Source organism: Oncorhynchus nerka, linkage group LG9a (genome assembly GCF_034236695.1).
Source record: "Oncorhynchus nerka isolate Pitt River linkage group LG9a, Oner_Uvic_2.0, whole genome shotgun sequence".
In the NCBI taxonomy this organism is placed as follows: domain Eukaryota; kingdom Metazoa; phylum Chordata; class Actinopteri; order Salmoniformes; family Salmonidae; genus Oncorhynchus; species Oncorhynchus nerka.
The window spans coordinates 39,672,283-39,744,371 of NC_088404.1; the positions used below are offsets into that span (position 1 = coordinate 39,672,283).

At 42.1% G+C, this 72,089-nt stretch overlaps 2 protein-coding genes, 1 long non-coding RNA gene, 3 other non-coding genes and 1 pseudogene across 8 annotated transcripts in view; 4 read left to right on the top strand and 3 right to left on the bottom strand.

Moving 5' to 3' along the window:
* Window positions 1-2,143: 2,143 nt before the first annotated feature.
* On the top strand, window positions 2,144-21,757 carry LOC115134286 (polyunsaturated fatty acid lipoxygenase ALOX15B-like; annotated as a pseudogene).
* An 800-nt stretch (window positions 21,758-22,557) lies between these two features.
* LOC115134287 (uncharacterized) lies at window positions 22,558-26,479 on the bottom strand. 2 transcript variants are annotated; one of them, XR_010464716.1, is made up of 3 exons: window positions 26,289-26,479; window positions 25,765-26,010; window positions 22,558-24,978 (listed from the first exon to the last, which is right to left on the bottom strand). It is a non-coding gene; the product is annotated as an uncharacterized LOC115134287 (long non-coding RNA). The 2 variants fall into 2 exon arrangements; XR_010464717.1 differs by lacking the exon at window positions 26,289-26,479 and having other exon boundaries at window positions 22,558-23,200; window positions 24,857-24,978; window positions 25,765-26,186.
* On the top strand, window positions 26,348-26,420 carry trnav-aac (transfer RNA valine (anticodon AAC)). The gene has a single exon. It is a non-coding gene; the product is annotated as a tRNA-Val (tRNA).
* Window positions 26,480-30,162: 3,683 nt separating the features above from the next.
* trnav-cac (transfer RNA valine (anticodon CAC)) lies at window positions 30,163-30,235 on the bottom strand. Its single transcript has one exon. It is a non-coding gene; the product is annotated as a tRNA-Val (tRNA).
* Window positions 30,236-30,463: 228 nt separating this feature from the next.
* trnad-guc (transfer RNA aspartic acid (anticodon GUC)) lies at window positions 30,464-30,535 on the top strand. Its single transcript has one exon. It is a non-coding gene; the product is annotated as a tRNA-Asp (tRNA).
* A 7,038-nt stretch (window positions 30,536-37,573) lies between these two features.
* LOC115134764 (trafficking protein particle complex subunit 14) lies at window positions 37,574-45,402 on the bottom strand. Its single transcript, XM_029668959.2, has 12 exons — window positions 44,493-45,402; window positions 43,257-43,352; window positions 42,860-42,989; window positions 42,579-42,665; window positions 42,255-42,375; window positions 41,910-42,057; window positions 41,379-41,461; window positions 41,039-41,190; window positions 40,687-40,823; window positions 40,216-40,294; window positions 39,199-39,313; window positions 37,574-39,084 (listed from the first exon to the last, which is right to left on the bottom strand). The coding sequence occupies exons 1-12, from the start codon at window positions 45,009-45,011 to the stop codon at window positions 38,928-38,930; spliced, it is 1,824 nt and encodes a 607-aa protein (XP_029524819.1). The 5' UTR covers window positions 45,012-45,402; the 3' UTR covers window positions 37,574-38,927.
* Window positions 45,403-67,244: 21,842 nt separating this feature from the next.
* LOC115134288 (transcriptional repressor CTCF-like) overlaps window positions 67,245-72,089 on the top strand; it is a 19,834-nt gene continuing 14,989 nt past the window's right edge. Inside the window, exons 1-6 of one of the 2 annotated variants that reach the window (XM_029668104.2) lie at window positions 67,245-67,423; window positions 68,936-69,436; window positions 69,590-69,944; window positions 70,047-70,217; window positions 70,312-70,566; window positions 70,663-70,812. In XM_029668104.2, the coding sequence (XP_029523964.2) occupies window positions 68,945-69,436; window positions 69,590-69,944; window positions 70,047-70,217; window positions 70,312-70,566; window positions 70,663-70,812 (1,423 nt within the window). In that variant the 5' untranslated portion in view covers window positions 67,245-67,423; window positions 68,936-68,944. Of the gene's footprint in view, window positions 67,424-68,627; window positions 68,734-68,935; window positions 69,437-69,589; window positions 69,945-70,046; window positions 70,218-70,311; window positions 70,567-70,662; window positions 70,813-72,089 lie in introns of those variants that run through there. The other variant, XM_029668103.2, reaches the window with a different exon arrangement.

The window sequence follows — 72,089 nt, forward strand, 5'->3', positions numbered from 1 at the left end:
ATCTAAGTTTGACTGTGACCTCTACAGCTAGCTGACAATAGAGTGACTCATTTAATATTGTTGGAGTGTCCTATATAAGAATTCCCATAACACCACTTATGTAGTTTTTTGGGGTATCTGCACTTTACTATGTATATTTTTGCCAACTTTTACTTCACTACGTTCCTAAAAAAAAAATGTTTTTTACTCCATACATTTTCACTGACACCCAAAGGTACTCTTTACATTTTCACAGGAAAATGATCCAATTCACACACTTACCAGAACATACATCCCTGTTCATCCCTACTGCCTCTGATCTGGTGGACTCATTAAACAAATGCTTGATTTGTAAATTATGTTGGAGTGTGCCCCTGGCTAGCCACCAATAAAATTGTGCAGTCTGGTTTGATAAGGAATTTGAAATGGTGTATTATTTTACTTTTGACACTTAAGCACATTTAAAACCAAATACTTTTTCGCAAGTAGTATTTTACTTGGTGACTTTCACTTTTACTTGAGTCCTTTTCTATTAAGGTATCTTTACTTTTACTCTGACAATTGAATACTTTTTCTGCCATTGGCTTTGGGACAAGTCTCTGAATGTCCTTGAGTGGCCCAGTCAGAGCCCAGACTTGAACCCGAACTAACCTTTCTGGAGAGACCTGAAAATAGCTGTGCAGCGACACTCCCCATCCAACCTGACAGTGCTTGAGAGGATCTGCAGAGAAGAATGGGAGAAACTCCCCAAACAGGTGTGCCAAGCTTGTAACGGCATACCCAAGAAGACCCGAGGCTGTAATCGCTGCCAAAGTAAAGGGTCTGAATACTTATGTAAATGTGATATTTCTGTTTTGTTTTTTAAAATATCAATTTGCAAACATTTCTAAAAACCCGTTTTTGCTTTGTCCATTATGGAGTATTGTGTGTAGATTGAAGGGGGGAAAAACAATTTAATAGATTTTAGAGTAAGGCTGTAACTTAACAAAATGTGGAAAAAGTCTAGGGGCCTGAAAACATTCCGAATGCTCTGTACATATTCTAGTGCGGGAATGTATTAGTCACAACAAAAATATGTAGGCAGATAACGGAAATATGAAGACCTATGACATGTTATGGCTTCTTTTATAAGACAACAGTAAATGAGAAATTGGTCAGCTATTAATTGACAAAGTCTTACATTGAATGCTAGGCCTACCTTCCTACCCTGAGCTCATAATAAACAAATAGGCTACCAGACCAGTCTGCTTATCAAGAAACATTAATTCATGCCCTACGCAAAAGGAGGTATGCAAATGAATGTATAAGATTGTGTAAACAGATAGCAGGCCTATATCTGAGGACTGATCATGAGTAGTAGCCTTGGCTAATAGTGACAGACCAGGAAGGAAGCAAGCACAAGATCCACCCACACATTGGGTTGGATGAATGCAAGCAACCTGGTCTCAGAGCATTTTGTATTATTTTGTACTTAACCCAGAGACCCTCCATTTAGCATGTTACGTATTAATTTGTGGATGTCCATTATCCAATTCGTATGATATGTTAAGAATTACAATGAATATCATTTATTAAAAATGTTTCAAACGTATAACATTTTACAAATTTGCGAAACGTACAATATGTTACAAATTTGGAAAGATTACAATATGTTACGATTTAGCAAAACGTACAATACGTTACGAATTCGCAAAATGTATGATGTGTTACAAATTCCAATTTGGATAACATTAGCTAGGCTAGGGGTTAGGGTTAAGATTAGGGGTTAGGGGAAGGGTTAAGGGAATGGTTAGCTAATATGCTAAGTAGTTGCAAAGTAGCTAAGAAGTAGTAAGTAGTTTAAAAGTTGCTAATTAGCTAAATGTTGTCCGCGATGAGATTCGAACACGCAACCTTTGTGTCGCTAGACGTTCGCGTTATATGCCCACCCCGACCAACTACCGTCCTTTTCTTTTTGCCTCCACTAACCGTCTGTCTTATGTAACCATACCAATACCAAACGTAACATTCAGTATCATACTAATTTGAATGTCCCGGATTTTCGTTTACTATGTTACGTCTAGTCTGAGACCAACAAGTGTCTTTCGAAAAGGAACACACTGGCAGTTGCAGTATGCTGTGTTTGTGTTCTTCATAGGAAAACAGAAGGTAAGTGTCTCTCTTATTATTCAGTTTCCCTTAGAGAATAAAACTTAACACTGGGTTATTAGACAACTTTGCACTGTTGATTGAGTCATGATAAGTATACATAGGTTAAATTAAAGATGCAATATGTAACTTTTTGGGTGACCAGAACAAATTCACATAGAAATCTGAGTTATAAATGTCATTCTCATTGAAAGCAAGTCTAAGAAGCCTTAAATCGGTTCCCGTTCTTAAGTTTCATTTTTGCATCTTTTACTTTCAGCTTCAAAAGTTGAAAATACAATATTTGAGGTCATTGAAAAGATGTTACAGCTATTTAGATGGAACAATGACTTTCTACACTATACATTTCTTATTTTGTCACAAACTGAAATTGGGAAATTTCTGCATAGTGCACCTTTACATATTTATTTACCATAACCACACATGATGAATTGTAAAACTGTAAAATAGGCCTATTCATAACAAGGACTGTTCTTATGGTATCAACGTGATCAAAGCCTATCATTGAATTGAATGTGCATTTAGGCATTTTTTGTACTGCACATTGTGTATTGTACGGTAGTGATATGTCAAGTCAGCATGGTTGACAAGTCATGAACAAGATGCAGCAATGGCCTGATGATTTCCAATTCAAATATCGAACACAGAAGAATGCCACTCTCCTCAGTGCATGCAAATACGTGGTTTTGTGGGTGTGTCATGGCCAGTGCCATGGAGGAATTTCAGGTGATCGTCCATACCTTACCAGCCCCCACCTCTGGAACATACAGCATCCTACGGCTCACTCTGATTGGCTCAGAGGGTGGCGAAACCCCACCCATCTCAGTGAACGCTGGGGCCAACCAGCACCACCTCCTACCTGGATCAGTGAGTTCTCTCTGTCTCCCTTGCTCCCCTCTCTATCTTTCTCTCGCTCCCCCATCTTTCTCTTACTCCCCCATCTTTCTCTAACTCCCCCTTGCCCTTTTGCTCTTCCTCCTCTTTCTCTCCCCCCCCCCTCTCTCTGTCAGTATATTAACCTGCAGTTTGTGTTGTCTAATAAAACATTATTTCATTTTAGATAGCTTTTCACCCAATTTCAAAGCGCTTTACCTAAAGTTTTTCCCCCCCATTATCCCTGTTCCAGGCCTGTGTGGTCAGAGTGTGGTCAGAGGTGGCACTGGGTCGAGTAGTTCTGGTCCGGCTACGGTTGGAGGCTCGGACGGGTTTCCCGGACCTGGACTGGCACTGCAGGGGGGTGGAGGTCCGGAGGCTGTGTGACAGACAGGAGGAAGGGGCGGGCTACAGCACCAAGGGGCAGAGCAATTCCCTTGTAGCAGGTGGCTCCGGTCTGTAGATGGTGACGTGGAGCTACGGAATGGAGACAGTGAGAGTGTTTTATTAATTAACATTTTTAACATTTAAAAATAAATATCACATGGTCATACCCCATATTACAGGAAGTGTGAGTAAGAGCTCTTTCCGTCACACTGATGAACCAGGCAATTTGTGAGAACTACATACCTTAACGTTACCATGGAAAGAGGAAGTGGTGTAGACTTCATATTTTAATCATATCATATATTCTCTCTCTCTCTCTCTCTCAGTGTGTCTGTTGAACTCAGAGACTGTGCAAACCCTGAAGGACCACAGACTCAAAGATCTGCACACTAAACAGCAGCACATCAGGTATCGCAACTAAACCACAACAAATGTCCTCTTACTATACACAACACTCCTCGTATCATCTTTTCTCTCCCACACATCTCCTTCGCTCACTGTCAACACATCTCCTAACTCTACCACCAGGCACTTCCCAGGGAGCAAAAGGATTTGAAAAGACGTTGAAAATACTTATCATATGGACGTTGATAAAACTTATTTTACAGATGTTGAAAATACGTATTTTACAGACGTTGAAGTCACCACATTGACAATTATTCTTTGGGTAGTTGTTTCTATGGACAAATTTAAACCGTACATCATTTATCTTACACCTACGTCAATAAAGAAAACATTGACACATTCAAAAGTTATATTTCCAAGTAAAACAGCAAAATGGAGATCGATCCCATCTGTCACTTTACAGAGCCTTCAGAAAGTATTCATACCCCTTGACTTATTCAACATTTTGTTGTTACCTGAATTCAAAATGGATTAAATAGATATTTGTTCTTATCCATCTACACACAATGCATAAGGACAAAGTGAAAACATGTTTTTAGAAATGTTGGCAAATTTATTGAAAATTAAATACAGAAATGTCTCATTTACATAAGTATTCACACCCCTGAGTCAACACTTTAGAATCATGGGCAGCGACTACAATCTTTCAGGGTAAGTCTCTAAGAGCTTTGCACATGTCACGTTCTGACCATAGTTCTGTTATTTTATTCTTTGTTTTAGTATGGTCAGGGAGTGAGTTGGGAAGGCAGTCTGTTTGTTTTTCTATGTTGGTTTTTGAGTTCGGCCAAGTATGGGTCACAATCAGAGGCAGCTGTCAATTGTTGTCCCTGATTGAGAATCATACTTAGGTAGCCTGGGTTTCACTGTTGGGTTGTGGGTGTTTGTCTTCCGTGTCAGTGTTTGTCGCCACACGGGACTGTTTCGTTGATGCATGTTGTTTTGTTTTGTTCCAGTGTTCTGTTGTTTTTATTAAACATTATGGACACTTACCACGCTGCGTTTTGGTCCTCCGATCCTTCTCGCTACTCCTCCTCAGAAGAGGAGGACGAGATCCGTTACAGCACACCTGGATTGTACAATATTTGTGCATTCATTTAAAACATTATTGGTTAAAATGGTAAATTATAATAAATTATTTCTATTAACAGCATGGCGTGAAATGGAACTGTTAAATTATATGCGATGTCCAGATCTGGCTTCTCTATGGTTTCTGCATGATGAATCGGGACTCAAGATGGGGACAGACAGCCCATCTCAGTATGGAGCGCAGTTCCCAATGCATGTAGACCTATCATCTCATTATGGTAACTGTTTCTCTGGAGAGACCTGAAAATAGCTGTGCAGCGACATTCCCCATCCAACCTGACAGAGCTTGAGAGGATCTCCAGAGAAGAATTAGAGAAACTTCCCAAATACAGGTGTGCCAAGCTTTTTGTGTCATACCCAAGAAGACTCGAGGCTGTAATCGCTGCCAAAGATGCTTCAACAAAATACTGAGTAAAGGCTCTGAATACTTATGTAAATGTGATATTTCTGTTTTTGCAAAAATTCCTAAAAAACAGTTTTTGCTTTGCCATTATGAGGTACTGTGTGTAGATTGATGAGGGAAAAACTATTTAATAAATTTTAGAACAAGGCTGTAACATAGCAAAATGTGGAATGAGTCAAGGGGTCTGAATACTTTCCGAATGCACTGTCAGCTTACTAATTATACAATAGGCCCTATGAGCTCTAGAAAGAGGCCAGAGTTCCCGACTTGCAATTCCTAGTTGGATGCCCGTTCAAAACTTTTATTTTTTTCTGAGTTCTTAGTTGTCTTGAACTCACTGAAGTTTGAGATTTCCCAGTTCAGAGCTTCCAGTTGTTTTGAGAGTGGCAGAAGTCATGTTGGATTGACAGCATGGGCAATTTTGAACGTTTATCCTTTTAATCTTGGAAAAGAGACCCTTAAACCCAGACCACACACTCAATTGAATAGCAGTAATGTTTCTGTCAAATGGTCGATGAGCACAAATACCTTTTATCTATAATTTCTCTTCATATGCATGATTGAAAAGGATTTGCCAGTAGATTGTCGACTTGATTCATGATGATGACTGCAGGCTTGCTAGCTAAGATTTTAAAAGTATGATGTTGACATGAACAGTCCAATCAAAGCTATGGTAGATATAATGTGATATGCCATCATTTTATCTGTGGCCAATGACCTTGAGTGTTCTTGGATGTGCATTTCTAATGTAAATCTATGGCAGCACCCAAGCGGCTTGAATTTGAGCTCTCCCCATAGATTTTGCGGTGACATAGTGACTCATGAGTGACAAAACACTGAGCCAATCACGACGCAACTAGAGAACATTACCAACCCCTACACACATATTTTCCACTGGCTGCCCCACGACAGAAAGCACTGAGCTAGATTTGCCTACAGGAGCTAGTTTCATGTATTTACCTAATAGAGCATATAGCTAGCTACATCTATGGACTTTTATTTTTTTCTGTCTCGTGTAATGTACAGTAGCCTATATCATACAGTATATGTATTGGATAACGGCACATTCATTTGGGCCTTTTTGGGCTTGGGCTCTTTAAATGTCATTAATGTAGGGCTCCTAAAATGTATTTAATTTATGGCTCATCAGGCTCAGATTGCATCAGATTTTAATTTGTTAAAAATGAAAAGTATTTAGACCCTTTACTCAGTACTTTGTTGAAACACCTTTGACAGATATTACAGCCTCGAGTCTTCTTGCGTATGACGCTACAAGCTTGGCAGGCCAAAGAGTTCAATCTTGGTTTCATCAGACCAGAGAATCTTGTTTCTCATGGTCTGAGAGTGCCTTTTGGCAAACTACAAGCGGGCTGTCATATGCCTTTTACTGAGGAGTGGCTTCCGTCTTGCCACTCATAAAGGCATAATTGGTGGAGTGCTGCAGAGATGGTTGTCCTTCTGGAAGGTTCTCCCATCTCCACAGAGGACCTCTGGAGCTCTGTCAGATTGACCATCTGGTTAGATAACACATTCAGATGACAACTCAACTAAAGATCAGACATAGTTTTCCATTGGAATTTGGTTGTGCTTTAGATGGTGGAAAGCATAGTGATAACAAACTTCTGGTAGTCCTTTTTGAGTGGGTGAATCGAATATTACTCACATTTCCATGTTGAAATTACGTGTGATGTGCTCGTGGGATAAGTCTATGCTTGGGCCAAATCAAGGCTGGTCTGGACCAGACCACATCTGAACCAAGTTAGGCCAAATCAAGGCCGGTCCGGACCAGACTAAATCTGAACCAATCATAGACGTTTATTTTTGGGGCAAATCAAAGCTGGGGGGGACTGGACAAGAAATCAGCGTCTGTGAACATTGAAATCAACCACATTTTTAACATTTTTATTTAACTAGTCAATTAAGTAAATTCTTATTTACAATGATGGCCTATTGGGGAACAGTAGGTTAACTGCCTTGTTCAGGGGTAGGACAACAGATTTTTACCTTGTCAGCTCAGGGATTCGATCCAGCAACCTTTCGGTTACTGGCCCAACACTCTAACCACTAGGCTACCTGCCGCCTCACTTTTCAAAACCCATGGAAGTCCTGCGTCAGTCGGTGCTCACTTGGTTTAGTGTTAATAAAGTTCTAAAATCGGTGTTAGCATTATGGAGGAGGAGAAGGTGTGAAGGTAGAACATTAAGGCTCATTCACACAAAGCTGCTCTTACACGAATCAAGTGAGTTTGCCTTTAGTACCAATAGTTTGATGTCATGTGGTGGTCTGCCCTGTAGGTGGCGTACATTTGCTGAGGGTGTCCCTCACTGTGTGGACATGACCAGTCTGAAGGAACTGGGACCCAACCTCAGCTACACACGCCAAAGGTCAGCCCTTTGCTCTCAATGTTTTGTTTGCCCTCCACATTCTATTTGCCCTCCACATTCTGTCTGCCCTCCACATTCTGTTTGCCCTCCACATTCTATTTGCCCTCCACATTCTGTTTGCCCTCCACATTCTGTTTGCCCTCCACATTCTATTTGCCCTCCACATTCTGTCTGCCCTCCACATTCTGTCTGCCCTCCACATTCTGTTTGTCCTCACCTAAACATTTGGTCTTCCCCTTCACATTGTATTTGTCCTCTCAGCCCAGGCATCAATCTGCAGTATCTAAGGGGTTTTGCTGAGAGAGCTGAATCCTGGAGTAGCTTTACTGAGCTGGAGACCATGTTCAGCCACAATGGGAGCCAGAATACTGTCGCTAGTATGTCATACACACACGCACGCCAATTCTCACTGCTTGTCCTTTCTCTCTCTTTAACCCCCTAAACCTTGATATCCTTCTCTTTTCTCTCCCTCCCTTGAAGAGTATGTGCAGGCCCATTGGGATGAGGACTGGTTCTTTGGTTACCAGTGTTTGAACGGCTGTAACCCTCTCATGGTGCGACAGACACGCCTCCTCCCTCCCAACCTGTCAATCAACTCTGACATTCTCTGCCCCTTCCTGCCTGACGGATCCTCACTGGAACAGGAGCTAGAGGTGTGTGTGTGTGTGCCTGTCTGCCGGTGAGTGTTTTTTTTTTAGCTTTTATTGAAGAGATTGCAAAGCTCTGGAAAGATGGAACTCGACAGTCAAAGGGCAGTGGGCTGTATTTGAACATATGCTGACTCTGGCATACGTGTATCGGGGTCAGCGGCAGCAACCACTGGACCACACAGGTGTGTGTTGGATTTGCACTGTGTGAAACTTCAAACTTCACCTTTGTGCGTTCACGGCAGAGAGGGTCTATTTTCCTGCTGGACTACGAGATGTTGGAAGGTGTCCCGGCCAACGTGATCAATGGGAAGCAGCAGTTTCTCACCGCCCCGCTAGTCCTTCTGCACCTCAACCAGGAGGGGGAGCTCAAACCCATCGCCATCCAAGTGAGTCCGGTCATCTTTGGCTGGCTGGCTGGCTGGCATAAATACATACATACATACAGTACCAGTCAAAGGTTTGGACAGACCTACTAATTCCAGAGTTTTTCTTTATTTTTACTATTTTCTACATTGTACAATAATAGTTAAGACATCAAAACTATGATATAACACATATGGAATCATGTAGTAATCAAAAAAGTGTTAAACAAATCAAAATATTTTTTGTATTTTAGATTCTTCAAAGTAGCTACCCTTTGCCTGATGACACCTTTGCACACTCTTGGCATTCTCTCAACCAGCTTCAGTTTACAGTCTAACCAGACACCTAGGTATTTGTAGTTGTCCACACATTCTAAGTCAGAACCGTCCAGAGTAGTGATGTTGGACGGGCGGGCAGGTGCAGGCTGCGATCGGTTGAAGAGCATGCATTTAGTTTTACTTGTATTTAAGAGCAATTGGAGGCCACGGAAGGAGAGTTGTATGGCATTGAAGCTCGTCTGGAGGGTTGTTAACACAGTGTCCAAAGAAGGGCCAGAAGTATACAGAATGGTGTCGTCTGCGTAGGGGTGGATCAGAGACTCACCAGCAGCAAGAGCGACATCATTTATGTATACAGAGAAGAGAGTCGGTCCAAGAATTGAACCCTGTGGCACCCCCATAGAGACTGCCAGAGGCCTGGACAACAGGCCCTCCAATTTGATACACTGAACTCTATCAGAGAAGTCGTTGGTGAACCAGGAGAGGCAATCATTTGAGAAACCAAGGCTATCGAGTCTGCCGATGAGGATGTGGTGATTGACAGAGTCGAAAGCCTTGGCCAGGTCAATGAATACGGCTGAACAGTATTGTTATCGATGGCGGTTAAGATATCGCATTCCAGGTGACTGCTTCATGAAACTGGTTGAGAGAATGCCAAGAGTGTGCAAAGATGTCATCAAGGAAAAGGGTGGCTACTTTGAAGAATCTATAATGTAAAATATATTTTGATTTGTTTAACACTTTTTTGGTTACTACATGATTCCATGTGTTATTTCATAGTTTTTTGATGTCTTCACTATTATTATGCAACATAGAAAATAGTAAAAATAAAGAAGAACTCTGGAATGAGTAGTTGTGTCTAAACTTTTGACGGGTAATGTACATACTGACAGGCAGACAGCCACTTTATTAACCCAGAGGGGAATACTATTACTAGTTTGATTCTACTAGTACTGCTACTACTACTGTTATTGCTACTACAAAAATGTATAATTCTGAAACTATTGTATCACTAATTATACCCACAGCTGCAGCAGGCCCCTGGTCCTCAGAACCCAGTGTTCCTGCCCTCTGACCCTGGCCCTGATTGGCTGTTGGCTAAGACCTGGGTGCGCTGCTCAGACTTCCAGTGCCACCAGCTTTCCTCTCACTTCCTCAGAACCCACCTGCTGGGAGAGGTGTGTTGCACTGCCACCCTCAGGCAGCTGCCAGAAGTACACCCTCTACACCAGGTAAATAGTATGTAATAAACAGGTAAATAGTAAATATAGTAGGTAAAGTTCTTATAAATACACCACCACTCATTAGATCTGTGAATCGTGCTGCAACCTGGATGTTTAGATGTAACATAGTAAACGTAAATATGTCTCCCTCCATTTAGTATGATATGTTACGAATTGCAAATCCGACAATATGTTACAAATTTGCAATAGGTATGATATGTTACGAACAGTGGAGGCTGGTGGGTGGAGTTATAGGAGGACAGGCTCATTGTAATGGCTGGAATGGAATTAATGGAATGAAAAACACGCCAAACATATGGAAACCACGTTTGACTCCGTTCCATTTCAGCCATTACAATGAGTCCGTCCTCCTATAGCTCCTCCCACCAGCCTCTACTGATTATGAATTCCAATTTGTTGTGGCTAAAGTTAGCTAGGTAGCAGGGTGTCTAATGCTAACATTAGCTAGGTGGCTAACATTACCTGGGTTAAGGTTAGGGAAGGGTTAGCTGACATGCTAAGTAGTTACAAAACAACTAAAAATGATGATGAGACTTAAACATGCAACTTTTGTGTTATACGCCCACCCCGAACAAACAACCTCCTTTTGTTTTGCCTTAAATAACCTTCAAACCTACATAGACCAAACGTAACATATCATACTAATTTGAGTGTCCTGGATTTACGTTTACTTGTTACGTATAGACCAGGCTGCATAGGTGAAAGTTTAGTTAACCTCCTGAACCATCCGGAAGTCTCGTGAGCTCACATCTGTTTCTCTAGTACCTTGCAGTTGGAATTGAATTTTATAGAGCTGCCATGAGCCAGAATCTGACTTGTTGTTATTATTAATATTATTGTTGCAGTTGTTGATGCCTCACATAAAAACCACACTACAGATCAACATCCAAGCCAGGGCCTCTCTACTGGCTGCCAACGGAGTGTTTGACAAGGTATGATCGTGTGTGTTGCAATGTTTTAGTACACATATTTTCTTTGTGCATATGCCTATAAATGTTTGCTAGTTTATAACCACAAAATTGCATGTTAGGCCATAGGCTGTGGTCTGGAGGCGTTGCCTGTACTGTTGTCTCGAGCCACAGAGCGTCTGCGTTACCGCTCCCTGTGTGTCCCTGACGACCTGGCAGACAGAGGGATACACACACTCAAACACTGCTACTATGCACATGACGCACTGCGAGTGTGGACCGCACTGCACAGGTACACATATTCAAGCAGGCACGCACGCATGTACGTACGTACGCACACACAGCTATTATGCACACGATGCACTGCGAGTGTTGAACGCACTGCACAGGTACACACACCGGCACTCACACGCAGACCCACACAGAAATACAGTCATGCACACAATTAATTTACAGCTGTGATATCAATTCTCAGAATCTGGCACACACTGCACAGGTACACACACATACAACACACTTCCTTTTTACAAGCACCATCATTACTGTTGTGTTTTGTGTGACCATGTGGCAGATTTGTGAGTGGCTGGGTGGATGTGTATTACCTTGGAGACCAGGATGTGGAGCAGGACTCTGAGCTGCAGAGCTGGATCACTGAGATCTACACACATGGCTTCCTACAGCTCCCTCACTCAGGTCGGTGTGTGTGTTCTACCAATAACACCATATGTGAAACTTACTGTTCAATCATTTACACACATATTTATATATATATACACACACACATGCACAAGTATGTGGACACCCCTTAAAATTAGGGGATTCGGGCTATTTCAGCTACACCCCTTGCTGACAAGTGTATAAAATTGAGCACACAACCATGCAATCTCCATATGCAAACATTGGCAGTAGACTGGCCTTACTGAAAAGCTCAGTGACTTTCAACATTGCACCGTCATAGGATGCAACCTTTCCAACAAGCCAGTTAGTCACATTTCTGCCCTGTTAGAGCTGCCCCAGTCAACTGTAAGTGCTGTTGTTGTGAAGTGGAAACATCCAGGAGCAACAACGGCTCAGCCACAAAGTGGTAAGCCACATAAGCTCACAGAACAGGACAGCCGAGTGCTGAAGTGTATAGCGTGTAAAAGTCTGCCCTTGGTTGCAACACTCACTACCGAGTTCCAAACTGCCTCTGTAAGCAACATCAGCACAATAACTGTTCGTCAAGCCTAAGATCACAATGCGAAATGCCAAGCGTCGGCTGGAGTGGTGTAAACGCCATTGGACACTGGAGCAGTGGAAACGTGTTCTGTGGAATGATGAATCACGCTTCACCATCTGGCAATTTGATTGACGAGTCTGGGTTTGGCGGATGCCAGGAGAACGCTACCATAGTGCCAACTGTAAAGTTTGGTGGAGGAGGAAAAATGGTCTGGGGCTGTTTTTCATGGTTCGGCCTAGGCCCTTTAGTTCCAGTGAAAGGAAATCTTAACGGTACAGCACACAATGACATTCAAGACGATGCTGTGCTACCAACTTTGTGGCAACAGTTTGGGGAAGACCTTTTCCGGTTTCAGCATGACAATTCCCCTGTGCACAAAACGAGGTCCATACAGAAATGGTTTGTCAAGATCGATGTGGAATAACTTGACTGGCACAGAGCCCTGACCTCAACCCCATCAAACACCTTTGGGATTAATTGAAACGCCGACTGCGTACATGAGAAGTAGTTTCTCAAAGTCTATGGCTGTGCATTTTTTGATTGTCAACTGAAATAATCTCACTATATAACTAACTGACTACATTGTTCCCCCTCCTGGTTCCCTCAGGTTTCCCACAGTCATTCCAAACCAAACCAGAACTCTCTCAGTTTGTTACCATGGTTATATACTGCTGCTCTGCGCTGCACGCTGCTGTCAACTTCTCTCAGGTAATTAACCCATCAACATGATTAACCAATAAACTGTACCCATCAATCAATACAGTACATAGGTCCAAATCTTCACTTAAGACACATATGGGCTCTGGTCAAAAGTAGTGTGCTCTAAAGGAAATATGGTATCATTTGTGACACAAAGTGTTACCGATTCCCGTTCTTGTTCCCTCCAGGTGGATTTTGACTTGTGGATGCCCAACTGCCCAGGCTCCATGACACACCCCCCTCCCCAGACCAAAGGCATGTTGACAGAAGACGAGATTCTCTCCATCCTCCCAGACGTCAACTCCACCTGCAACCTCCTCATCACTCTGTTTCTACTGTCCCAGCCCGCTGCCGACTACGTAAGACACACAATACCACATAATGACAAAACTAAAACTGTTTTTTAGACATTTTTGCAAATGTATAAAAATTTTAAAAAACATATCACATTTACATAAGTATTCAGACCCATTACTCAGTACTTTGTTGAAGCACCTTTGGCAGCGATTAAAGCCTCAAGTCTTCTTGGGTATGATGCGACAAGCTTGGCACACCTGTATTTTGGGAGTTTATCCCATTTTTCTCTGCAGATCCTCTCAAGTTCTGTCAGGTTGGATGGGGAGCGTCGCTGCACAGCTATTTTCAGGTCTCTCCGGCAATGTTCGATCGAGTCCAAGTCCGGGTTCTGGCTGGGCCACTCAAGGACATTCATTGACTTCTCCTGAAGCCACTCCTGCGTTGTCTTGGCTGTGTGCTTAGGGTCGTTGTCCTGTTGGAAGTCTGAGGTCCTGAACGTTCTGGAGCAGGTTTTCAACAAGGATCTCTCTGTACTTTGCTCCGTCCATCGTTCCCCCGATCCTGACTAGTCTCTCAGTCCCTGCCCCTGAAAAACATCCCCACAGAAAGATGCTGCCGCCACCATGCTTCACCGTAGGGATGGTGCCAGGTTTCCTCCAGATGTGACGCTTGGAATGCTGGCCAAAGAGTTCCATCTTGGTTTCATCAGACCAGGGTCTCTCATTTCCCATGGTCTGAAAGTTTTTAGGTGCCTTTTGGCAAACTCCAAACAGGCTGTCATGTGCCTTTTACTGAATAGTGGCTTCCGTCTGGCCACTCTACCATAAAAGCCTGATTGGTGGAGTGCTGCAGAAATGGTTGTCTCGGAGCTCTACAGACAATTCCTTCGACTTCATGGCTTGGTTTTTACTCTGACATGCATCGTCAACTGTGGGACCTTATATAGACAGGTGTGTGCCTTTCCAAATCATGTCCAATCAATTGAATTTACCAGCAGTGGACTCCAATCAAGTTGAAGAAACATTTCAAGGATGATCAATGGAAACAGGATTGTCCTGAGCTCAATTTCGAGTCTCATAGCAAAGAGTCTGAATACTTATACTGAATACTTATACTTAAATAAGGTATTTGTTTTTTATATTTAATAAATTAGCAAAAGTTTATAGAAATCTGTTTTTGCTTTGTCATGATTTGCTATTGTGTGTAGATTGATGAAGAAAAATAATGATTTAGTACATTTTAGAATAAGGCTGTAACGTAATAAAATGTGGGAAATGTCAAAGGGTCTGAATAGTTTCCGAAGGCGCTGTATGTACAATACACACACATCTTCATCAATTTCTAACGCCCTTTTTACATCAGCAGATGTCACAAAGTGCTTATACAGAAACCCGGCCTAAAACCCCAAGCTGCTAGTAATGCAGATGTAGAAGCACGGTGGCTAAGTAAAACTCCCTAGAAAGGCAGGAACCTAGAAAAAACGTAGAGAGGAACCAGGCTCTGAGGGGTGGCCATTAAGGCCAGATGGTTATTCAAGATGTTCAAATGTTCATAGATTGACAGCAGGGTGAAATAATAACCCCAGAGGGTAGAGGGTGCACTTTGGGTGGGATATAACCCCTGCCCCCACACACACCTAGAGATAAACAGACCACGAACTTACTACCATGAGACAAGGCTGAGTATAGCACACAACGATCTTCTCCACCACACGTGCCTGAGGGTAGGCAAGACGGGACAGGAAGATTGCGTCAGTGACTCAACCCACCCAAGTCGAGTATAGTGGAAAAAAGCCTGGCACGACATGACACACCCCTCAAAGGGACGGCATGGAAGAGCACTAGTAAGCCAGTGACTCGGCCTCCGTAATCGAGTCAGAAGCTGAGAATCTTAGTGGTGAGGGGACCCGGCCAGGCAGAGACAACAAGGGCGGTTCGTCATTCCAGTGTCATTCCGTTCACCTTCGAACCCCATGGCCAGACTACACTCAATCCTAGGACCTACTGAAGAGATGAGTCTTCAGTAAAGACTTAAAAGGTTGAGACAGAGTCTGCATCTCTCACATGGACAGGCACACCATTCCATAAAAATGGAGCTCTGTAGGAGAAAGCCCTGCCTCCAGCTGTTTGCTTAGAAAAAAGTTTCAGATTTTTACAATGTTACGAAGATGGAAAAAAGCTCCCCTTGAAAGTCTTGATGTGTTCGTCAAGAGAGATCAGGGTCCATAGTAACACTGAGGTCCTTCACAGATCAAAGCAGCAGATCTCCTTGTTTCTTGGGACCTAGAACTAGCATCTCCGTTTTGTCCGAGTTTAAATCTAAAACATTTGCTGCCATCCACTTCCTTATGTCTGAAACACAGGCTTCCAGGGTAGGCAATTTTGGGGCTTCACCATGTTTCATCGAAATATACATTTGTGTGTCATCCGCATAGCAGTGAAAGTTGACATTGTATTTCCGAATGACATCACCAAGAGGTAGAATATATAATGAAAACAATAGTTGTCCTAAAACGGAACCTTGGGGAACACCAAAAACATACAATTGATTGTCAGAGGACAAACCATCCACAGAAACGAACTGATATCTTTTTGACAGATAAGATCTAAACCAGGCAAGAACTTGTCCGTGTAGACTAATTAGGGTTTCCAATATCTTCAAAAGAATGTGGTGATCGTTGGTGTCAAAAGCGGGAATAAGGTCTCGGAGCACAAGGACAGATGCAGAGCCTTGGTCTGACGCCATTAAAAGGTAATTTACCACCTTCACGAGTGCAGTCTCAGTACTATGATGGGGTCTAAAACCAGACTGGAGTGTTTCGTATACATTATTTGTCTTCAGGGAGGCATATGGTGCTGCACAACAGCTTTTTGAAAACATTGAGGGGAATGGGATACAGTGGCAAGAAAAAGCATGTGAACCCTTTGGAATTACCTGAATTTCTGCATAAATTGGTCATCAAATTTTTATCTGATCATCTAAGTCACAACAGTAGACAAACAGTCTGCTTTTAAACTAATAACACACAAATTATTGTATTTTTCTTGTCTATATTGAATACATAATTTAAAACATTCACAGTGTAGGTTGGAAAAATGTATGTGAACCCCTAGGCTAATGACTTCTCCAAAAGCTAATTGGAGTCAGGAGTCAGCTAACCTGGAGTCCAATTAATGAGAAAATATTGGAGATGTTGGTTATAGCTGCCTTGCCCTATAAAAAACTCACACAATTTGAGTTTGCTATTCACAAGAAGCATTGCCTGATGTGACCCATGCCTCGAACAAAAGAGATCTCAGAAGACCTAAGATTAAGAATTGTTGACTTGCATAAAGCTGGGAAGGGTTGCAAAAATATCTCTAAAAGCCTTGATGTTCATCAGTCCACGGTAATACATTTGTCTTCTTGTCTATAAATGGAGAAAGTTCAGCACTGTTGCTACACTCCCTAGGAGTGGCCGTCCTGCAAAGATGACTGCAAGAGCACAACACAGAATGCTCAATGAGGTTAAGAAGAATCCTAGAGTGTCAGCTGAAGACTTACAGAAATCTCTGGAACATGCTAATATCTCTGTTGACGAGTCTACGATACGTAAAACACTAAACAAGAGTGATGTTCATGGGAGGACACCACGGAAGAAGCCACTGCTGTCCAAAAAAACATTGCTGCACGTCTGAAATTTGCAAAAGTGCACCTGGATGTTCCACAGCGCTATGGGCAAAATATTCTGTGGACAGATGAAACTACAGTTGGGTTGTTTTGCAAGGAACACATAACAATATGTGTGGAGGAAATAAAGCCCATCCCAACTGTAAAGTATGGTGGAGTTAGCATTGTGGTTCGGGTTTGCTTTGCTACCTCAGGTTGCTATCATCAATTGAAAAATGAATTCCCAAGTTTATCAAGACATTTTGCAGGGGAATGTTAGGCTATCTGTCCGACAATTGAAGCTCAGAAGTTGGGTGATGCAACAGGACAACGACCCAAAACACAGAAGTAAATCAACAACAGAATGGCTTCAACAGAAGAAAATGGCCCAGTCAGAGTCCTGACCTCAACCTGATTGAGATGCTGTGGCATGACCTCGAGAGCAGTTCACACCAGACATCCCAAGAATATTGCTGAACTGAAACAGTTTTGTAAAGAGGAATGTTCCAAAATTCCTCCTGACCATTGTGCAGGTCTGATCAGCAACTACAGAAAATGTTTGGTTGAGGTTATTGCTGCCAAAAGGAGGGTCAACCAGTTATTAAATCTAAAGGTTCACATACTTTTTCCACCCTGCACTGTGAATATTTACATTTTCCAGGTCAAGGTTTGTCTTTTTCCGGAGAGGCTTTATTACTGCCACTTTTAAAGAATTTGGTACACATCCGGAGGATAGGGAGCTTTTTAATATGTTCAACATTGTAACGTCCGTCGTTAAATGAAGACCAAGGTGCAGCGTGGTAGACGCAAATTTTCTTTATTTATAAATGTTCCACCAAAAACAATAAACAACTCAACGAACGTAAAGCTAGGAGTGCAAACACATGCAACAACCAAAGACCAGATCCCACAACAGAAGGTGGGAAAAAGGGCTGCCTAAGTATGATCCCCAATTAGAGACAACGATAAACAGCTGCCTCTGATTGGGAACCATACTCGGCCAACAAAGAAATATAAAACAGATTTCCCACCCTAGTCACACCCTGACCTACAAAATAAAGAATTTAAAGGATCTCTAAGGTCAGGGCGTGACAGTACCCCTCACCCCCCCTGGAGGTGCGGACTCCCGGCCGCAAACCTGAACCTATAGGGGAGGGTCCGGGTGAGCATCTACCCTCGGTGGCGGCTCCGGTTTGGGATGTAGCCCCCGCTCCCTACGCTGATCCCTCCGCTTCTGTGGAACCGGACCGTGGATCGTCGCCGGACCGTGAATCGTCGCCAGAGGAACCGGACCGGGAACCGTCGCTGGGGGCTCCGGACTGGGGACCGTCGCCTAAGGCTCCGGACCGAGGAAAGTCACCGGAGGCTCCGGACCGGGGACCGTCGCCAGAGGCTCCGGACCGAGGAAAGTCACCGGAGGCTCCAGACCGAGGAAAGACGCCGGAGGCTCCGGACCGGGGACCGTCGCCGGAGGCTCCTTGCCATGGATCATCCCTGGAGGCTCCGTGCCATGGATCATCACTGGAGGCTCCGTGCCATGGATCATCACTGGAGGCTTCGTGCCATGGATCATCACTGGAGGCTTCGTGCCATGGATCATCACTGGAGGCTTCGTGCCATGGATCATCACTGGAGGCTTCGTGCCATGGATCATAAGTGGAGGTTTCGTGCCATGGATCATAAGTGGAGGCTTCGAACCATGGGTCATAACTGGAGGATTTGTACGTGGAGCCGGCACAGGTCTCACCGGACTGAGGAGACATACTGGAAGCCTGGTGCGGGGAGCTGCCACAAAGCTTCCTGGCTGGATACCCACTTTAGCTCGGTGAGTGTGGAGAGCTGGCACGGGACGCACTGGGCTATGAAGGTGCACTGGAGGCATAGTGAGTAGAGCCAGCGCAGGATATGCTGGGCCGTGGAGGCGCACTGGAGGTCTGGAGCGTAGAGCTGGCACAATGCGTCCTGGTTGAATCCCCCCTGTAGCACGGCAAGTGCGGTGAGCTGGCACAGGTCGCACTGGGTTGTGCTGGCGAACTGGAGATACAGTGCGTAGAGCTGGCACAGGATATCCTGGGCCAAAGAGACGCACCCGGAGGCCAGGAGCGCTAAGCCGGCACAATCCATCCTGGCTGAATGCCCACTCTAGCACGGCAACTGCGGGGAGCTTGCACAGAGCGCACCGGACTGTGGATGTGCACTGGAGGCATGGTTCCAGAACCGGATAACACGGTGCTTGACCGGTCACTCGCTCCCCACGGTAAGCACAGGGAGTTGGCTCAGGTCTGAACCCCGACTCCGCCAATCTCCCTGTGTGTCCTTCCTATCTCCTTCCTATCGTGCTTGCTTCGTTGAGCTAACTCCTCGTATCGTCGCCGTTCCGCTTTCGCTGCCTCTATCTCCTCCTTCGGACGGCGATACTCCCTGGCTCTTGTCCAGGGTCCTGCTCCCTCCAGGATTTCCTCCCAGGTCCAGTCCTCCTGACCACGCTGCTTGGTCCGTTGGTGGTGGGATCTTCTGTAACGTCCGTCGTTAAATTAAGACCAAGGTGCAGCGTGGTAGGCTTACATTTCCTTTGATTATCAAATGTTCCACCAAAAACAATAAACAACTCAACGAACATAAAGCTAGGAGTGCAAACACATGCAACAACCAAAGACAAGATCCCACAACAGAAGGTGTGGAAAAGGGCTGCCTAAGTATGATCCCCAATCAGAGACAACGATAGACAGCTACCTCTGATTGGGAACCATACTCGGCAAACAAAGAAATATAAACATAGATTTCCCACCCTAGTCACACCCTGACCTACCAAATAGAACATTTAAAGGATCTCTAAGTCAGGGTGTGACAAACATAGGAGGGCCAAGCACAGGAAGTAGCTCTTTCAGTAGTTAGTTGGAATTAGGGTTCAGTAGGCAGCTGGACGGTTTTAGAGGCCATGACTACTTGTGTGAATGTGTCAAAGAACTTGAGTGTCTCCATTGATCCTAGGTTCTGGCAGTTCTGTGAAGACTCAGGCCAACTCAATTATGCAGATTCAAGGAGTCCCTAATTTGCTTTCTAATGATCATGATCTTTTCGTCAAAGTTCATGAATTCAACTTTGCTGAAATGAAGGCCATACTCCCTTGGGGAATGCTCCTTTTTAGTTAGCTTTGCGACAGAATCAAAACACATTTTGTATTTTTATTCTCCTCAATTCAGTTGGAAAAGTAGGCTGATCGAGCAGCAGTGAGGGCTCTTAGATACTGCACGGTAATGTCTTTCCAAGCTAGTTGGAAGACTTCCAGTTTGGTGGAGCACCATTTCAGTTCCAATATTTTGGAAGCTTGCTTCCAGGCTCTGGTATTTGCCAAGGAGCTCATTTCTTTGACAAATGTTTTTTGTTTTTATGAGTGTGATTACATCTAGGGAATTACACAAGGTTACATTTGGATCCTCAGTTAAATGGTTAACTGATTTTTGTACTCCAACGTCCTTGGGTAGGTGGAGGGAGTCTGGAAGGGCATCTAGGAATCTTTGGGTTGTCCCAAGAATTTATAGCATGGCTTTTGATAATACTTGGTTGGGGTCTGAGCAGATTATTTCTTGCGATTGCAAAAGTAATACAATTGTGGTCCGATAGTGCAGGATAATGAGGAAAAACATTTTAGATCCACAACATTTATTCCATGGGACAAAACTAGATACAGGGTATGACTGTGGCAATGCGTAGGCCCGGACACATTGGACAAAATAAACTGAGTCGTAGATGGCTCAAAGTATTTTGAAGTGAGTCTGTGGACTTCTGCATTTGAAGTACTGACAACTCATTTGAGAGCAGATTATTTGTTGCGATTGCATAATCTTGTGTCTCTTATCTGCTAAAATCTTGTCTTTTACATCCATCTCTTCTATCCTCTCCTAGGTGCCTCTGTGTCAGTATCGTGAGCCTGTGTTCAGCAGTGGCGCTCCCCGCAGGCTGGTGGAGAAGGTGCAGGCCGAGCTCAGGGCCATTTCTGATGAGATCACAGACAGGAACAAGAAGTTGGAGCTGCCCTACGACTACATGTCCCCCGACCGCATCGAGAACAGTGTGGCCATCTGAGCTGCTGTGAATACACCCACACAGACACGCATGCACACATGTTATGTTCTATCCTCGTAGGGACCTAAAATTAATTTCCATTCAAAGTCCTATTTTCCCTAACCCTCAACTTAAAATAGCCTTTTATCCTCGCCTTTTATCCTCATTTTAGGTCCCCACAAGGATAGAAGTACCAACCAATCCACACATGCATGCACACACGGACAAGTAGACACAAAGACCAAAAGGTGCACGTGCACACACACACACACACTTCCAGCCACATGCACAAACATAAACGACAGCTTAAGGTTAAAAAAAGTGTTAAAACCTGCTCTATAATGATTTAACTCTATTAACCACAATGTTTCTTCAGTTTCTATGAATCACGCTTTGACGGTGTTAGTGCTGCAGGGGTTTAATGGTTTTGATGAAAAGCAGCTAAACACAGCGATCAGGTAATTCACGCTCCTCTCTTAATATAAACCAGAAATCAACAACAGCAGAAAATAATACCGGCTGCATCTCAATAGTATATAGTGGCCTCCTCTCCTATTATCCTGTCCTTTTCTCCTCCATCCTTGCTGAGCGAGAGATTGACTAGGATTTAGCTTCCACCTGTCATGTTTTAAAATTATTTCTTTAACATGTCTCCTCCTCTTCATCTACACTGATTGAAGTGAATTTAACAAGTGACATCAATAAAAGATGATAGTTTTCACCTGGATTAACCTGGTCAGTCTGTCATGGAAAGAGCTGGTGTTCCTAATGTTTTGTACACAGTACAAAACAGACACACGTGTATATATATATATATATACACACACACACACACATACATATATATACACACACACACACATATATGTGTGTACACACACACATATATATATATATATGTATAGTGTCTAGTTTGAGAAACAGACACCTCACAAGTCCTCCACTGGCAGCTTCATTAAATAGTACCTGCAGAACACTCATCTCAATATTAACAGGGAAGAGGCGACTCCGTGATGCTGGCCTTCTAGGCAGTGTTTCTCTGTCCAGTGTCTGTTCTATTGCCCATTTTAATCTTTTTTTATTGGCCAGTCTGAGATATGGCTTTTTCTTTGCAACTCTGCCTAGAAGGCCATCATCCCGGAGTTGCCTCTTCACTGTTGACGTTGAGACTGGTGTTTTGCGGGTACTATTTAATGAAGCTGCCAGTTGAGGACTTGTGACCCCAAAAGAATGTGCTTTTCTTTCAAAAGCAAGGACATTTCTAAGTGACCCCAAACTTTTGAACGGTAATACACTGCTCAAAATAATAAAGGGAAAACTAAAATAACAAATCCTAGATCTGAATGAATGAAATATTCTTATTAAATACTTTTTTCTTTACATAGTTGAATTTGCTGACAACAAAATCACACAAAAATTCCCTTTATTTTTTTGAGCAGTGTATACATTTATATATATATATACACACACACACACACACACACACACACACAGTACCAGTCAAAAGTTTAGAAGCACCTACTCATTCAAGTGTTCTTTATTTGTACTATTTTCTACATTGTAGAATAATCACCTCACAGAGGCGACATGGTTTCACATGGGTTCTCTTCACACTCCAACAGGTTTGTTGTTCTGACCATAGAAATAGAATAAACTACTTCTATAGTTCACACATCAGTAGCAGCATGAGTGTTAGAGATCAAATCAGTTACATTTAGATAATACTGTGGCTTCTGCCTCATCCTCAATTTAGATCTTAGGCCCTCATCTTCATACTCATTTCTCTCTATCTGCATCTTTCGCTCTCTTTTTCTCCTCTCCAATTGTCAACACTCCTCTCCCTCCATTCACCTTATATATCTCCTGTTCTTTCTGCTGTAAACTGCAGCTTCATATGTTGACTCAGCTATAGAGAGAGAAAGGATGACAATAATAATGATTATTACTACAAAAAATGTATCACCAGACACACCCAAATACACCCGCGCACACACACAGTGTTTCCCCATCCTGTGTGTACCGTATCTCATAGAGTCCTCCTGCCTTGAATATCTGGAAGGTGACATTGAAGGAGAGAGTTCAACCTTTCCGACAGATGCCCAGGTTACAGAGGGGGAGTGACACACTACAGCCCCCAACACTGCATCCTCACTCTGTCCATGACCTGGAAGAGGGGGGAGGTGAAGAAGGGGAAAGGGATGGGCAGGAGGGTAGAGAAAATGGAAAGGGGTTTGAAAACTGTTCTTAGGGCTGCCTAGGGCTGCCTGTCACCATTAATTCTCAGAGGGAGACAGCAGGGTATTCCTTTTGAGTCAGGAAACAACTCCTCCATAGTGACCCTTGAATGTATTGTCTGCAACATTTGTTCACATGACATTTCGATCAGCTGTTTGATTTCACTTACCGGCATGTCAACTGAGCAGGATCACAGTCAAAAGGATTGTGAGGTACTCGTGCCTTATGACTGGACACCAACTTCTAATGTAGGGTACTAACATTGTCCAGTCAACACAATGCACAAATAAAACAGTTACACACATACAGTTGAAGTTGGAAGTTTACATACAGTTAGGTTGGAGTCATTAAAACTAGTTTTTCAACCACTCCACAAATTTCTTTATAACAAACTATAGTTTTTGCAAGTCGGTTAGAACATTACTTTGTGCATGACACAAGAAATCTTTCCAATAATGTTTTACAGACATATTATTTCACTTATTCACAGTATCACAATTCCAGTGGGTCAGAAGTTTACATACACTAAGTTGACTGTGCCTTTAAACAGCTTGGAAAATTCCAGAAAATTATGTCATGACTTTAGAAGCTTCTGATAGGCTAATTGACATCATTTGAGTCAATTGTAGGTGTACCTGTAAATGTATTTCAAGGCCTACCTTCAAACTCAGTGCCTCTTTGCTTGACATCATGGGAAAATCAAAAGAAATCAGCAAAGACCTAAAAAAAAAAAATGTGTAGACCTCCACAAGTCTGGTTCATCCTTGGCAGCAATTTCCAAACGCCTGAAGGTACCACGTTCATCTGTACAAACAATAGCAAGTAAGTATAAACACCATGGGACCACGCAGCCATCATACCGCTCTGGAAGGAGATGCGTTCTGTCTCCTAGAGATGAATGTACTTTGGTGCGAAAAGTGCAAATCAATCACAGAACAACAGCAAAGGACCTTGTGAAGATGCTGGAGGAACCAGGTACAAAAGTATCTATATCCACAGGAAAAAACAGTCCGATATCGACATAACCTGAAAGGCCGCTCAGCAAGGAAGAAGCCACTGCTCCAAAACCGCAATAAAAAACCCAGACTATAGTTTGCAACTGCACATGGGGACAAAGATCGTACTTTTTGGAGAAATGTCCTCTGGTCTGATGAAACAAAAATATAACTGTTTGGCCATAATGACCATTGTTATGTTTGGAGGAAAAAGGGGGAGGCTTGCAAGCTGAAGAACACCATCCCAACCGTGAAGCACTGGGGTTTATGGGAAGCTTGTGGAAGGCTACCCGAAACGTTTGACCCAAGTTAAACAATTTAAAGGCAATGCTACCGAATACTAATTGAGTATGTAAACTTCTGACCTACTGGGAATGTGATGAAAGAAATGAAAGCTGAAATAAATCATTCTCTCTACTATTATTCTGACATTTCACATTCTTAAAATATAGTGGTGATCCTAACTGACCTAAAACAGAGAATTTTTACTCTGATTAAATGTCAGGAATTGTGAAAAACTGAGTTTAAATGAATTTGGCTAAGGTATATGTAAACTTCCGTATACAGCCCCCTCCCACACGCAGTCATACCACACGTTGTCGACAAGCATCACATATCCTGTCTGGCATCATGGGCAGGTAGGAGGAGTCAATGTTTGGCAGAATCCTCACATCCTTCACAGTCACCTCCTCCAGAGAACACTCACCATCACCTTGACAAACACACACAATATGCAGATAATGAGCCCCTCAAAGATGTCATTCTTCACACTTCATTTAAAACCTTCCAAGGGTATTCTATGAATTGCTTATCTCTATGAAAAATGTGAAGACCTTGTTCACAAGACTGAAGTTTTGCCCAGCCCCTAACTCACACAATTGACGTCACATTTATTTACATTTATTTATTATGCAGTTTATTTTACAAATATGTATTAATCAGGGGTTTCAGCCCTGGTAAGCCTGTGCATACAATTCGGCCCTGGACATATAGAAAAGACACAGATAAATACATTCCTAGGACACCAAAGTTCCACAACCAACACACAATACGAATAACCCATGCAATGCCAGTCCCCTCAACCTTAGTATCGTGGTCAGTCTGTATACATGCCTGTCACACTGGGGTTCAATTCCCTGACTGAAACCAGACTTTCGCCCTTCCATGGGTATCATTCGCGATTTGACTGTTTTCAGAAAGTAAGCGGTGTAAAAATGTTTTTTCATACTTCCCAGGTGAATAAGTTAAAGTTATGTAAAATGTAACAAATTAAAACTTTATTTTTACATTTTGGTACTAAACAAACAGAGCTGTACTGACGGTTCGCCATCTTGCCCAGAAAAAGTATAGTTCATCTAGCTAGCTGTGTAGCTCACATGATAACACAATCACTTCGTCAGAAGAGCACTGCTTATAAACAATTGTGAGGATTGTCTAAATGATCCGCGTAGTCACGGCCCCATTGTATAATCGCTTGTTAGTATAAATATGGTCTTACCTATTGAGTGAGGTAAGTAGGCAATGCTGTGGCCAAGTGTAGTGCCGAGTGTCTCGGGGTCTTTCAGAAAAATCATTAGGCATATCATGGTCATGTTCAGGGCACATAACATAAAACATTTAAAAATGTTTTGCATGTTTTTCTTATTGGGCAATCTTCAGGTTGTCCCTCCCAGTTTCGACTTGTTTTGTTCCCAGCGTATATGACCCAGATGAACGTCATCAAAGTTGTTGAAGGACACCGAACCTGCAATAGTAGCCAAAAATTGTAATCATATTCAGTTGTGGTTTTGTTTGTAGGTTACACCTCAATATCAAAGTAACCTGAAAGGCTTCGGAACTGGCCGATTTAATGCCAGTCCACTCAACCTTGTCTGTATCCATGCCTGTCACACTGGTGTTCAATTCCCCGACGGAGAGGCCAGACATTTGCCCTTCCTTACTAGCGTTTAACCATTTTATTTATAAAAAATGTTTTGGTCATACTTAAAATATGTTCTATTTCTATAGGGTCTAGTATCTCACCTGGCTATTAAGGGTAGTGTAGTTGTGGTCACAATCATTGTTTGTCGATACTTAAATCAGTTTCCGTAGTGTAGTGGTTATCACGTTCGCCTAACACGCGAAAGGTCCCCGGTTCGAGACCGGGCGGAAACACTTTTTCATGCCATTAGGTGGTTATCAATTAAACCTTCACATTGCGGTCCACATGCTGTTTCCACGTTTTTATTATTTTATTTTTTGTATTTATTTAACTATACAAGTCAGTTAAGAACCAATTCTTATATACAATGACTGCCTACTAAAAGGCAAAAGGCCTCCTGCAGTGAAGGCCCTGGGAATAAAAAAATAAATACATTATATATAAGGGACAAAACACACATCACAACAAGAGAGACATACAACACTACATAAAGAGAGACCTAAGACAACAACTTGACAAGGCAGCAACACATGACAACACAACATAACAACAACATGTTAGCAACACAACATGGTAGCAGCACAAAAACATGGTACAAACACTATTGGGCAAAGTCAACAGCACAAAGGTCAAGAAGGTAGAGACAACAATACATCATACAAAGCAGCCACAACTGTCAGTAAGAGTGTCCATGCCTGAGTCTTTGAATGAAGAGATTGAGATAAAACTGTCCCGTTTGAGTGTTTGTTGCAGATCATTCCAGTCTAGCTGCAGCAAACTGAAAAAAGGAGCAACCCAGGGATGTGTGTGCTTTGGGGACCTTTAATAGAGAACTGGCAGAACGGGTGTTGTATGTGGAGAATGAGGGCTGCAGTGGATATCTCAGATAGGGGGGAGTGAAGCCTAAGAGGATTTTATAAATGAGCATCAACCAGTGGGTCTTGCAATGGGCATACAGAGATGACCAGTTTACAGAAGAGTATAGAGTGCAGTGACGCGTCCTATAAGGAGCATTGGTGGCAAATTTGATGGCCGAATGGTAAAATACATCTAGCCGCTAGAGATCACCCTTACCTGCCGATCTATAAATTATGTCTCCGTAATCTAGCATGGGTAGGATGGTCATCTGAATCAGGGTTAGTTTGGCAGCTGGGGTGAAAGAGGAATGATTACAATAGAGGAAACCAAGTCTAGATTTAACTTTAGCCTGCAACTTTGAAATGTGCTGGGAGAAGGACAGTGCTCTTCTCCCAAGTACTTGTATGAAGTGACTACCTCAAGCTCTAAACCCTCAGAGGTAGAGGTAGTAATAACACCTGTGGGAAGAGGGGAATTCTTCTTACCAAACCACATGACCTTTGATTTGGAGGTGTTCAGAACAAGGTTAAGGGTAGAGAAAGTTTGTTGGACACTAAGAAAGCTCTGTTGTAAAGCATTTAACACAACATCTGGGGAGAGGCCAGCTGAGTATAAGACTGTATCACCTGCATATAAATGGATGAGAGAGCTTCCTACTGCCTGAGCTATGTTGTTAATTTAAATTGAAAAGAGGGTGGGGCCTAGGATTGAGCCTTGGGGTACTCCCTAGATGGCAGGCAGTGGCCGAGACAGTAGATTTTCTGACTTTATACACTGCATTTAGCTCTATCAGAGTTATACAGCAAGTAACTGCATGTTTTTCATGATCAATAAACATCAATAATGTATTTGGGTTAATGACGTATAAGATTTTCAAAAGTGAAAAAAAAGGGAAAAGGGAAAACTGTTTAATTTGAGACACTTTAATGTACCCTTGAGTGTTACCTATGCACTTTCAGAGCTTGTCGCAAAACACATTTTTTATGCTATTGTTAAATTGATCTCCTAAAAAGTCATTCGGTGCCACCATGAAATAAAAAAATATATAAATTATACTGTATCTTTGTTTTTTCACTTTTCACTGGACCACCCCTCATTTTGAATGACTGTCAACTACAACTTTTGTTAAATAAAAATGTTATGGTTTTCTCTTATAGCCTGAGCTTCTTTCTGCATTTTTAAAACAATAACATATTTGAATTGTTTTTTAAAACATTAATAACACTGGTTGTACCGAATTATCATTGCCGGTCACACCGCATGAGTATTTTGTTATGGTGTAATGTTTTAGACAGATCTCTCTCTATTTCCCTTTTAATCAAACACACACACATTACAGGTAAACATGGTTTCTTATTCAACAACAACGATGCCTTTAATGCTTCGTGAAATACCACAAAAGTGACTCAAATGAGTATCACACAGAAACATTTCATCATGAACATGACAATGAACTTCTATAAACAGGATTAAAATTGTGCATTATGATGAATTCTTCAAACAATGTTAAAAATAGTGTTAAGAATCATTGTAATAAATGAATATTAAAGATACTGAAATACAGTAATTTAATATTCAAACATTAAAATATAAAATGCATAAAAAAGTGTTATTCTTCATTACAATTTTAAGAAAAAGTAAAATGTTTGTGCAATATCTTCTAAAAACATTAATCTCCACATTGCGTGGACAACAAAGTTTTTATATTTCTAATATTAAAACATAAACAGATGTGATTAAGTTTGTGCAGTACAGTGCAAGATTAAAAATGAGAATTAAAAAAGTTTAATTGTGTAAACAATTCATGAGATTCAAATATTAAAGACAAAGAAATTATAACTTTGTAGAAAAAGTTGTAACACAAACTCATTGAAGTTGAAAATAATACAACTTGGATTCTTAAAACAGTGTGTTTGATGTTGTTGCACTAGTGTGACATGAAAGTAGCCCAGTCTGTGTCAGACAGCCGAGATGCTCTTGAGCTGAAGGGCTCGGGTTCACTGATCATTGAATTCACATCTCCTTCATAGTAGAAGGTCATGTCTGGCACAGGGGGCCAGACAAAAACATTCCTCACTCCATGCTCCTGCATGCAAGTGATTTGCACTTCCTCCCAATCAATTTCAGCACCTGGCCTACAAAGGGGCGGTCTTCATAGCTGACAATGACAAAACTGCCTAGACTTTCAGCATTGACTTGGCCACAGCTGCAGCTTCATTTTGCTGTTCATCAGTGATGGTTTTCTCCTTATGTTGTTCTTCATTGAAGTTCACTTCTACAGCACTGAAACAGGGGTTGCTTGGTCTGCTGCAGAAGCAAGACACTTCACTGTGTTTTATTTTCCCTGCCACTGTGGAGGTGACCTCAATCAATCAATAAATCAATCAAACGTATTTATAAAACACGTTTCATGGTTCCTTTAACTCCAGCGAAGTTGTTTGGCACAGCTTCACCGCAATTAGTGACATCTGTAATCCAAAAGAACGTCATGCTTGATCCACTCTTCTTGAGTAGTTCGAAGAGCACCTTGGGAGTCTGCACATCCTCCCACCGTTGAATGTGTTTGTCTGTACAACGTTTCACAGCCCCACCCACGCCATTTGGTGCCCCCTTCTGGACTTTTCAGAAAAGATTAAACACTATTACAAACAATGTTGAAAAAAGGATAATGTTTTCTAACTTTGTTAGGTAGGCCTACGTTGGGTTGGAGAAAAAAGTACATTAGGTCTACTTATTACTATGTTTAGTCAACTGTACAATTTTCTGCCAGTAGCTTGCAGGGTAAACATCAGCTAAAAGTACATCGGAAAATGCGCCCTTCTGCTGCTTGACTGGGCCCACAAAGGATGGGGAAATGAACCTAAACCACTCATACTTGTCAATTATAGTTATATATATATATATATATCACAAAAATATAACATTTATGGTGGCCAATATTGAGAGATATCACGAGGCTACCCTCACGTGAGCATCTAGTCGCATTTTGTGACCCTTTGACATTGCGAGTTACATTTTTAATTGGTCTCATCGGTGAAAGCTGCCAATTGTAGCTGGTCACTTCACTAATGATTTTGTTGAAAATGTAATAGATATAATTCGACTGGTCAACAAAATTGTTTCCGCCCGGTTTCGAACCGGGGACCTTTCGCGTGTGAGGCGAACGTGATAACCACTACACTACGGAAACTGGTGAGTAATCATGATGGCCACACACTATCTTATCCGTCATCGTTGTACATTTACGTGTTTTCTCCTTCTCATGGACCAGCATTCCTGTGTCATTACTTTCCCCACATATAGTGGTTTTATTTGGAAAATAAATCATATATTTATATCTATAAATCATTTACATACTAAACGCCTTTTACTTTATGCAAATTTAAAAAGTCAACTGATCTAATGGGAGACAGGTAACTCCTCGTTAGTATAGTGGTCAGTATCCCCGCCTGTCACGCGGGAGACCGGGGTTCAATTCCCCGACGGGGAGGTAACATTTTTTCCCTTACATCCTTATCATATTACCCACAAGTTGCCCCTAATGCAGTTTGCTAGACCTTTATCACTTTCAATCAATTACCTTTTCTTCTTAGTACTTCATCACAATGAAATGTCTTCTTTAAAAAAAAAAATGATGTAATTCCTTTAATGAAAATTATGATATTGAGCATCGCCATCTAGTGCTGGAATAGATTCCCTGCAACTACAGGATTAGATTTATTGGTTAACTGTTTATTTATACTACTACTACTACTACTACTGTTTATATATACTACTACTACAATTCTGTTTAAACCAATTGTAAAACATTGCTTACTAATATAATTTGTTTCATACAGGCAGCTAATATACACTGCTCAAAAAAAGAAAGGGAACACTTAAACAACACAATGTAACTCCAAGTCAATCACACTTCTGTGAAATCAAACTGTCCACTTAGGAAGCAACACTGATTGACAAAAAATGTCACATGCTGTTGTGCAAATGGAATAGACAACAGGTGGAAATTATAGGCAATTAGCAAGACACCCCCAATAAAGGAGTGGTTCTGCAGGTGGCAACCACAGACCACTTTTCAGTTCCCATGCTTCCTGGCTGATGTTTTGGTCACTTTTGAATGAATGTGCATGTGTCTGCTCAAACGGTCAGAAACAGACTCCATGAGGGCGGTATGAGGGCCCGACGTCCACAGGTGGGGGTTGTGCTTACAGCCCAACACCATGCAGGACGTTTGGCATTTGCCAGAGAACACCAAGATTGGCAAATTCGCCACTGGCGCCCTGTGCTCTTCACAGATGAGCACGTGACAGACGTGACAGAGTCTGGAGACGCCGTGGGGAACGTTCTGCTGCCTGCAACATCCTCCAGCATGACCGGTTTGGCGGTGGGTCAGTCATGGCGTGGGGTGGCATTTCTTTGGGGGGCCACACAGCCCCCCATGTGCTCGCCAGAGGTAGCCTGACTGCCATTAGGTACAGAGAAGAGATCCTCAGACCCCTTGTGAGACCATATGCTGGTGCGGTTGGCCCTGGGTTCCTCCTAATGCAAGACAATGCTAGACCTCATGTGACTGGAGTGTGTCAGCAGTTCCTGCAAGAGGAAGGCATTGATGCTATGGACTGGCCCGCCCGTTCCCCAGACCTGAATCCAATTGAGCACATCTGGGACATCATGTCTCGCTCCATCCACCAACAGACTGTCCAGGAGTTGGTGGATGCTTTAGTCCAGGTCTGGGAGGATATCCCTCAGGAGACCATCTGAACCCTCATCAGGAGCATGCCCAGGCGTTGTAGGGAGGTCATACAGGCACGTGGAGGCCACACACACTACTGAGCCTAATTTTGACTTGTTTTAAGAACATTACATCAAAGTTGGATCAGCCTGTAGTGTGGTTTTCCACTTTAATTTTGAGTGTGACTCCAAATCCAGACCTCCATGGGTTGATAAATTTGATTTCCATTGATCATTTTTGTATGATTTTGTTGTCAGCACATTCAACTATGTAAAGAAAAAAGTATTTAATAAGAATATTTCATTCATTCAGATCTAGGATGTGTTATTTTAGTGTTCCCTTTATTTTTTGGGAGCAGTGTATTTACCGTCTTTAGTGTACTTACATTGAAGTTTAAAAAATACATATATAAAATGTATGGAAGAAGAACTCTAGAAGAACTCTTCCGAATTCAGGTGGGGAGATAAGTGATGTCAGACTTTCTATTATAAATTGTAATTCCCATTGGTTCTGCCTCTGACTGAGCGGTGTCACAATCATTTTTAGTTATTTCATTGCGAGGGGCCAATCCGTGTTCAGTATCTCTGTCTGGCCGCGGTAGACCTGGTTTCAATTCTCCTCTTTCCTTTGCTGTTGTTATGGAGTTTGTCATCCACTGTGCTGTATTTGGATTCATGATTTGCAATGTAGTAGTGGCAGCACTGTGAATGATAATTGGCACAGTTTTATATCTCCAATATACACTAAAAATATTTTTTTAGTAACTAGTTCCACAGCCTTGTCGCATGAAATTCACATTTTGAGTTGGCCAAACTTTGTTCTGACTCAATGAGACAAGTTGGGGAGAAGTTCATTTTACTTAGAATGAATTATAAAAAATGTGTTCATATGGAAATTATTTTGATATTGATATAATGTTGTAAAATTGTTTTGTTATAAAAGGAGAATATATTTTTTACAACAAAATCTCTATTTTTCCTTCCAAACTTTATCCGCAACGTTATATTGTAGTGATGGGGAATAAAATGTATAGTTAAATATTGGGATATAATTTTTGAAGCTACAGTGCCTTGCGAAAGTATTCGGCCCCCTTGAACTTTGCGACCTTTTGCCACATTTCAGGCTTCAAACATAAAGATATAAAACTTTATTTTTTTGTGAAGAATCAACAACAAGTGGGACACAATCATGAAGTGGAACGACATTTATTGGATATTTCAAACTTTTTTAACAAATGAAAAACTGAAAAATTGGGCGTGCAAAATTATTCAGCCCCCTTAAGTTAATACTTTGTAGCGCCACCTTTTGCTGCGATTACAGCTGTAAGTCGCTTGGGGTATGTCTATCAGTTTTGCACATCGAGAGACTGAAATTTTTTCCCATTCCTCCTTGCAAAACAGCTTGAGCTCAGTGAGGTTGGATGGAGAGCATTTGTGAACAGCAGTTTTCAGTTCTTTCCACAGATTGGATTCAGGTCTGGACTTTTACTTGGCCATTCTAACACCTGGATATGTTTATTTTTGAACCATTCCATTGTAGATTTTGCTTTATGTTTTGGATCATTGTCTTGTTGGAAGACAAATCTCCGTCCCAGTCTCAGGTCTTTTGCAGACTCCATCAGGTTTTCTTCCAGAATGGTCCTGTATTTGGCTCCATCCATCTTCCCATCAATTTTAACCATCTTCCCTGTCCCTGCTGAAGAAAAGCAGGCCCAAACCATGATGCTGCCACCACCATGTTTGACAGTGGGGATGGTGTGTTCAGGGTGATGAGCTGTGTTGCTTTTACGCCAAACATAACGTTTTGCATTGTTGCCAAAAAGTTCAATTTTGGTTTCATCTGACCAGATCACCTTCTTCCACATGTTTGTTGTGGCTTGTGGCAAACTTTAAACAACACTTTTTATGGATATCTTTAAGAAATGGCTTTCTTCTTGCCACTCTTCCATAAAGGCCAGATTTGTGCAATATACGACTGATTGTTGTCGTATGGACAGAGTCTCCCACCTCAGCTGTAGATCTCTGCAGTTCATCCAGAGTGATCATGGGCCTCTTGGCTGCATCTCTGATCAGTCTTATCCTTGTATGAGCTGAAAGTTTAGAGGGATGGCCAGGTCTTGGTAGATTTGCAGTGGTCTGATACTCCTTCCATTTCAATATTATCGCTTGCACAGTGCTCCTTGGGATGTTTAAAGCTTGGGAAATAATTTTGTATCCAAATCCGTCTTTAAACTTCTTCACAACAGTATCTCGGACCTGCCTGGTGTGTTCCTTGTTCTTCATGATGCTCTCTGCGCTTTTAACGGACCTCTGAGACTATCACAGTGCAGGTGCATTTATACGGAGACTTGATTACACACAGGTGGATTGTATTTATCATCATTAGTCATTTAGGTCAACATTGGATCATTCAGAGATCCTCACTGAACTTCTGGAGAGAGTTTGCTGCACTGAAAGTAAAGGGGGTGAATAATTTTGCACGCCCAATTTTTCAGTTTTTGATTTGTTAAAAAAGTTTGAAATATCCAATAAATGTCATTCCACTTCATGATTGTGTCCCACTTGTTGTTGATTCTTCACAAAAAAATAAAGTTTTATATCTTTATGTTTGAAGCCTGAAATGTGGCAAAAGGTCGCAAAGTTCAAGGGGGCCGAATACTTTCGCAAGGCACTGTATATTGTATCCAAGTCTGGCCCCACCCATTAGGCAGATTGATGCGGGCGGCTGACCAAGACGCACCTCCAACAACCCATAAAACCTCACAGACTAATTCTGCCCTAAAACACTAACAATTTCTCTCAAGCAGTGACATATGGGCTTTTTATGTGAGTACTGAAGCCGCCCTGTGATAAGCAGTGCCCACTTTGTCAAAGGCAGGGGCGCAAAATATTGCCAATTCCCAGCGCGCCTCTCCAGGGTGCTGTTGGAAAAACTCATTGCTACGGCGCTCCAAAATTATCTAACAAATCATGTAGCAGATCTAGCCTATGGTAGAAAGACAATGTAGCCTTTTCTGTAGCCTACAGGCTGGAGATAAAATTACACATTTTACATCGTGTAAGTTTCTCAGATCAAATAGCCTAACCTAAATGGAGCCCAATCAAATTCAAAAACGGGCTGACATGTTAACAAACACCATATCCTAAAAACAGGACAAGACAAAGTAAAATGGACAATCAGGCTACTCACAACTGCTGTCCAGGAGTTTCAACCGTGGGCTAAATTGTCGTGATCAGAGGCTTCAAGTTTGTATCCATACATTTTTGATGAGCTGATCATAGCGAAAAAGAAAAATACTTCTGCATTTCCCGCTGTGTAAACACATTGATTCTCATTCCAAATAGGCAGATAAAGTTGGACGTAGCTGATATTCATAGCTTAACAGGAAACTTCACAGCTATACACTCTGGGGTGTTGTTCAAATCTCCCTATATAATTATGAGTGATGAGAGGGTGTTTCACTCCACTCCACTTCAATGTCTGTGTGAAGTTGCTTGATATTGGCGGGAACTGGAACACGCTGCTGTACACGTCGATACAGAGCTTCTCAAACATGCTCAATGGGTGACATGTCTGAGTATGCAGGCCATGGAATAACTGGGACATTTTCATCCCCCAGGAATTGTGTACAGATTTTTGCATTATCATGCTGAAACATGAGATGATGGCAGATGATGACTGACACTACAAAGGGCCTCAGGATCTCCTCATGGTATCTCTGTGCATTCAAATTGCCATCAATAAAATGCAATTGTGTTTGTTGTCCGTAGTTTATGCCTACCCGTACGTACCATAACCCCACCACAACCACGGGGCACGCTGTTCACAACATTGACATCACCAAACCACTCGCCCGCATGACGCCATACATGCTATCTGCAACGTACAGTTGAAACCAGGACTCATCCGTGAAGAGCACACTTCTCCATTGAAGGTGAGCATTTGCCTACTGAAGTTGGTTACCACACCGAACTGCAGTCAGGTCATGACCCTCCTGAGGACGACGAGCACACAGATGAGCTTCCCTGAGACAATTTTTGCACAAACTGACGGAAACTATTTGGTTGTCCAAACCCACAGTTTCATCAGCTGTTCGGGTGACTGGTCTCAGACGACCCTGCAGATCAAGAAGCCAGATGTGGAGATCCTGTGGAATTGTGTTGTATGGCAAAACTACACATTTTAGAGTGGCCTTTTATTGTCCCCAGTGCAAGGTGCACCTTTGTAATGACCATGCTGTTTAATCATCTTCTTGATATGCCACACCTGTCAGGTGGATGGATATTATCTTGGCAAAGGAGAAATGCTCACTAACAGGGATGTAAACCAATTTGTGCACACAATTTAAACGAAATAAGCATTCTGTGGATTTTGGAAAATTTCTCAGATCTTTTATTTCAGCTCATGGAACATGGGACCAACACTTTACCTGTTGTGTTTATATTTTTGTTCAGTATATGACTGAATACCTTTTTAGCCCTCTCAGTTCCTTCAGGTTGCCCACAGTAATTCCAAACCAAACCAGAACTCTTGTCAGTTTGTTACCATGGTGATATACAGCTGCTCAGCCATCAACTTCACTTAGTTAATCAACATAATTAACCAATAAACTGTATCAATCAATACAGTACTTATGGCCAAATCTTCACTTAGTTGAGACACATATGGGCTCTGGTGAAAAGTAGTGAGCTATAAAAGTAGTGAGCTTGTTCCCTCCAGGTAGATATTGACCTGTGGATGCCTAACTGTCCAGCCTCCATGACGCTTCCCCTCCCCAGTCCAAAGTCACGTTGACCGAAGATGAGATTCTCTCCATCTTCCCGGACATCAACTCCACCTGCAACCTCCTCATCACTGTCCCTACTGTCCCAGCCCACAGCAGACTACGTACAATCCACACATCTAGTCTCTTATCCACTAAAATCTTGTCTTTTACCTCCATCTCTTCTTTCCTCTCCTAGGTGCCTCTGTGTCAGTATCGTGAGCCTGTGTTCAGCAGTGGCGCTCCTCGCAGGCTGGTGGAGAAGGTGCAGGCCGAGCTCAGGGCCATTTCTGATGAGATCACAGACAGGAACAAGAAGCTGGAGCTGCCCTACGACTACATGTCCCCCGACCGCATCGAGAACAGTGTGGCCATCTGAGCTGCTGTGATTACACACTCACGTAGACAGACACACACACATCCAGACCGACAGACACACACTTCCAGCCACATGCACACACTAGCATAATGATTTTACTCTATCAACCACAATGTTTGTTCAGTTTATAATAATCATGATTACAAAAATCTTTTTAAACACTGAAACCTAACTGCTTTGATGGTGTTGTCTTTTTACATAGTCATTAAGACTGCACTCCAGTTCTCATTACACTATTGACCTCGAAGCCAGTTTTTTAATTGTTACCCTTTAAATCAGGGACTGATTTACAACTGGGACACCAGGTGTGTGTAATTAGGTAGAACAGAAAACCAGCAGGCTCTGGACCTCGTAGGGTAAGAGTTCAGTACCCCTGCACTATTGTATAGCCTATACCACGTGTCAAACTCATTCCACGGAGGGCCGAGTGTCTGCGGGTTTTCGCGCCTCACTTATACTTGATTGATGAATTAAGGTCACTAATTAGTAAGGAACTCCCCTCCGCTGGTTGTCTAGGGCTTAATTGAAAGGAAAAAACAAAAACCAGTAGACACTAGGCGTGAGTTTGACACCCCTGGCCTATACACTACACCAGGGGTATTCAACTCTTACCTTACGAGGTCCAGAGCCTGTTGTTTTTCTGTTCAACCTGATAATTAATTGCACACACCTGGTGTTCCAGGTCAAAATCAGTCTCTGATTAGAGGGGAACGATGAAAAAAGTCCAGAGTTGAGTTTGAAGGCACTACATACTCACCTCAGTTTAAAATGACACAGTGTAGTGCTGCTGATGGGATTTAATGATCTTGATGAGATGCAGCGATACAGAGATCAGGTAGTTCTCTCCTCTCCTAATGTAAACCAGGAATCAACAATAGCAGAAAAGAATACCAGCTGCATCTCAATAGTCTATAGTGGCCTCCTCTCCTATTATCCTGTCCTTTTCTCCTCCATCTTTGCTGCGCGAGAGGCGGACTAGGACTTCCACCTTTCCAGTTTCTTAATGTCAGTGTACTTAGATGGAGGAAAGGTGATGAGTGCACACCCCCTAAGACTATTGAGATGCATCCCACAGAGTTTCAACAACAGGGAGCAGCACTGATTCACTGTAAAGCGACTTCAATTAAAGTGCCTGAGCATTTTAAACCGTCAATATTAACAAAAGTCTTTAAAAACAATCAAAACATGCTTTCACAAGCAGCAGCTTAAAAGTATGGCATTGCTGATATTACTATACTGACACTGAGCCAAGAAAGGGGGGGGAGAGTAAGAGATCAGAATAATAAATAGAGCTAAACACTGTAAAAGGCATCATGGACAGTGAAGTTTGTACAGTGCAATAATGTTCTGTATAGCTTGCATAACTGGCAGCATTTAGCAAAGTATAACATACAGTATTTGAGAACTGTACAGTAGTATTTCTCAAAAGGGATAGTTCTATCTAAATAAGAAATGAATCAAGGGAAAAGTCTAAACGGGATCCTTAGGACATCACAATTCTGACGTCACCCCATTGAAGTTTAAATTTAACAGTTATGGCGAGAGTTAAGATTAGAGTTAGGTAAGGGTTATGTTTACAGTAAGGGTGGGGGTTATGGTTAGGGTAGGGACATCAAACCGACCACTGTGACCTCACAGAAGGCGACATGGTTTCACATGGGTTCTCTTCACACTCCAACAGGTTTGTTGTTCTGACCATAGAAATAGAATAAACTACTTCTATAGTTCACACATCAGTAGCAGCATGAGTGTTAGAGATCAAATCAGTTACATTTAGATAATACTGTGGCTTCTGCCTCATCCTCAATTTAGATCTTAGGCCCTCATCTTCACACTCATTTCTCTCTATCTGCATCTTTCGCTCATCTATCTTTGTCAACATTCTTCTCCCTCCATTCATCTTATCTATCTCTTATTCTCTCTCTACCCTATCCTCTCTCCCCCCATCCTCCCTCACCCCACATCTTGTATCTTCCCTTCCCTCTTCACCTCTCATCTCCCTCCCTCTCCTAGCTGATGTGGTCCAGCACCAAGACTTTGCACTCCCTCTTAGCGATCTTGTCCAATGACAGCACAGCTTTCTCCTGGGGGGGCAGGTAGAGGGGCCGACCCACAGGAGAGCCCACCGGGGGGGTGATGGCTCGCCTTTCCATCGCACTGCCAGTCCTGAAACACAGACACACCAGTATGAGCTTAAAGATGCATGCGATACAATAAATCAGTGTACAGAGGACACATAATGACTGTGTGTGTGTGTGTGTGTGTATCCTCCCTGCTAACCTCATGATGTGAGAGCGTGACGGTTGTTGATGAGAGAAACTCTGTGATCGTCCCAGACTGGCCTGGTGTCTATCCAGTAGGTCTCTTACAGCAGGGCTGGATGGACTGTTCTTACCTAGAAACACAGATACAGTTGCTCTTTGTTTTCCTTCAGTTCATGTTAAAAAAAGGATTTGTCATTTACTAATAATAGTAAAAAATGTGCTTAATTTGAAAAATGCTTTTCATTAAAGTTATCTCGGAGCTCTACTGAGGAAAAAAAGTAAACAAAAACAACAAAGTAAACAAAAACAACAGTGCCTTTGGAAAGAATTCAGACCCCTTGACTTTTTTCCAAATTTTGTTAGGTTACAGCCTTATTCTAAAAATTGATTAAATTGTTTTTTCCCCCCTCATCAATCTATACACAATACCCCATTATGACAAAGCAAAAACAGGTTTTTCGTCATTTTTTCTCAATTAAAAAAAAAAGAATAATAATAGAAACATCACATTTACATAAGTATTTGCAAACATTTCCCAAAAAATTCTCACTTTGTCATTATGGGGTATTGTGATGTCATTATAGGGTATTGTGATGTCATTATAGGGTATTGTGTGTAGATTGCTGAGATTATTTTTATTGAATCATTTTAGAATAAGGCTGTAACATAACAACATTTTGAAAAAGTCAAGGGGTCGGAATATTTTCTGAAGGCACTGTACATTTAGAATCATGCAGGTACAATAGCAATAGTAGTCTAGTAACATGCATGGCAACATAACAAGCAAAAATAGAACAGAAAAATCTAGTTTTCACAATTTCTGATGAACATTATCGATATGCATATTCAAAGGGGTCTCCAAAAATGACGCATTAATGTATCATAGCGTATTGTCCTTCATTAACATGTCCTAGTGTATAGATTGTCCTTCATTAACATGTCCTAGTGTATAGATTGTCCTTCATTAACATGTCATAGTGTATAGATTGTCCTTCATGCCATTCTATAGACTGTAGATTCTCTAGGTTCTTACGGGAGAGAGGGCGGGCGTCGGGGGGTGGGTTGGAGACAGATGCTGTGAACTGCAGCTTCAGCTTCATATGTTGACTCAGCTATAGAGAGAGAAAGAGAGAGAGGAGAAAGGATAACATAATAATAATGATTATTACTACACTGAACAACATTTCTAAAAACACAACATGTAAAGTGTTGATCCCATGTTTCATGAGCTGAAATAAAAGATCAGAGAAATGTTCCATATGCACAAAAAGCTTATTTTGTGCACAGATTTGTTTACATACCTGTTAGTTAGAATTTTGAAAATAAGCTTTTTGTGCATAGGTCAAATTTTGGGGATCTTTCATTTCAGCTCATGACACATGAGGCCAAAACTTAACATGTTGACTTCACATATTTGTTCAGTATACAATGTTTTTTATCATCAGACACACCCGAATAGGCGAATACACACACACAGTATATCCCCATCCCGTGTGTATTGTACCTCGTAGAGTCCTGCCTTGAGTATCTGGAAGGCGACAGTGAAGGAGAGAGTGCAGCCTTTCCGACAGTGGCCCAGGTTACTGAGGGGGGAGTGACACACTACAGCCCCCAACGCTGCATCCTCACTCTGCCCACGACCTGGAGGGGGAGGTGAAGGAGGAGAAAGGGGGTAGAAAGGAGAGAAGAAACTGAGAAAATGAAAAGGTGCTTGAAAACTGTTCTTCACAGAAATAAGACACCCATCACCATTGGCAAAAACAACTTAATAAACTAATTGGTCACAATGATTGTACATTTGTCAAGGAATCTTCCTTCCTCGGCTGTCCAGAGCCTCCACACACCCCCCCCCTCACCCTCGGGTGTCCAGACCAGACGTACAGCCAGGAAGTCTTGCAGGTTGTTGAGCAGAGTGTATCTGACCCTAAAGTGGTCCTTGGTCTGCACGGTGCTGGGGCTACTGGCAGTCATCACGAACCTGGGACGGTCCAACCGGATACTGGGCAGTCTGGAGGGAAAGTGGGATGGATGAAGGAGAGAAAAGGGAAGGGTAGGAGAGGAGAGTTAATAAACAAATCTAAGAAAACTGAAGTTTCTGGGTGGATGGTAGCAACATCATAAACAGTTGTAGGCCAGACAGAGATGAGTAGTGAAGTGACATTGTGCACATGCAACAAACATGCAATTCAGTGGCACCTGTAGTGTGTGTAGATGCAGTTGGTGAAGGGCATCTTGGGAGTTGACCACTGAAGCACTGCTACTAGAGGAACTTCAAGACCCTGAATAAACACATAGTGACACATCACACTCTGAAGTGACAAAAGTTACTTTTTGGGGAACTGACCAAATTCAGATAGAAATGTGAGTTATAGTTCTGTAATTCTCATTGAAAGCAATTATAAGAAGTGGTCAATCTGTTCTAAGTTTAATTTTTTTGCGTATTTTACTTTAGATTTGTACACCAGATTCAGACAGCTGAAAATACAATATTTTTGGTTATGGAAAAGATATTTCACAGCGGTTTAGATGGTACAATGATTCTCTACACTATACTTGCTTTGTCACATAAACTCAAATTAGGCTAACTATTCGAATTTCAGCAACCAGAAATGGCTTTCTGCATAGTGTTTTTAACTTAACTCAGGAAAAAAACATATTCACATACACACCACAGCCGGGTGGTGGCACCTTAATTGGGGAAGACGGGCTTCTCACTCACTCACACACCTCTTTGGAGTCGTCCTGGGGCATGTCGCTGAGCTGCAGCTGGAACAGGAAGTCGTATTCCTCCAGGGCGCTGAGCATGCTGGGTAGTCGACAGGCTACACTCTCCATCCTGCAGAACGACTCCATGGCAACCTCTCCTGACTGGTGGCTGGAAGGATAGACAAAATATAACAACACGGATGTGAGGAAGACAATCATTTAATGTACCAGTAAATACACTATGTGTGGACACCAACGTACAATGTAGGGTACTAACATTGTCCAGTCAACACAATGCACAAATAACACAGTTACACGTATACACAGACCCCCGCCCCCCTTTCCCTCTCACACACACAGTCGTACCACACGTTGTCGACAAGCATCACAGATCCATCTGGCATCATGGGCAGGTAGGAGGCATTGAAGTTTGGCAGAATCCTGATGTCCCTCACAGTCACCTCCTCCTGAGAACACTCATTTAATACTGGAAAGTGGGGAGAGAAGAGAAGAGAGGCGGAAAGAAAGGGTTGAAATGGGAATAGGAGACTGAGAGAAGAGAAATAAGGGCAGGAGGCAGTAGTTTAAGTAACATCAATCTGATCCATCTATCTAATCCAATTATTGTGTCAGTGGAACTAGTATTGACTCTCAAATGAGTTGTCAGTACTGGCCATCTGGCCCTCATACCTTTGAGCACAGTGAGATGCTTCCCAGAGACAGTCATCTGCTTACAGTGAACAGTAGGGGGTGGTAGCACTGTCAGAGTGGTGCTCACTGAGGAGAGAGGAGAGAGGGGGTGCTTAGTTCAATCTGATATGCTTTATTAAGTCAATAAACGTAGATAACGGATTCATATCCATATCTGATATGGTCAAAATAGAGGGTAGGATGGCTTTGTCAGTGATGCGGTGTTGACAAGTGTGTGTGTGTGTGTGTGTGTGTGTGTGTGTGTGTGTATTTTTCTGTACCCTGTGCTTTGAAGGTGTTAAGGTCTTGTCTGAAGGTGTGTGTGGGGATTCGCTGCTGTAGGATGCTAAGGTAGCCATGTTCCTGAACCTCCGCTTTCTCTGCCTCTCTCTTCCACACTGTCACCATCACCTGGACACACACACACACAAACAATATGCAGATAATGAGCCCCTTAAAAGCTGACATTGTTCACTTTTCACACTTGATCTAAAACCAAGCCTTCCAAGGGTACTACTGTATGAATGCAATTTCTTTACGCAAAATGTAAAGCATTAATGGAACACTGAGGCTGCATTCCAAATGGAATATTCCCTATATAGTGCAATAAAAAGTAGTGCACTACATAGGGAAAAGGGTGCCATTTGGGACACACCCTGAATTAGTCTGACCTCTCACCTTGACTTTGAGGGTGTCGACGGGAAGTTTGTCTAATGACACGGTCAGGGGGAAGATGACTTCATCAGTCAACACAACAGGCTCGTCCAATGGAGACTAGAGGAGAAAGAAGGGGGAGTGAGGGGGAGAAAGGGGGAGGGAGAGAGACAGACAGACAGCAGAGTGAGAGGTAGGGAGGAAGTAAGAGGGGAAAAGGAAGACAAAAAAGGAGCAGAAGAAAGAAAAAAAAGGAGAGATGGAAGAAGACAAGAGGCAGAGAAAGAGAGAGGGTGAACATTACCCATGCTCTATTTACTGCAGTCACAGAGAGAGGGTGAACATTACCCATGCTCTATTTACTGCAGTCACAGAGAGAGGGTGAACATTACCCATGCTCTATTTACTGCAGTCACAGAGAGAGGGTGAACATTACCCATGCTCTATTTACTGCAGTCACAGAGAGAGGTCATTGTTACACAAAATGCCTCTCCATCTTCAGTCAGTCATTAAGAGACAACACAGGGAGTCCCTATTGTTCTCCTCACACACACACACTATTGTCACGGGGTCAACAAAAGACAGCGGCAGACACAAATACTGTAGATGTTTTCTGATCTCTATGCCTGAGACAACAGTACAGTAGTGGATTTAGTTAGTGTGATCTGTGATGTTGCTGCTGATACTTTACTAGCTAGCTACATCTCTATGATACTCATTCAAACGAAGGGACTTTACCTAGCCCATATAAATCACACATCTCCACAGGCCTGTAGGAAAGACTCTTGACTGACCAACCAACCAACCCCTTATGATGTCATGTCAGTTTCTATCATAGAAGTAGGAATCAGAAATCATTTCTATACTGACACTAATATGAGGCTTATAAGAAAGTTCCCAGTATGTCAGCCAATATACAGTGCGGGTGCTGCTGGGTGTTGATGTTATGATGCAGATTACAGAATAGAGATGAGAGGCCATCCATTAAAAACAAAAAACCTGTCAGTTTGCATTCTGAGGTGACTTGTGAGAGCAGGTCAGAGTAAATATAGCTAAGGTAAGGGGTTAGTGCAGAACAGACCGATAGGGGCAGATACAGAGATGAATTCCCTTAGAAGGGCATATAGAAAGAAAGAAAACATAATTAGATTCCTATCAAAAATGTTCATACCAGAATCTAGGACACCAAAGTTACACAACAAACACACACAATACCAAATAACCCATAACGATCCCCATAACCCATAATGATCACCATACCTGCAACGGCGCCCTGCGGAACTCCCGAACCCCACTCCCCGTGCTGTTGTGGATGAGAAGCGGCCTGCAGTCCCTGAAGCCCCGGCATCTCGCATCCACCCTGCCTGTCAAAGCCGGAGCCCCGTACTCATCCTCGGCCTCCTCCGTGCCCTCGTCCCCGCTGCTCTGGTAATCGTGGTGGAGATGATGCGACCGGTGCCTGCTCTCTCCGGGGCTGACGCTGGCCACGGCGCACAAAGAACCGGCCAGCTCCCTCCATGCCCGGACACTTGGGGTCTCTGAGCCGAACCCAGCAACACCTTCCCCGCCTCCCACTATCCCAATCCCCGGCCCTGTCGGTGTCTCTCCGCTGGACGCGTCCCTGCACCGAAGCACCAGGAGGAAGCGGACCGTCTCGCCGAGGTAGAGGTGACTGCGCCGGGGTAAGGTTCTGTAACGGGCCGGGTCCGAAAGGTCGGAGATTGGCACCGCGGGGAAATACATGAAATACTCGCACTGAGACTCCATCATCCGAACCATCGCAGCAAACAAGCACCTGCCTGTCAAATATAGGCTATAGAGATTGTATATTCTACAAACGCTCCTGATGTAGCCTACACAAACAGATCATCAAGCATTGCACTGATATCAAACCGAATAAGATCCAGCATCCTATCTATTTGGTGATCAAAAGGTTAACACCATTCTTGATTTAAAGACAGTAGCCTAGTCATTTCATAGGTCCTGCATCATCATCGCTCCTCTACATACATGTAGCTGCTACTGCAGATGGGCTAGCAGCCTCCGAAGCGATGTTCAAAAGCGCAAGTAGCCACGGGCAAAAGTAACTCAGCATAGAGGATGCTGCAACAAAAACAAATGGGTTTCAGAATCATTTATCAACAATGACGTGCCCTGCCCTGTGTGTGTATGTGTGGTTGACCCTGGAATGGATTCAAATAATATAGCCTATTTCTAACCACGTTGAAATAAGTTTGTATATCACATTTTAGCCACACAAACGTACAAGGTTATCACTAGTTAACACAGCCACAAAAGTCATAATTATGGCTAAACCCCGCCCATTTCTACAATTGATTGTAAACCTAACCTTAACCACACTGCTCACCTTATGCTTAACCTCAACCTTAAATTAATACCAAAAAGCTCATTTGTGTAGTTTCGTGGCTGTGTTATTTGGTGGGAACCAACATATGGGTTTAGCTAGCAGATTGTAACCGAGGTAAAGACAGTTTCAGATTGGATATTCGCCTGTAGTTTTCCTTACGTCCACCAACAGCAGTTAGGGACCGTCAACATAGTGACAAATCAAAATTTTCAAATGTCAATAGCTATTTAACCACTACTCCTAAAACTTTCAAAACTGGTTCTAGCTAACCCGATGGCATAGACACACATTGCACACATTTATTTTTTGTCAATTTACATCTTGCACTATTTTAAATAATTTATTTACATTTTTTATTTCAATAGCTTATTGGTCATATGACCTACTGGACTCAAACAATGTTCAGAATGTCCACTGACTACCCTTCTATATCGCACACCCTTTAGTTTGTCCATTTTCATCTCACAAGATTTTACATTAATTTTTCCAAATGTAAAATTCCAAAAGCTCCTTGGTCATGTGATCTACTTGACTTCAAACATGGTGCAGAATGTACCCTTATATATCGCACACTCTTGCTTGTGTACTGTAAAATCACTTTGGTCATGTCAATTACACACCTAAGAAGCGTGCAGTGGATATACACTCATATTGCACAACCTCTAGTTATGTCTTTTCTATATTGTTGTACATTAATATTATTTTGACAATTAGGGGGTTCAGTCCAGTGTTGTGTTTACCCTTTTCTTTAATATTTATCCATAATAATTACTTATTTTCCCAGTTTTTTTTATTTTTCTACAGTATTTAACAGTGGTGCACAATAGAAGAGAGACAGATAATATCTCCTTTCGTCGTTAATATCAACCATAAAGGAAAAGGGCAAAGTACGAGAGTCATGCTATTAATTATCCAAAGCAGGGATGGAGAGTGAGCTGGTGAGGTAGGCTGCAGTGGGTTTGCTGGTCAATACATATACTGAACATGTAACCACAGTAATGGTGGCCAGTAAATCAATGAATAAAAATGTAATATTGACAAATTAAACAGAAATTGTACACCTTTAATCTTTTCCAACATGTCAACAGACACTTAACTTCAAATAAGTATGAAACATTTCACAGTGTTAACTTTCTCTTTATCCCTGGTTGATGTACATTTCAGAGCCTCTTCAGTGTGGATGGGGTACAGCATACGTTTTCAACAACAACCGACTGCACTTCCAGTTTGTGTTCTTTACTCTGTTGAACTGTTTTGTCTTCATTCCTGAGCACAGTACATGGAACCACCGTTGGTATGCAAAACATTCAATCTGAAACAAACTAAGTAAAACACGTTATAAATCATATCAAATATCAATGTAGTATGACTAATGACGAATTAGCCATCGATTGTGTTATATCATAAATTGTCTTACATGCCGTCACTGTTATCAAAAGATTATAAACATGTTAAATTAAGTTACTAACCCAGTCAGTCTTTGGGCCACATCCAGGTTCTTTATCAGTGGCACACATGAAGCAGTTGTTGGCTTTGTTGAACTCAGAAATCATTGGCATGATCTGAACATATGGCTGTCCCACACAACTACATAAAAATAAAGAATTGACATTTACTCTGAATTAAACGTCATTTCATACCAGACATTTTTAGTATATCCTCAGCCATTTCTTTTCGCAGTTGCTCCATGTGTTTTTGAGGTTCCATATCAATTTGGGACGGGATGTTGGGGAAGTTCTGTGCAACTTCGTTGGCCATCTACACCAAAGAATAAAATATAATTTTTGACCTAATTTTCACATAACAGCTAACCATTCATTATTGAAAATATAACTACCAAACCTGCATTACAAAGACCCCACAGCTGAAGGTGTCCTGCTGCATGGTGTGAGTTATTTCCCCTCCTTTACACTATGTCCACGCAGTCGCCTTTTCTATGGCAGGATCTTCTCATTTTGAAGTATTCTCTTTTTTATGTAAGCATAATGGAATTCTGATTAGTTATAGGCAAATGAATACACAAGCCACATTTGTATGCTGTTTTCCTTATCACTATAATCTAGTAGTAATTTAGTAATAAAGGTAATTTCCTTAATGCCCCATTCTACACACACAGCCTAAATTATAGTCACTGAACCATTTACAGGACAATAATAAAAGTAGCATATAGGATCCAACCCTATCACAGAGTGAATGGAAAAAAATATTACGTGACAGTTTCATCAGTACGTGCTTAAAGAAAGTCATATCACAAAGATCCCAGATGACAGTGCCCACCAAATCTATGACAATAGAGAATGAATTGTAAGCACCAAAGTGTGTTTGTCAAAATAATATCTTAAAATGTCAGTTGTTGAACATAATACTTCTATTTGCAATAGCAATTTATGATATATGCAGTTGAGGAATATTCCATGTACCAACACTACATGTAGGACGGACATAAGACATTCCCACATACAGTATTTTTAAATTTTATTTAATTTTTTATTTCACCTTTATTCAACCAGGTAAGCCAGTTGAGAATAAGTTCTCATTTACAACTGCGACCTGGCCAAGATAAAGCAAAGCAGTGTGACACAAACAACAACACAGAGTTACAAATGGAATAAACAAACGTACAGTCAATAACACAATAGAAAAGTCTATATACAGTGTGTGCAAATTAAGTAAGATTAGGGAGGTAAGCCAATAAACAGGCTGTAGTGGCGAAATAATTACAATTTCACAAATAAACACTGGAGTGATAGATGTGCAAAAGATGAATGTGCAAGTAGAGATACTGGGGTGCAAAGGAGCAAAACAATATATATATATAAATAAAATAAATAACAATATGGGGATGAGGTAGTTGGATGGACTATTTACAGATGGGCTATGTACAGGTGGAATGATCTGTAAGCTGCTCTGATAGCTGATGCTTAAAGACAGTGAGGGAGATATGAGTCTCCAGCTTCAATGATTTTTGCAATTCGTTCCAGTCATTGGCAGCAGAGAACTGGAATGAAAGGCGGCCAAAAGAGGAATTGGTTTTGGGGGTGACCAGTGAAATATACCTGCTGGAGCGAGTGCTACGGGTGGGTGCTGCTATGGTGACCAGTGAGCTGAGATAATGCGGGGCTTTACTTAGCAAAGACTTATAGATGACCTGGAGCCAGTGGGTTTGGCAATGAATATGAAGCGAGGGCCAGCCAACGAGAGCATACAGGTCTCAGTGGTGGGTAATATATGGGGCTTTGGTGTCAAAATGGATGGCACTGTGATAGACTGCATCCAATTTGCTGAGTAGAGTGTTGTAGGCTATTTTGTAAATGACAATCCCGAAGTCAAGGATCGGTAGGATAGTCAGTTTTACGAGGGTATGTTTGGCAGCATGAGTGAAGGATGTTTTGTTGCGATATAGGAAGCCGATTATAGATTTAATTTTGGATTGGAGATGCTTAATATGAGTCTGGAAGGAGAGTTTACAGTCTAACCAGACACCTAGGTATTTGAGGTTGTCCACATATTCAAAGTCAGAACCTTCCAGAGTAGTGATGCTAGGCGTGCGGGCAGGTGCGGACAGCTATCAGTTGAAGAGCATGCATTTAGTTTTACTTGCAGTTGGAGGCCACAGAAGGAGAGTTGTATGGTTAGTTAACACAGTGTCCAAAGAAGGGCCAGAAGTATACAGAATGGTGTTGTCTGCGTAGAAGTGGATCAGAGAACCACCAGCCGCAAGAGCGACATCATTGATCTATACAGAGAAAAGAGTCGACCCGAGAATTGAACCCTGTGGCACCCCCATTGAGACTGCCAGAGGTCCGGACAACAGGCCCTCCGATTTGACACACTGAACTCTATCTGAGAAGTAGTTGGTGAACCAGGAGAGGCAGTCTTTTGAGAATCCAAGGGTGTTGAGTCTGCCGATAAGTTCCTAATTTTCCTGAAAAGTTGCATATCGCGGGGGCTATTCGATGTTAATGCAGTACACCACAGGATGTTTTTGTTCTGGTCAAGGGCAGTCAGGTCTGGAGTGAACCAAGGGCTATATCTGTTCCTGGTTCAAACATTTTTGAATGGGGCATGCTTATTTAAGATGGTGAGGAAAGCACTTCTGTGCTCAACCTTGTGGGTCCACAATCACGTCTGTGAATGTTTTGTTTTGTTGGTTGATTGAAAAACAAGAAAACTTAATAAAACTTTCAATTGAAAAAAAAAGTAGAAGCTCGAACTGTTTGAGCACAGACCTGGATAGCATGACAGAACTCTGCAGTAGATTGCAACTCCACCCCCTTTGGCAGTTCTGTCTTGGTGGAAAATGTATACACATACAGTACATAGAGGCACTTTTCAGCTATGACTTTAGCACTCAGAATCCAGAATGGATATGACAATGTGGCCAGCACAGGATGTAATACACCCTTACAACAATCTACTTTCTGATCTTCTTGACTTCTTATCTGGTAAACTGCTACTGTGTGTCAAGAAAATAGCCCCAATTAGGGGTTAGAGTACTCCAGTAAAAAAGGTCTGGTTTAGATTAAAAACTATTGACCTGTGTCCCCGTTCATAGGGGCATGAGAGACTCGTCACTGGTAGAATTGAGTTGGCACTTTATTGGCCAAAACACCTACAGACCCACAAGGTTGAGGTTACTCATGGACAGTAATAAGTCATTTATTTATTTTTTGCATTAATGCATTGCGTCTTCTAACTGTCCAAGAATAGGATCCAAAGTGTTAGGAAATATTTGTTCCCATAAATACAAAGGAGGATGTCTATCCTCATACCTCTGACACTTTAGTCAGACTGACAGACTTTGCACCACAGAGACAATCAGGAGAGAATACAAATGGTGCCAATTGAAAGTCAAGGTGTGTGTCTGTGCCTTTTGCATTACTCTCTCTTTACAGAGAACTCCTGTGGTTCAAGTCAAGCGTTACCCTTCCCCTTTCAGTCTGCTCTGCGCATGTCTGAAAGTGACAGGGCCAAGAGTTTTTCACAGTATGTCATGAAAAATAATTACACTTATGAATGTATGTAAAATGCTAGTATGTATTAGATCCAGTACAATGGAATAACTAAGACCTGAATTTGAATGCAGCGTTTTTCAGATTCCTCCTTCTCCTTCTGTCCAGCAGGGTCAACCAAAAACACTTGGCCTGATGGTTCATGCAGATACTGGGGAAGCAATATAGAAATGTATTGATCCCTTAAATTATTTTACTCTTAAATTACCCATATCACAACCCTCATACACCATCACAAAAATGTACCTAAATCAATTTTGGAAAAAGGATTTTACTCACAAAAGACGTAGGAATTTATTTCCCCAGTTAGAAATAGTAGGCCATGCATCAAATAATTATTTTCATCAGAAATACCAACCCTCAAATGCACTATTGCAATGTGTAAGTTGTCTGCAGGTGGCTTGTTGTGAATGCACTCAAATATCAAGTCATTATCAGGTTCTATAAACTGCTTTCTAATACTCAACGTAGAAGGATTTGTCTTAATGTCAGTATATGAAAGTGATGCTATGAAAAGGATTATTTCACCTTATCAAGCTCACTCTGACTGACAAATCACTGCGTATTACTGTGATTAAAAAGAGCACACGAAACATTGTTTTTCATGAGGCCTAACTGTGCACCTTCCTTTAAGCATCTCTGTTCGAACACCTCTCCTGTCCTTGATCCATACCACCTACAGCCATTTGCGGATCTTTTCAGTGTCCATGTGAAAGACAGTTATTGCGAGGCTGCAACATTTGTTATCTTCAAAAAATGTTTTTAACACCCATGTGAAATGAAGGACTGCAAAGCTTACAGATTTAAGTCTAATAGCATGAGATGAAAGTAGACAAACATCAGAGTGTGAGATATGAAGGTATAGTCAGTGGACATTCTGAACCTTGTTTGAGGTCAGTAGGTCACATGACCAAGGAGCTATTGAAATTCTAAATTTTGAAAAATTAATGTAAAATCATGTGAGATGAAAATGGACAAACTAAAGGGTGTGCAATATAGAAGGGTTGTCAGTGGACATTCTGGACATTGTTGGAGTCAAGTAGGTCAAATGACCAATGAGCTATTGAAATTTGAATGTAAAAAAGTGTGTATAGGTAGATAACAGGAAATCCGATAGGTTAAAGTACAGGCAGGGAATGGGCAACAACAATCATACATGGGAGGAGTAAATCACAGGAACCACATCACTCTGAAACTCATGTGTCACAAAACAAACAATACCTCACAGTGATGGGGTGCAAAGAACTGAACTAAATAGTGTGTGATAATGACATACAGGTGGTTGAACAGGTGATTAGAATTCAGGTGATTGGGATCTGGAGGTTGAGCTGCGTAGAGGGGATCTACATGTTTGAGAGTGTGAGCTGGAAAGTAAGCTGCGTTCAAGGGATCAGATGTTAAGGTACCCGCTGTATTTAGCCTCGTTATTGTTATTTTATTGTGTTACTTTTTGTTTTATTTTTTACTTTATTTTATTTAGTAAATATTTTTTAACACAATTTATTGAACTGCATTTTTGGTTAAGGGCTTGTAAGTATCTTATTTGCATAAGTATTCACACACCTATGTTAGAATCACATTTGGCAGCGATAACAGCTGTGAGTCTTTCTGGGTAAGTCACCAAGAGCTTTGCACACCAGGATTGTACAATATTTGAACATTTAGTATTTTTTAAATTCTTCAAGCTCTTCAAACTCGGCCACTAAGGAACATTCACTCTCTTCTTGGTAAGCGACACCAGTCTATATTTGGCCTTGTGTTTTGGGTAATGGTCCTGCTGAAAGGTGAATTAATCTCTGTGTTTTGTGGAAAGCAGACTGAACCAGGTTTTCCTCTGGGATTTTGCCTGTGCTTAGCTCCATTCCGTTTCTTTTTTATCCTGAACAACTCCCCAGTCCTTAATGATTACAAGCATACCCATAACATGATGCAGCTACCACTAAGCTTGACGATATGGAGAGTGGTACTCAGTAATGTGATGTATTGGATTTGCACCAAACATAACACTTTGTATTCAGGACAAAAAGTTACTTGTTGCAAACATGCATGTTTTGTAATATTTTTATTCTGTACAGACGTCCTTCTTTTCACACTTAGGTTAATATTGTGGAGTAACTACAATGTTGTTGATCCATCCTCAGTTGTCTATCACAGCCATTCAACTCTGCAACTGTTTAAAGTCACCATTGGCTTCATAGTGGAATTCCTGAGTGGTTTCCTTCCTCTCCGGGAACTGAGTTAAGACAGATGTATGTATCTTTGTATTGACTGGGTGTATTGATACACCATCCAGAGTCTAATAACTTCCCAATGCTCAAAGGGATAATCAATGTCTGTTTTTTTACAACCACATTTTTAAATCTGAACTTCATCCGCAATGTTATATTCCATTGTGTTGCTACTTGAGCGTTACCTCTCTGTCCGTTCTAGCAGCAGGCTACATGGAGAATGGAACAGCTGGATGGGGGAACAGCTCGAGCTGCACAAAATGGAATATAATGTTCTGAATTACATAATTTCATGTGTATCACATCTAAAGACCAGCATCACTATACTGAGCATTTCATTTCATTTGTTCATGTTTTTTCAGAGCCAACAAGGATGAGGAAGTAAATCGCTGGTTACATAGAGAAAATAATAAAGATTGTAAAAAAAAAGCTCACTTCTCCTTAAGACAAGTAAAGTCCCTTTCGACTATTTTCTAGTTTCAGTTATGATCCAATTAATAGTCTGGTTAAATCTGTCTTGACTAACCACAAACCATAGGAACATGTTCAACAATATCCCTAATGGTGAGAACAACTCCACATACTTTTTTGCTATATCTGGTTTAAAGGGTAGGTAGCATAAACGTCATGTATGGATTTGCATTAGTATACACATCAAAAGCCTCAAAGTAAAGTTACACCTCGCTTGTATTTTTTTCCGAGTTATTACATAAAACCGATCAGAATTCAGAAGAAAGTAATTGGAAAATGTTTTTCCCGGAGGTTCATGTATTATGGAGGTCCCGGCAAGCCAGCCTATTCCCAATAATGTAAACTTGAACAGAAATAACTTCAAATGTATAACTTAAAGTTGTTTGCACTCGCATCTACTGGTTTCAATAAAAATTTCAGGCAACTTACAAGCAAACACTTTATGAATGTAATGTTCCATATCAACTTGCAAGGTTGCTAACCCTATTAACCTGCTAACGATAGCCCTATTAGCCTGCTAGTGTTACATTAGCTCTACACGAGTCAGCAAGTTGCTATCAACACCTAGCTTACAGATACATTAAAGTAAACCAAGTTTTGGGAATGCATAACCAGTTATCAAATAATGTTAGCTATATGCAGTTATGTTAGCCAGTCAGCTAACGTTTGCTATTTAGCTAACTAGCTATTAGCCTTCTCAGCAAGCTAGAGCCCAACCACTGTAGACCAGCTAGAACACAACTAAAACAACCACAGATCAAAGCATAGAGAGAGCAGAGACTTACAGATGGATGTCTAGGGCACATCCCATGGTAAAACTTAAAGCTTAGTTCGCCACCAAAGCCAGGGGGAGACAGGCACTTCACCAGCCGATGGAGAGTCAGGATAATCCAAAATAGATAGATTCAAGATGTCCGTCAGCTAGCGCACTTGCACTACTGTAAGTCAAGGTGGAAAAAGTTACAAAACTCCCGTAGCCTACTTCGCAGAGAACATACCGAAAAGTTGTAAAAAAAAACTAAACTGAGAACAGACGAGGTCCTACATAATCAGAGCAAGTAGGTATGATTTTCTCTTTCCAACTAGATAACACAGCTACAAATTCTGTGAAGAGCATGCTGCATGGCCGCACAAGCTCCTCCTTCATACTTCCTGTGATTGGTGGATTGTAGCTCACCACCACCAACACTTGATCTGGAATGTAATTACATGCTAGCATGGTTAGTGGCTAAAATTAGCCAGCTTGTGCTAGCTACCCAGCTAGCATACAAACTCGGTAGTACAGAGTAGATCCTCCATATGACGTTGAGAAATTGTGCATTGTGGGTAGTTTAGAAGCTATCCGGAAATAAGGTAATAAATATGTAATAACCCCTAAACATAACTATGTACTTATCATGACTACAACTAAGTTACTAAGTATTTGACCACACTGTGTTGTTACATTGGTGAGCAAAAAGTAATGCTTCCTACTCCTTACAGCACAGGTGTCAAACTCAGTTCACAAAGGGTAGAGTGTCTGCAGGTTTTCGGCCTCCCTTGTACTTGATTGATGAATTAAGGTCACCAATTAGTAAGGAACTCCCCACACCTGGTTGTCTAGGGCTTAATTGAAAGGAAAAAACAAAAACCTGCAGACATTAGGCTCTCCTTGACACCCCTGCTTTAAAGCATCATATTTCAGTCTCTGTTTTAATTGTAAACTAGTCCCTGACAATTAAATGGAATAACATAAGTGAAATACAATTTGCAGAAAGACACACTGGGAAAAATGTATTTTCAACATAGTATATTAATTTGCAGCCATAGCAAACTTAACTTTTTGTGTGATCAACTCAGCTATTTGAGTTGCAATTCTGAAGTTAACAATTATTTAAATTTCAGCTCAATTTGAACAAAAGTTATTGGGTTGGTGGAGCATTCCATGTAAACTCAATTTTTTTCCCCTCAAATTTCAAGTACGGCCAACTTGGATTTTTAAGCTAGCACATTATAGTATATATAGAAAAGTTGACATGTTAAGCCAAACTGTAGTTGAAGATGTTTTATTTTCTAGTGCCGTTAGATCTGTAAATGCATCTATGTATATTGCCCCAGGGTTTACAAATATTTCATTCCAGCTACACAGCAGCACCTCTTGTGGTGCACATTTATAATTGGGCAACCGAAGTCCCAAAGAAACCATAAAACAGCATTCTGTAAACATTGTGTTGATGTTACTAAGCGATAGCATTTCAGATTTATGGGGAAACTGTCCAAAAAATATTCAAAAGAAATATTCAAAATATTAAAATCCTCAAGAACACATATCTGACCCTTGGTCTAAAAATGACAAACAACGTGCTGGTTGGGAAATGTTGGGAAATGGTGGATGGATAGGTAGTGCTACAGTACAAACACCAGAAGCATATTCATTCAGTTTAACAAATCTCATCTGAGCACAAATGCAAAGTCAATTAAATTATTAAGATCATTCATACTGTAGTATTTATCTAACTGTTATTTATCTAGCTAACGTGTGGGAAGTGTTACCGAGGTGAGCACTGGTTTGCTATGAACAGGAGTCACATTAATGCTAGTGCTGTGATGATACCAGTATCGCAATATTTTTTCCATGGCAAAAAAGAAAATACGAAGCAGAACAAACTCTTTGGTCCTTTAAAAACCTACTGTATGTAAAATATTGTGTGATATAGCTTGGAAAATAAACAAATGTGACTGGATGACAACATAATGATGTTTGTTTGCAACATTATGGCTCTTTCCTAAAGAAGTTAGTTCATATGAGGAAATCAGTCAATATAAATAAATTCATTAGGCCCTAATCTATGGATTTCACATGACTGGGAATACAGATATGCATCTGTTGGTCACATATCTTTAAAAAAAATGTATGAGTGTGGATCAGAAAACCAGTCAGTATCTGGTGTGACCACCCTTTGCCTCATGCAGCGCGACACATCTTTCCATAGTTGATCAGGCTGTTGATTGTGGCCTGTGGAATGTTGTCCCACTCCTCTTCAATGTCTGTGTGAAGTTGCTGGATATTGGCAGGAACTGGAACACACTGTTGTACACATCGATCCAGAGCTTCTCAAACATGCTCAATGGGTGACATGTCTGGTGAGTATGCAGGCCATGGAAAAACTGGAACCCAGATTCTGGTTCACTGGCTAGCTCGCTAACAACATGGTACTCTACCTTGGCTATGCACAAATTTGAATGGCACAGGAAAAAGGGATAGATAGCCTACTTAAAAGGTAGGATGCATATGCCTAATCAATGTAAGTGTTTCTGCGTAAAAAAAATGTTTAAACATTTTTTGGCCCTTACCAGTGTGCATCCCTGCTAGTGTTTTTTTATGTTCTGCAGACCAAAGAGAGCATCGACCAGCTGGCCTATCTCTGTCGATCAGACAAGGATGTGAGGGATTTATTTTATTTTATTTTTTATTTCACCTTTATTTAACCAGGTAGGCTAGTTGAGAACAAGTTCTCATTTGCAACTGCGACCTGGCCAAGATAAAGCATAGCAGTGTGAACAGACAACACAGAGTTACACATGGAGTAAACAATTAACAAGTCAATAACACAGTAGAAAAAAGGGGGAGTCTATATACAATGTGTGCAAAAGGCATGAGGAGGTAGGCGAATAATTACAATATTGCAGATTAACACTGGAGTGATAAATGATCAGATGATCATGTACAGGTAGAGATATTGGTGTGCAAAAGAGCAGAAAAGTAAATAAATAAAAACTGTGGGGATGAGGTAGGTGAAAATGGGTGGGCTGTTTACCAATAGATTATGTACAGCTGCAGCGATCGGTTAGCTGCTCAGATAGCAGATGTTTGAAGTTGGTGAGGGAGATAAAAGTCTCCAACTTCAGCGATTTTTGCAATTCGTTCCAGTCACAGGCAGCAGAGTACTGGAACGAAAGGCGGCCGAATGAGGTGTTGGCTTTAGGGATGATCAGTGAGATACACCTGCTGGAGCGCGTGCTACGGATGGGTGTTGCCATCGTGACCAGTGAACTGAGATAAGGCGGAGCTTTACCTAGCATGGCCTTGTAGATGACCTGGAGCCAGTGGGTCTGGCGACGAATATGTAGCGAGGGCCAGCCGACTAGAGCATACAAGTCGCAGTGGTGGGTAGTATAAGGTGCTTTAGTGACAAAACGGATGGCACTGTGATAAACTGCATCCAGTTTGCTGAGTAGAGTGTTGGAAGCAATTTTGTAGATGACATCGCCGAAGTCGAGGATCGGTAGGATAGTCAGTTTTACTAGGGTACGCTTGGCAGCGTGAGTGAAGGAGGCTTTGTTGCGGAATAGAAAGCCGACTCTTGATTTGATTTTCGATTGGAGATGTTTAATATGGGTCTGGAAGGAGAGTTTGCAGTCTAGCCAGACACCTAGGTACTTATAGGTGTCCACATATTCAAGGTCGGAACCATCCAGTGTGGTGATGCTAGTCGGGCATGCGGGTGCAGGCAGCGATCGGTTGAAAAGCATGCATTTGGTTTTACTAGTGTTTAAGAGCAGTTGGAGGCCACGGAAGGAGTGTTGTATGGCATTGAAGCTCGTTTGGAGGTTAGATAGCACAGTGTCCAATGACGGGCCGAAAGTATATAGAATGGTGTCGTCTGCGTAGAGGTGGATCAGGGAATCGCCCGCAGCAAGAGCAACATCATTGATATATACAGAGAAAAGAGTCGGCCCGAGAATTGAACCCTGTGGCACCCCCATAGAGACTGCCAGAGGACCGGACAGCATGCCCTCCGATTTGACACACTGAACTCTGTCTGCAAAGTATGTTGACATCACACTCTGAACTTAGTTTGATATTCTATTTGTAGGATGGATAGGGATTAATTTAGAGACACGGGCAAACAAGTTTTGCTGGCTCTTGGTGAGTAGAAGGATAAGAAGTACATGTTTGATAGGGGACTGAGTGAGATCAAGGGATACAGGGGCATAGAGAGTGGGATTTCTGTGTGAGGGAAAAAGTAAATGAGGGAATGATGGGGTAAGATGTGTGAGAGGAAGGAGACACGTGTGTGTGATTGACGTTCTCTGTGTTCCATCCAGGTGAGGAGGGGAAGTTAGCCCACAGACTGGTTGAGGAGGAAGCGCCACACCTCTTCTCCCCTGGCAGCACGACCTTCTAATGCCACTACAACAGAATACTGAGGTTGTCATGCTAATGTCAACACACTGTCACAGAGCCATTAACATCCCCCCCCACACACACACACAGACCAAAATATACTTGCATATTACTAACCTGTGTGTAAATAAATAAGAGCTACTCATGAAGAACTGTGTATTGTAGTAAAATAAAATGGGTGCATCGTTTCAGACCAGTACAGGCCGTCAGAAAAACAAAATAGAGTATTTGACCCGCTCACACTCACATTACATATGAGGATTGCATCTGTCCAATACAGCATCCCCATCCTTGCCCCAGCACGAATACACCCAGTCTCCACCAACCAACTAACTTATCCAACCTTTAATTGGCTGACTAAAGTGTCAGTGCTAAGGCAGAAACAAAAATGCGCAGGCCCCCAGGACAAGGACTGGGAGACACCGTTCCAGTGTAATAAGCCTACCTGCTATTGAAACCCCTGGACAGGATATTGCCAAGCTCCCCTGGAAAATGGCTTCCACATTTTAATAACACTATTTTCATTACAGTGTAGGACTGCCAACAGCATCTCCAAAGGGAGAATCCTAAATATTTCTCTGTACCACATTGTTACAGTAGGTGGCGTGTTGTCAACACATTTACAAAGAATACATTTCCTTGCCAACAAAAGCAGCTTTTCTTAAAGTTGTTGTTCGATCATATCCAACCCAGATGGGTCAGGATGTACACTGAACAAAAATATAAATGCAACATGTAAAGTGTTGGTCCCATGTTTCATGAGCTTAAATTTTCCATATGCACAAAAAGCTTATTTATCTAAAATGTTGTTCACAAATTCGTTGACATCCCGGTTATTGAGCATTTCTCCTTTTCCAAGATAATCCATCCACCTGACAGGTGTGACACATCAATAATCTGATAAAACAGCATGATCATTACACAGGTGCACCTTATGCTGGGGACAATAAAATGCCAATTTAGAATGTGAAGTTTTGTCACACAACACAATGACACAGACGTCTCAAATTTTGAGAGAGCGTGCAATTGGCATGCTGATTGCAGGAATGTCCACCAGAGCTGATGCCGATAATGTAATGTTAATTTCTCTAGCATAAGCCGCCTCCAACATCATTTTCGAGAATTTGGCAGAACATCCAATCGGCCTCACAACCACAGACCACGTGTAACCACGCCAGCCCAAGACCTCCACAACCGGCTTCTTCAACTGTGGGTTGGTCAGAGACGAGCCACCCTGACAGCTGATGAAACTATGGGTTTGCACAACCTAAGAATATCTGCACAAACGTTCAGAAACTGGGAAGCTCATCTGCCTGCTCATCATCCTCACCAGTGTCTTGACCTTACTGCAGTTTGGTGTCGTAATGGGCACGACAATGGGCAGGCATAAGCTACGGACAATGAACACATTTGCATTTTATCTATGGCAATTTGAAAGCACAGAGATACCGTGATGAGATTCTCAGGCCCATTGTTGTGCCATTCATCTGTCACCATCACCTCATGTTTCAGCATGATAATGCAGGACCCCATGTTGCAAATGGTAGTGCATGACCCCATGTTGCAAGGATCTGTACATAATTCCTGGAAGCTGAAAATGTCCCAGTTCTTCGAAGGCTTGCATACTCACCAGACATGTCACCCATTGAACATGTTTGGGGTGCTCTGGATCGACGTGTACGACAGACAGTGTGTTCCAGTTCCCGCCAATATCCAGCAACTTCGCACAGCCATTGGAGTGGGACAACATTCCACAGGCCATAATCAACAGCCTTGATCAACTCTATGCAAAGGAGATGTGTAACGCTGCATTTGGCAAATTGTGGTCACACCAGATAATGACCGTTTTTTTTATCCACGCCCTTACCTTTTTTGTCAAGGTCTCTGTGACCAACAGATGCATATCTCTATTTCCAGTCATGTGAAATCCATAGATTAGGGCCTCATGAATTTATTTCAATTGACTGATTTCCTTATTTGAACTGGAATTTAGTAAAATCTCAGAAATTGTTGTATGCTGCGTTTTATATTTTTGTTCAGTGTACAGTCGTGGCAAAAAGTTTTGAGAATGACACAAATATTAATTTCCACAGAGTTTGCTGCTTCAGTGTCTTTAGATAATTTTGTCACTATGGAAGTGACAAATGTTACTATGGAATACTGAAGTATAATTACAAGCATTTCATAAGTGTCAAAGGCTTTTATTGACAATTAATCAAATCAAATGTATTTATATAGCCCTTCGCACATCAGCTGATATCTCAAAGTGCTGTACAGAAACCCAGCCTAAAACCCCAAACAGCAAGCAATGCAGGTGTAGAAGCACGGTGGCTAGGAAAAACTTCCTAGAAAGGCCAAAACCTAAGAAGAAACCTAGAGAGGAACCAGGCTATGTGGGGTGGCCAGTCCTCTTCTGGCTGTGCCGGGTGGAGATTATAACAGAACATGGCCAAGATGTTCAAATGTTCATAAATGACCAGCATGGTCCAATAATAATAAGGCAGAACAGTTGAACCTGGAGCAGCAGCACGGCCAGGTGGCCTGGGGACAGCAAGGAGTCATCATGTCAGGTAGTCCTGAGGCATGGTCCTAGGGCTCAGGTCCTCCGAGAGAAAGAGAGAAAGAGAGAAAGAGAGAATTAGAGAGAGCACACTTAAATTCACACAGGACACCGAATAGGACAGGAGAAGTACTCCAGATATAACAAACTGACCCTAGCCCCCTGACACATAAACTACTGCAGCATAAATACTGGAGGCTGAGACAGGAGGGGTCAGGAGACACTGTGGCCCCATCCGAGGACACCCCCGGACAGGGCCAAACAGGAAGGATATAACCCCACCCACTTTGCCAAAGCACAGCCCCCACACCACTAGAGGGATATCTTCAACCACCAACTTACCATCGTGAGACAAGGCAGAGTATAGCCCACAAAGATCTCCGCCACGGCACAACCCAAGGGGGGGGGGCGCCAACCCAGACAGGAAGATCACATCAGTGACTCAACCCACTCAAGTTACAAGAGATCAGGGTCCAGAGTAACGCCGAGGTCCTTCACAGTTTTATTTGAGACGACTGTACAACCATTAAGATTAATTGTCAGATTCAACAGAAGATCTCTTTGTTTCTTGGGACCTAGAACAAGCATCTTTGTTTTGTCCGAATTTAAAAGTAGAAAGTTTGCAGCCATCCACTTCCTTATGTCTGAAACACATGCTTCTAGCGAGGGCAATTTTGGGGCTTCACCATGTTTCATTGAAATGTACAGCTGTGTGTCATCCGCATAGCAGTGAAAGTTAACATTATGTTTTCGAATGACATCCCCCAAGAGGTAAAATATATAGTGAAAACAATAGTGGTCCTAAAACGGAACCTTGAGGAACACCGAAATTGACAGTTGATTTGTCAGAGGACAAACCATTCACAGAGACAAACTGATATCTTTCCGACAGATAAGATCTAAACAAGGCCAGAACTTGTCCGTCTAGACCAATTTGGGTTTCCAATCCCTCCAAAAGAATGTGGTGATCGATGGTATCAAAAGCAGCACTAAGGTCTAGGAGCATGAGGACAGATGCAGAGCCTCGGTCTGATGCCATTACAAGGTCATTTGATTTGATTTGATTTGTCAGAATATGTGGGTTTTTGTTTGTCCACCCACCTCTTGAGGATTGACCACAAGTTCTCAATGGGATTAAGGTCTGGGGAGTTTCCTGGCCATGGACCCAAAATATCGATGTTTTGTTCCCCGAGCCACTTAGTTATCACTTTTGCCTTATGGCAAGGTGCTCCATCATGCTGGAAAAGGCATTGTTCGTCACCAAACTGTTCCTGGATGGTTGGGAGAAGTTGCTTTCGGAGGATGTGTTGGTACCATTCTTTCTTCATGGCTGTGTTCTTAGGCAAAATTATGAGTGAGCCAACTCCCTTGGCTGAGAAGCAACCCCACACATGAATGGTCTCAGAATGCTTTACTGTTGGCATGACACAAGGACTGATGGTAGCACCTTCTCCGGACAAGCTTTTTTCCGGATGCCCCACACAATCGGAAAGGGGATTCATTAGAGAAAATGACTTTACCCCAGTCCTCAGCCAGTCCAATCCCTGTACCTTTTGCAGAATATCAGTCTGTCCCTGATGTTTTTCTTGGAGAGAATTGGCTTATTTGCTGCCCTTCTTGACACCAGGCCATCCTCCAAATGTGCGCGCAGATGCACTCACACCTGCCTGCTGCCATTCCTGAGCAAGCTCTGTACTGGTGGTGCCCCGATCCCGCAACTGAATCAACTTTAGGAGACGGTCCTGGCGCTTGCTGGACTTTCTTGGGCGCCCTGAAGCCTTCTTCATAACAATTTAACCGCTCTCCTTGAAGTTCTTGATAATCAGTTAAATGATTGATTTAGGTGCAATCTTACTGGCAGCAATATCCTTGCCTGTGAAGCCCTTTTTGTGCAAAGCAATGATGACAGCACATGTTTCCTTGCAAGTAACCATGGTAGACAGAGGAAGAACAATGATTCCAAGCACCACCCTCTTTTGAAGCTTCCAGTCTGTTATTCGAACTCAATCAGTATGACAGAGTGATCTCCTGCCTTATCCTCGTCAACACTCACACCTGTGTTAACGAGAGAATCACTGACATGATGTCAGCTGGTCCTTTTGTGGCAGGGCTGAAATGCAGTGGAAATTTATTTTGGGGATTCGGTTAATTTGCAATTAGTTGCAATTCATCTGATCACTCTTCATAACATTCTGGAGTATATGCAAATTGCCATCATACAAACTGAAGCAGCAGACTGTGAAAATTAATATTTGTGTCATTCTCAAAACTTTTGGCCACAACTGTACATACGAATAAGGGGACCAGCACCTAAGATATCGGGCCCATAACCATGCTTTCCTGCTTTGCAGCGAGCTGACTACCTCTAAGACCTCAGCCTCAGAGATTGGTTGTCATAGAGATTCTCTATGTTTCTTATCAAATAAAGTTGCCTGGTTTTCTCCCAAGTCTGCACACAGTAGAAGTAGTCAAACCTGGAGTATTAGAAAAAAATGTAATCAGTTTAGCGAGATAATCTTGGCAACACTCATTTAAGAGCCTTGTAAAGCATATATCAAAAGCATGTGTTGTAAATTAATCTTTAAGAATTCTGAACATTATCACAAGGATAAGTCTGCTTATTCAAGTGAATGATATTTGTAAAGGACAAAGCATTGCTCACAAAAATTTAAAAAAAAATTAAGACACAACACACAACATTTAGTGCAAACACAAACCCACAGGTACGTGATACTGAAAGAAGTTCAACCAAAAGAGTGCAGTCTATCTCGAGAATGTCAATAAACTCCCCTTCCAAGCTCCCTAACCACATATACACTGAGTGTACACCTGCTCTTTCCATGACATAGACTGACTAGATTAATTAAGCTGAAAGCTATGATCCCTTTTTGGTATCGTGTTAAATCCACTTCGATCAGTGTAGATGAAAGGGAGGAGGCAGGTTAAAGAATGATTTTGAAAGCCTTGAGACAATTGATACATGGATTGTGTATGTGTGCCATTCAGAGGGTGAATGGGCAAGACAAAAGATGTACGTGCCTTTGAATGGGGTATGGTAGTAGGTGCCAGGCGCACCGGTTTGAGAGTGTCAAGAACTGCAACGTTTTTCATTTTCAACATTTTACCGTATGTATAAAGAATGGTCAACCACCCAAAGGACATCCAGCAAACTTGAAACTGTGGGAAGCATTGGATTCAACATGGAATGCTTTTCACACCTTGTAGAGTCCATGCCCTGACAAATTGAGACTGTTCTGAGGGCAAAAGGGGGTGCAACTCAATATTAGGATGGTGTTCCTAATGTTTTGTACACTCAATGTTTACAGTACCAGTCAAAGGTTTGGACACACATACTCATTCAATGGTTTTACTTCATTTTTTACTATTTTCTACATTGTAGAATAATAGTGAAGACATCACAACTATGAAATAACACATATGGAGTCATTTAGTAACCAAAAAAAGTGTTAAATAAAGATGATTTAAAGTAGCCTTGATAACAGCTTTGCACACGCTTGGCATTCTCTCAACCAGCATAACCTGGAACGCTTTTCCAACAGTCTTGAAGGAGTTCCCACATGTGCGGAGCACTTGTTGGCTGCTTTTCCTTCACTCTGCGATCTATCCCAAACCATCTCAATTGGGTTGAAGTAGGGTGATTGTGGAGGCCAGGTCATCTGATGCAGCACTCCATCACTCTTCTTCTTGGTCAAATGGCCCTTACACAGCCTGGAGGTGTGTTGGGTCATTGTCCTGTTGAAAAACAAATGATAGTCCCACTAAGTGCAAACCAGATGGGATGGCGTATCGCTGCAGAATGATGTGGTAGCCATGCTGGTTAAGTGTGCCTTGAATTCTAAATAAATCACTGACAGTGCCACCAGCAAAGCACCCCCACACCAAGACAGAGCGGTTGGAAACAAAAATCTCATATTTGAACTCATCAGACCAAAGGACATATTTCCACTGGTCTAATGTCCATTGCTCATGTTTCTTGGCCCAAGCAAGTCTCTTTTTCTTATTGGTGTTCTCTAGTAGTGGTTTCTTTGCAGCAATTCGACCATGAAGGCCTGATTTACGTAGTCTCCCCTGAACAGCTGATGTTGAGATGTGTCTGTTACTCTGTGAAGCATTTATTTGGGCTGCAATTTCTGAGGCTGGTAACTCTAATGAACTTATCCTCTGCAGTAGAGCTAACTCTGGGTCTTCCTTTCCTGTAGCGGTCCTCATGAGAGCCAGTTTCGTCATAACGCATGGTGGTTTTTGCGACTGTACTTGATGAAACTTTCAAAGTTCCTGAAATGTTCCGGATTGACTGACCTTCATGTCTTAAAGTAATGATGTCCTGTCATTTGTCTTTGCTTGTTTGAGCTGTTCTTGCCATAGTTTGGACTTGGTATTTTACCAAAGCTATCGTCTGTATACCACCCCTACTTTGTCACAACACAACTTTTTGTCTCAAACACATTAAGGAAAGAAATTCCACAAATTACCTTTAACAAGGAACACCTGTTAATGGAAATGCATTCCAGGTGACTACCTCATGAAGCTGGTTGAGAGAATGTCAAGAGCGTGTAAAGCTTTCATTAAGACAAAGGGTGGCTACTTTGAAGAACCTCAAATATAAAATATATTTTGATTTGTTTAACACTTTTTTTGGTTACTACATGGTTCCATGTGTTATTTCATAGTTTTAATGTCTTCACTATTATTCTACAATGTAGAAAATAGTCAAATAAAGAAAAACCCTTGAATGAGTAGGTGTGTCCAAACTTTTGACTGGTATTGTATATACTTCATTATTTTCATGCACCGTTTTCTGAATTGTTAAAAATCTGAGTTATACCAATCAAATAATTTCCCCAGAGGTGGTGAAGGGGGCCATCCTCCTGCGGGAGCCCCCTCACTTAAATGCAGTTTTGATCTGCTGTATTTGTAATGAAGATGGTTTTCTGATGGTCTGTGTGGAGAATGTCAGCGTGTGGAAGGAGTAATGAAGTAAATCATGGGGGTGGAAGGGGTTTGGTTGTTCCTCAGGAGATGATGGTGGTGCAGTTCCACACTCTAGGACCACAGTCTGATGAGGAGCTTGTTGCCATGCCGGCCAGGAAGAAGTCGTCTGGAAAAACATTTATTACAGTGCCATCATTCCATACTATCATTCTATGATTCATGGGAATATATATTCACTGGAAGTGTACACATTATGTAGTTGAATTGTAATTCAGTTGGCATTGTTAAAACAATCTAAGTAAATTAATATTTGGTTTGAGTGCTGATACCTCAATAAGTCACCATTCACTTCCTGAGACTTGCCACTAGGTGATATAACTGAAGATTATTTCAGCTGTATGGGTGGTTGAGTTCTTTTTTATTATCATTATTATTGAAAACTTAAAACTGTGATGGACTTGCCTTTTTGGAGCAGAAAACTTCTCACTGAAACAGACAACCAAACTGCTTGTACTGGCCACCTGCTGGCCATATAGAGTGGAATCAGGGTGTGATGAGAACGGGCATTCACTGTACATTATTACGTTTTCAGATTGATCCGTTTTATTATATAGCACTTCAAAATAACAATGGACTTCAGTGGATTCTTCAATGTATAAGTGGCTCAAGTTACAGTGGAGCGAGGTTTAATTAGACTTGAGATGAAATACTGTAAGAATGAATAGATATAGTGCTAATAGAAAAAAAGTATATTTATTTACATTTGACTGCAGCTTTAAAATATATATATTTGTTATATTGTCTGGCAAATATCATGTCTGGCATCAAATGTGATACAAACGATATATTGTAACCTTGGTGTTTGGCACGGGGTAAACATACTTAAATGATTGTTCAAACTGATAGAAAAATCTGGAAATTATTGATGACAAAATTGAATGGCTCAATGAAATGTATAGGTTTTTAATAATTTTGGTACAACTACACATTTGGAGTATTTATTATAGGCCTGTTGAATAAATATAGAATACAGCCTGTGACAACCGCTTTTAACTGCCTGTGAAGATCATAAAACAGACATTGACATTCGTATGAAGTAAAAAATTAAATCATATTTATGACAAATAACCTCATAAATGATATATTCATTACGGTGTACTGTATTTCAAAAGTAGCGCCCCACATGGCCAATCCCCATAATTCAATGTTTAGAACGGTTTACACCCACCCTCTCGCCACCGCCCCCCTTCAATGCACAGGCGCACTAACTTTCACAAGGCCGCCATTTTGTGCGGAGCCCACTCTGCAAAAGCGGGAGAGGATTAAAACCGCAGGAGAAGAAGGGCGCAATTCTCAGCCATCTCGATCTGATTGAAAAACATACTCTGGGCTTTCTGTCGAATTCAGCGAGGAATTAAACGACGAAGAGCAGGTAAAGTAACAGTACTTTCCAGGAAAGGGGGCAGTTTTGCAGGAGCTTTAATCGGCCTCTAGGTGTCACGATGGGGCTCCCGGTCCAGGCGGTAGACGGGGGTGTTTGTCTCCCTCTATCGTTATCGAACATTCAGCAAAAAAAAAACATTATAACCCAGAAGTTCAACGAAATGTCTCATTAACGAGTATTTTTAGAGCTATATTCGTTTGCACTTTGGCATGGCTCGATCATTAAACACTTCAACGTGTTGGTTTAGTGTTTAGGCCAGGCGTCCATTTTATTTTTCTTCTTTGTGCCAAGATAGAAACTCGCGGCTGCTTATGAAGTCAGCGAGCGACAGATTGTAGCTCAGTACACGGAATTTACTAAATCTCACAAGCATAATCTAACTAGTTAGACCCCTATCTACACAACGTTAGTTTTGTTAGCTAGTAAAGCCATCAATCGAAATTAGCTATAATTTACAAGATCGGTTTACTGTCAATATTGCCCCACCTTGATAACGGCCTTCGCAAAAGCTAACGTTAGTAACCCCTTCCGTTGATCAAACTAACGTTAAATAACTTTCTAATTAGTTAGTTAACGTTCACTGTTTTAATATTACACCACATTAACTATAACTTCTAGCGTTAGCTGACAAGCGTTAGGTAAGGTCCTAAATGCAAAGACTTCACAATTTAGCAGACGCTATTTCTCTAGCAATATAAAAGTTAGCTGGCTTGGCTTGTTGCGCAGACCGAATTCAAACAAGGAAGATGCATAACGTAAATGTCTCCGGTAGTCATTAATGCGAGCGTTTCCTCTAGTACGACGTCTTCCTCCGGCCTCAAATTAATGCGATTTATCTAAAAAAAAAATCTAAATGCCTCTGCTGCAGTTCGTCTTCCATCCAGTGTCCGCTGTCTGATTCAAAGCCTACATTGAGCTACAACGGCACTAACGTAAGCGAGCTAGAATAGACAAAAACAGGGTAGAGCTCCCTCTACAACCCGGCTGGTAGCGGTACAAAAACATGACTACCTATGTGACTCATGTCCACTATCAAAACGCTGGCCATGTTCACTGTGAATGAATGTCACATCATACTTGTGGGTTGTTTTTGATAATACCAGGTCAGCCACATTTTCTAGACTGGCTTAACTAGCTACGGAAGTGTCTGCATTCAATACATGCAGTAGGTTTATGTAGACGTTCAACTTGTTTGTCTTCCCCACAGGTTGAGTGTCAGGTAACAGTCAGGAGTGTTGAGTGAGAAATTGAGCAAGCCAAGCAGATCTAGAAAGATGAAGTATTCCTTTCTAGTGCAGGTAACAATTTAGAAAGCTGGGGAAGTTGCATTATGTTTGAGATCTTGCCTGAAATGAACACAGTATGCCATTTTCAGTCTGTTAGGCCTTGCTAGATTGATCATACGTCCTGGTACACTTTCAACATTTATTAATAAATGGTTATGCGTTAAGATTACATTTTTAGATTGTGTGCTGATTGGTTTTGGGGCGATTCTCTCAGTTGTTACCGATGGACGGAGGACCAACAGATGTTGTGGTTGAGGCCAAGGACTTCACCTATGAGGGGGAGGAGGTGGTGGCAGACCTGCTCCAGCAAGCAGCAGAAGGGGTGATGGACCAGCAGCCAGAGGGAGTTGCTGGTCTGGATACCCAGCAGCTGGTGGAGGGAGTCAATGTGGAGATGATGGTAATGGACTCCCTGGACCCGGCCCTGCTGCAGTTGAAGACTGAGGTGATGGATGCCCCTGTGGCTACAGCCCACGAGGCCACGGTCACCACAGTGGATGAGACCCAGATCATCACTCTGCAGGTTGTCAACATGGATGAGCAGCAGCTGGGAGGCCTCGGGGAGCTACAGCTGGTCCAGGTCCCTGTCTCTGCTGTCCCTGTCACCCAGGCCACTGTAGAGGCGCTACAGGGTACCTTCGTGGACACCACGGCCATGCCCAAAGACGGAAACCCTGTTATCTGCCACACCCTGCCCCTGCCAGAGGGATTCCAGGTAAGAGAGACTGCACTTCATGACTAAATATTACATTAATTCAGAACTAATGGGAGCATATTTCACTATGGGTGTACAACAATGTTTTGTACCACAGGTGCCTATCTAAATGTACTAGTCGTAGAGAAATTAAAAACACTACTGCTTCTTCAGGTGGTGAAGGTGGGTGCGAATGGTGAGGTGGAAACAGTGGAGCAGGATGAGCTTCAGCACCAAGAGGAACAGCAGGTCCAGCCTGAGGAGGAGGAGGAGGAGCTGCACTGTGAGCCCCAGCCTGAAGAACCACAATGGGCCAAGGACCCCGACTACCAGCCCCCAGCCAAGAAGACCATCAAGAAGGCAAAAAAGAGCACGCTGCGCTACAACACAGAGGGGGATAAAGACAACATGGACGTGTCTGTGTATGATTTTGAGGAGGAGCAGCAGGAAGGGATGCTCTCTGAGGTCAACGCAGAGAAGGTGGTGGGCAACATGAAACCCCCCAAACCCACCAAAATTAAGAAGAAGGGTAAGATTACCCCTTCTTTCTGTGTCCTTTGTTTATGAGGTATTTTGTAACTCAAGTTGTGGTGCTAAATGCCTCTGCAAGTGCTGACTTTGTATGCTCCAGGTGTGAAGAAAACATTCCAGTGTGAGCTGTGTAGCTACACCTGTCCCCGCCGCTCCAACTTGGACCGACACATGAAAAGCCACACAGATGAGAGGCCCCACAAGTGCCATCTGTGTGGAAGGGCCTTCAGGACTGTTACCCTGCTAAGGAACCACCTCAACACACACACAGGTATGGTGACATCATAGGCACATTGACAGACAATTCTATATTCCTGTCCATATTACCATGTTAGATACTATTATAACTCTATTTCTGTTTACAGGTACCAGACCACACAAGTGTCAAGATTGTGACATGGCCTTCGTGACCAGTGGAGAGTTGGTCCGACATCGTCGCTACAAGCACACTCATGAGAAACCCTTCAAGTGCTCCATGTGTGACTATGCCAGTGTAGAGGTGAGCAAGCTAAAGCGGCACATCCGTTCCCACACTGGGGAGCGTCCTTTCCAGTGCAGTCTGTGCAGCTACGCCAGCAGAGACACCTACAAGCTGAAGAGACACATGAGGACACACTCGGGTGAGGCACAGCTGCAGGGATACTGTGTAAACACAATTAGTGACTGGCCTGATTTGTTGAACTTGTGCCCTCATGTTTTCCTGCTTTGTTTTCCAGGAGAGAAGCCGTATGAGTGCTATATTTGCCACGCCCGTTTCACCCAGAGTGGAACCATGAAGATGCACATCCTGCAGAAGCACACAGAGAACGTGGCCAAGTTCCACTGCCCCCACTGTGACACAGTCATCGCCCGAAAGAGTGACCTGGGTTAGATAGCTAGTCATTGACTTTTGGCCTGATTATCCCAATATGCTGACAGCATAATTTGGAAATCTCCACCGTAAACTTAATTGTGACTAAGGCTGTTGCGGTGACCGTATTGGCGGTCACGAGTCATGAAGGCATGACCTTTTAGTCACGGTAATTAGGCTTCTCCTAGCTCTGCTGCTGATGGTCATTAGTAGCCTACCGAACTTGCTAACTGCCTGGTACTCAGCACTCTATTGCCCCTCTAATTACTCTGACATCAATGCAAATGTATTGGGAAATTTAATCAAACATTTCAGGAGCTCGTGTTGCGCAACATTTCTATAGGCTATGCAATTGCGCAACAAAACAGAGTGATGGCCTCTACAAAAAAAGAGGAGGATCCCATCAGCTTTCTATAGGCTAGGCCTAACTATATTTATTTCTCAACTTTCCTAATATTCAGCACATTGCTTATATTTACAACAGGAGTATAGTCTATCTGGCTGGCATGAAAATGAACCATGGGGAAAGCGTCCCCTATTTGCTATTTAAATGCACAGATGACATGTATTTTTTTCATGCTGCACCTGTTTTGTTTCAGGTGCATGATAATGGTCCATTCTAAATCGAAACAAATTTCACACGTATATTATTTAGTATATGGAAAGTTAAGATTAAATCAAGAATAGTCTGATGGGTGACCGTATTAGCCGATCACTTGTGAATTATTGTTGTTTTTTTGGTGCTAGTGGTTGTATTAATTTGGGATCTATTCTATCCCGCAGCTGTCCCAGACTACGTTTGGAATATTTATTTGTCGCACAGAATAGAATAGCTTAACCTTTGTACTTTGGAGGTTTGGAGGATGATGGAGGCAACCGGTGAAAAGAACCTCAGATCTACCAAGTCCCTTCCATCCGGTGGCTGATGAGATATGTTTGCACAACTGCCATATTGCATCTCCATCCCAAAGCCCTTGCTTGGAAGTGTACTTTGCCAGACTGCCAAGAACCTTGCCCTCATCCAGGCCAATGTGGCAAGACACAGTAGTGATGACACCATAGGCCTTGTTGATCTCTGCACCAGATAGGATGCTCTTGCCAGCATACTTGGGGTCTAACATGTACACTGTGGCGTGTATGGGTTTCAGGCAGAGGTCTTCACGCTTTTTAAAGGATTTCAGAACTGCAGTTTCCTCTGCTTGGAGCAACAGTGAAGAGGGCAGGGCAGTACATATTTATTCTCTTACATCTGCAAGCAGAGTCTGAACATCAGACAGGATGGCATTGTCTCCC

What these genes read in the sequence shown, in the direction of transcription:
- LOC115134764 (XM_029668959.2), bottom strand. Translation starts at nt 45,011, where the DNA reads ATGGTTCGGATGATGGAGTCTCAGTGCGAGTATTTCATGTATTTCCCC. An exon ending in TAACACCTTCAAAGCACAGG is followed by an intron (nt 42,666 to 42,859) that starts GTACAGAAAAAT and finishes CTCTCTCCTCAG; the next exon opens with TGAGCACCACTCTGACAGTG. An exon ending in TGCATCTACACACACTACAG is followed by an intron (nt 41,191 to 41,378) that starts GTGCCACTGAAT and finishes CTTTCCCTCCAG; the next exon opens with ACTGCCCAGTATCCGGTTGG.